Here is a 60,948-nt window from a genome sequence, read left to right as displayed (position 1 = left end):
TGCATTTTCGTTTCCTTCTTCCTAGAGCCACAACAAAGGCTTTCGCCTTACACCCTTGTCGCTAACGGGAATCACACGGGAATCTAACCTCCATCCCTTGGATCCCCAGCCGAGCGCTTTACCACTGCGCCACGCCCCGGATCGTGAAACGCTGTTCATAATTCCCCTTGTCTACCATGAGGATGATAGCGGAATTCCGCGAGTAACAGACACTGCGCCTTTCCTTTCCTGGTAACGAATTATAGGACACCGGTGAAATTTGATGCGTTTAATGGAACGCTGGTTGTGTTCGACAAGGGGCGCGCGATGTACCGTCACGACTGGTCATGACGTCACTGGGCGATTTATGCAAAATTCATAATTAGTGACAACCAAACAGCCATCTACAATTACGCAAAAAGAAGGATCGCACCAAAATCAGTGAGAATCCTAACCGGAAAACAGCTGAATAGAAAATCAGCTTAATATATATGGACTCCAGCGCTCTGTTCCTAGTAACGAGGCGGCACACGACTTAGCCCGAGCTCTCTACCTCCGGGTAACCGTGGAGTCACCTGATTGCAAGAACATGGACGAACTTTTATTAAATTACACAGAAATAGTCGAAAATTATTGGTGCCACCACCGGGTAAGCGCCTGAGCAACAAAGAGGCGACCGCATGGCGGCGTACTACAGGCAGGAAATTACATCCACCCGTTCTGGGCCTATCACGTCCAGGAAGGTGAGAGACAGGACGATAAATGTATGTAATGTGGGGAGAGAGGGACCCTCAACCACGTAATTTGGGAATGCGCTAGCCTCCCAGGGGCTAAGACAAAAATGATTAGTGGAGAAGCCTGGGGAACCCTTCTGCGGAGCGAGGGCTCAACTCTTCAGAATTAAGCTATCCGCCTGGTGGAAGAGGCCGCAAGGAACCAAGACCTATTTGCCTGCCTCTAATCGCGGAGGTCCCGGCCCCCGTCCCCTAGGCTTGCGCGCCGGGGGCGGAATAAAAGTTGTTCACACACACACACACATGCATATACGAAGCTGACCCCGGCGGACGTCCGATCCAGGCGTCCGTGCGACGCCTTTCATTTGCCGCTTCCTCAAACGCTGCACCACACAGCAAACAGAAGCAGACCCAGATGTCTAGGAGGCGTTAGTACAGCAGGCATCGGCGGCGTTTGAAATTGAGTTGCAGGATAGAAAAGGCGCAGTATCTGACACAATTCTTCGCGGACATAATAATTAATAATAATTATTAATTATTAAGTAACTCAATTTCAAACGCCGCCGATGCAACTCGCGAGGCAATGGGCCTCGCGAGTTGCTGAAACGCAGGGCTGTCAATGCGCTGACGTGTTTTAATCCTCACCCCTCGGGCCGTTTTGCCAGGAAGAAGCAAGATCAGGTGGCATTCCGAAGGTTGCACCATGCTTCGCAGCCGTGACAAACAAACAAGCAAACAAACAAACAAAACCATTGCTATTGGAATGCGGCATAAACAGGTAAAGTACAGGAGTGCAAAGGCATGAAAGCAGGAAATTCAAAACAACATATCTGGCCCTTCCGCCCTCAGAGCAGCGCAGTGCGCAAACCAAATGCGCCGACTCAAAGGAGTACGTGTTCCTCAGTTCCTCCGTGGTGTCCTCTCAAATTTGAGTCGAAGCGATGTAAATAAGTTCCCCTGATACTGTTTGAAAATGGAGACGGTATACAAGAAAATGTTGGTCGGCGGTGTTCAGCGGAAGTAAAAGAGGACATTGAGCTGCTGTAGCGCTCAATGTCTGTTGAGCTTCTGTAGCGCTCGAAGGCGGCGAGGCGAGCAGTAGGGCGGAGATCCACGACCACGTTATTCGATGTGGAACACTTCACGGAAGTCGAGCTCCTCACCGTCTTCGCAGACCATGCCGTTCAATGGCCTGACTGGTATGCCCCGCCTGCAATAATGCAAGTAACGGAAAAGAACAACTTAGCACTGTGAGGTATATTATAGCGATCGTAAACTCATTTTGAAGCGAAAGCTTCACTACTGCAGGTAGTTCGAGCCATCGGGTATGCACGGTTTTCACCTTGAGAGAGATTTAGAGGTCAAACTTCTGTGTTAAACCTGATGGTCGCCATGTAATTTTGAGGCATAGCCACATAGCCCACCAAGTGGCCCGTGACCACTGTCCACACCAAGGTCACGTGATCTGGTGGTTGCCATCCCTAGTGAAAAAACCGTATGAGTCACAATAACCTCATACAGATTTGTCATACTAAACTCATACTAAACTCTTACAAATATATCATCTCATACAAATATCATTCAACTTATGAGAATTATATGAGATTGTATGAGGTTTATATGAGTTTATACGAGTTCAGTATGATAAATCTGTATGAGGTTATTGTGACTCAACGGTTTTTCCGCTAGGGATGTGACTGCGGCATAACCACGTAGGCTGCCAAGTGGCCCTGACCAAGGTAAAGGTCACGCGACCTGGTGGTAGCCATGTGACTGCGAAATAGCAATGAAGGCCACCAAGTGTCCTGTGACCACTATCAAGCTCACGTGACCTGGTGGTCGCCATGTAACTGGGGCATAGTCACGTAGACCACCAACTGGCCCGTGACCACCAATGACCACCAGGTCATTTGACCTGGTGGTCGCATATGACTGGAGCAGTCACGTAAGCCAAGTGGCCCATGGCAACTGTCAAGGTCAAAGTCACCTAAGGTGACGTCAACGTGACGCGGAAGTAGAGGGCGCTAGAGGGGCGGTACATAAGGGACTTTAGGTACATATATAAATAGGAGATCCCGGGCTCCTGCATAGGTATACAACACTGCGCGAGATGGAGGAGGGTGAACTGCCTGCTTACAGTAGCGCATCGGAACGCGAAGGCACGTCGGAATGAGACCCTGAAAAAGCGGCATGCCGAAGGGCGATGAAGAACGAGCTTTACGTTTAAGGAAACACACAATGTGTTTAATCCAAGCTTGGCAATGGGCACAGCCATGTACGTACATGAAGTTTTCGCTTCCCTCCAGGGTTAACCAAAGTTAATCCATCAGCTAATTTTTTACTTAATTCTTCGGGTTAAGCATACTCACGGTCAAGTGTTTGCTCGAGCGACATGATTGTGCGCTTCTTTTCACGGTAGAAAAAAGCTGTGTGATATGCAATAAACTAGTAATGGCTTTGTCATAGAAGTCGTTAAGTCGTTCTTAAAGACAGTTAGGCTCCACCTTTAAGGTTTAATGAATCCGTCTATGGCTTCTTGTGTATCTTCGTTCGCGTAAATACACTTTGCTACCCGTCCTTTAATTGACCTCTTATTTTTGCCTCAGTTACCTTAAACATGCTGATTATATAGCTTGAAGTAGTTAAGGGATCACATTGTGTGGTCCGTCACGCGACATAGATCTAAAGCCCCGCTTTAACCAAGCCGTGTGGGTGTGCCTGTGTGGCATATAGGACGAGTAGCATGTCTAAGTCGACATCCGAGTGTACCAGAGGGTTCTATTTTCTATGTCTCTCTCTCTCTCTCTCTCTCTTTCTCTCACACACACACACACAGAAGCTGCTCCAATTGGCAGCATCTGCCAACTCGACCATATCGCTTGGACTCGTGACCGAACAATCAGTGTCCGGCCATGTCACTTGTCGACTACCACTTAAAATATGCATGCTCGCAATTTTCGCTTACAGCACCGACACCTGTAATGCGAACAGTGCGGGATTTTCTTAAGAACTGGGCCTAACACTCTGTCGCGTTAAAATGGTACAAATGTCGTGTCATACAAGTATCATTTGAATGTGTGAGAAATGTTGGGCATTGTATAGCAATTGTATGATTTTTCTGTGACATAGGATTACGAGAATATCACATCGTACAGCTTTTTTATACAGTGTTTGTTGCCAGTTATGATGATAGGCTGGCGGGTGCTGGGGCGTACGTGGTATTGTGCCCGGAAGTAGCTGGCGCATTTAGATGGAGGCCAAATGTAAAGGCCATATCAGTTCAAGTTGATGACCTCTGGTAATGGAAATGTCTGCAGCTATCCACTGCTGTGCTTCTTCCTTTTTTCCTTCTTTCCAATCCTACACTCTTTCTCCCTCTCTGCAAGGTTAGACATCTACTGCTGCTTCTCAGTCCACATAGCTAATTACGCATATTGCAAGGGTTTGTTTACAGGGTTTGATGGTAGGGCGAAATCGGATCACATAGTGCTTTTGTCCAAACCACCACACGCACTCTCGGCCTCTTCCTCCTCGTTCACCCTTAGTGAAACAGAGCTGCGGTCGAGTCATTTTATTCACTACAACGTTATTATTATTATTATTATCATCATTATTATTATTAATGTCGCCAGCTGTAGCCTACCACGTGCGTTATATTTCACCTAGGAAAGACGAGCTTTAACATCTTGATTGCGATATGCTATGTTATCGTACTTTAGCTGCGCAGAGATTGACATTTCTAAGACCGCACATACATGGCCTGAAACGCCGTGTGGTGATGGCTCCGGATTAATTCGACCACATGGAGTTCTTTGCCGCGAATGACTTGCAAAAACGACCTCTACAGACGATGATTCTCTTGAGGTCATCACCATCATCATCAGCCTGACTATACCGACTGCAAGGCGAAGGCGCCTCTCCCATATTTTTCCATTTAACCCGGTTCTGTGCTAGCTGCATCCACTTGACCCCTGCGAACTTCTTAACCTCATCCGCCCACCTAACTTTCTGCCGCCCCCTGCTACGCTTTCCTTCCCTTCTCTTGAGGTAAAGCAAATCAAAATGATCTGAAAACCTCAACGAACCTCACAGCTATCTTATTCCAGGAAGTTATCATAAAAAAGGCTTTTAGAGCATATTTTTAATTGGCGGCATACGCATGCGCATCTGTAACGAAAGTTGACAGCAATGAATAGAAGATCAAGAGGCTAGAAGGAGAGCTCTCCTCCTCCGAGGAACATGAAGACGAACAATTACCACAGGCTGGAGCTGGAAAACTTTACAACCTCGGATAGTTAATCATTCGTACCACAAATGGACAGCATTGCGACGGCGCATCTGCCGAGGCTTAAATTTGGGCAGTGAAAGTACAGAAGCTACAGGAAGGAATATGACAAGGTCGAACAACTTGTTAACGGCACATTGGAACGGCTGGACGTGTTGTTCCTTACGGAGACCAATACAGAGGCAATATAACGGGGGTATAAAACCTGCGCCTATGACGGGGGAGAAGTAATCTGTACGTTGGCATGGAGAGTTTTTCAAGAAGTTTTACTTTCTCACGGGAAAAATATTCATATCTACAAAAGTGGACGGCGGTGGCACATTTGCGTTGAATGCGTACTGTGCTCGCACAATAAACGCGAGCTGAATAAATGTAATCTTTAAAAAGACGTCGTAAACAACAGTTAGCTTATCGAATTTGTGTATTTTAATGCGGACCATCCTGCCGAGGGTATCAGCAAGAGTGTGAAAAAGTCTCTAAACCGGCCTATCCCACTTGGAGAGGCAACATTGCGTAACGAAACACTATACCAGACCAATATACACCAGGACCGACACGCCGCACAGCCCCTTGCAATGCATGCGAGGAGAGTGCTAACCCGTACCGCATTATTCGTATTTGCCAAGAGTCTGGCTGTGGGAGGCTGTGCTGCTCAGTACTGACCCTAGCATCCAGACATGGATAGTGGACAACTCCTGGCCTGCAGCAAATGCCTGAAGCGAAGGCCTGCAGTGTTTCTATGACGAAACGACGACAAAGATATTCAAATATTTTGAGCAGGAAATTATTTATAGGGTGGTGACTAACCGTAGCATCCGGCAGCGGTGTGCATTGAGCCTTGGGGCCGCCTGTGCGTGGCTTCTCATCTGGCTGCTGCTCCACAAGCGCTCAGCCACGGCTGCAGCACTGGGCCTGCATCGTGATCGATCGATCGATCGGTCGATCGATCGATCAATCAATCAATCAATCAATCAATCAATCAATCAATCAATCAATCAATCAATCAATCAATCAATCAATCTGTATATTTAACAATTTTATCACACATATATGGCCAAATTCGAGAAAAGTGCTAGGTCATTTGTAGAAAATGACTTTTGAAGTGCTCGGATATGATACGTATTTCTGACCAAAGAGTAGTTAAAGTCAGTTACCTTATTAAGTCAGTCTCTAAAATCGCAGGGAATACAAGATGCTACAACTACACCGATGTTAAGAGCGAAAGAGAGAAGAAAAGAATAAATGACTAAGTTCTCTAAGCTTTTCTTGTTCCGAAGAAAAGCGCGAGAAATCTCAAATATTTGTGGGATTAAGCGCGCCGCTCAGTGCTCCAATTGTTGCTGTCGCAATGGAGCAGCCAAGTTGGAGGAGCTGCAGTCACTGTCAGTCACAGTTGCACGATGACGACGCGCTCACTCAATATTTTTCCAGTATTATATCATCAGCAAAGAAGCCGAAAACAAAAGCGACTTCATCGAAAAAGAAGCAGAGAAAGTAAAGTTCACAAGTCCTTTTCTCATTTTATGCTAAGATCCCGTCCCAGGCTTGCTCCCCGCTATTCTCAGAATACGTTCATATAATGAACACCAACCACCGAGAGCGGCGAGTTGGTAATACTATACGTAGACCACGAGAAAGCATTAGAATTTCCCGCGCAGCTTTTCTGACCAACCGGCAGTGTAGATGCCGTTCATTGCACATACAACTACGCAAAAATTTCCTTTCAAATCGGACAGCTAGAGCACAGATTGGAAATACCCGCTACAGAGAAATCATATCCGGTTATTTACGTGCGTCGCAAAGGCCAGTACTGTCCCGCATACCTTCCAAGGTCACCATGATACATTTATCAGAAAACATGGATAAAATCGCGTACTTGATACATGCTATAAGCTGACGATATTATGGTGTGCATGACAACATACCGTCGGACAAATGGAAGAAAGGCTTCAAGTAGTCCCCTGCATCATATATATAGTCCCCTGCATGCATATATATGGTTGGTTGGTTGGTTGGTTGGTTGGTTGGTTGGTTGGTTGGTTGGTTGGTTTGTGGGGTTTAACCGTTTAACGTCCCAAAGCAACTCAGGCTATGAGAGACGCCGTAGTGGAGGACTCCGGAAATTTCGACAACCTGGGGTTCTTTAACGTGCACTGACATCGCACAGCACACGGGCGCCTTGCTTTTCGCCTCCATCGAAAAGCGGCCGCCGAGGCCGGGATTCGATCCCGCGTCCTTGGGAACAGTAGTCGAGCGCCGTAACCACTGCGCCACCCCGGCGGGGATATATATATATATATATCAGCACGTGGAAGATTAAGGGCCTTGCTCCCCGCAAGAATCCTAGAATCCTAACTCTTGATTCTGTAGCGTGGCTTTTTGGGCTTGTTGGTACATAGTTCCAATAGCCTTGATTCTAGCAGGAAAAGAGAGACGAAAAATTCGGTTGGAGCAAGGATCACATTTTAAAGTTAACATATCCAGCAGGCCTGTGCCGGAGGTGCACACTCTCTGAATTGTGCGTTGTCAGAATCAACCCAGCGGAAGCAACATGCATTGAAATCACCAAGAAACCGACACCATGGATACACCAAACTTAAAGTCTAATCAAGGGGATCGCCATTGACCACCACGGTGTGAACAAAGACCCTCCCCTCGTTCAAGCCTGTGCAATCAGTAGAATCACTTACACTTTGCGTGTACAAGAATCCACTACGCGTATGGCAATCACCTTATAGATTAAGAAGCTCGTCATGGGAGTGGAGTAGACGAACACGGCAGACTAACTGATGGAGGCCTACCAATGCCAAAATTCGAATTACTAACATGACTCAATCGAACGGGCAAATATTAGAATTAAACGCGATGATCAAGGAGGTCGTACGAGGCGAGTACGAGGACAAAAGATGAATTTCAAGAACATTGGAGAGATAATGTGCACAAAACCTCTACACCAAAACATGCAGCCAACGTATCACAAGGAGCAGGAAAAGAGAAGAATAAAGCACGACAATACAGTCTACTGGCAGGGTACGCATCGCACACGTGGATTTCACCTGTAACAAGGGCTAGAAGTCATCGTCGATAATGGGTTATGCAGGGAACATATATTTAAACGTGCCTCCCCGAGAAGAGGATGTAATAGTTGTATAGCTCACTCTGACCAACACCAACTCTAGGATGATAATAATAAGCAATTCTAAATAAGCAATCGAAACTGTACCCGGGCCAGGTATCTCCATCGACTCAGAAAACGCTGTAGAGCAATCCAAATACAAACTCATGATTCCATGGAAGCACCCCTGCCCACACACATCTTTGAAATGAAGCTTCAACACCGTGCTCGAGGACTTGTCAACCGAACCGAGGGACCCATAAAGCAGTTTTATCAGTGGGAGGACATTGAGTATATCAGCACGTACTAGAAGATCCTAGGACAGAGACTAACATACCCGCCAGTGCACGCACTCACCTAAGTGACTGCATTCGCCCTCAGTAACAAATAGGACGTTATAAACACGGTCCACGCGCTACACTATATATTAACGTATACCAAGAAACATAACTGAAGCACTGTAAGAAGCATTATCAAAGAGCAAATCTTTTCCACGTGTTATGAACATGTCGCAAAGGAGAGTCAGAGTACAGCATGAGCAATACAAAAGAGCATCGGGATCGAGACCATGCTGTCTAGTTCCGAGGAGACAGCTGCAGTGGCCAAATTATTACAGGTTGGCTGAGAAAAGCATCGGTTTCATTTCATTACACAGCAAGATCTTTTTCCCAGCCCAATTCATATTTTATGCGCCAATAGTCTACACACGCACGCAGAAAAATGCTGTGGCGGACACGTAGCTCCGCCTTTAACGGTATAACGAGACTGGGTAAGCTTCTAGCCCGCATATAAAGACCTGCTTTAACTAAGTCGTATTAACGTGCCTGAGTGACCTAGGGGTAACGTGAATGCAAGGATCCTGGCGGCCTGATTCTGATGTCACCCTTTAATGTGAATCATGAGACCCGAGTTGGCAGCTCCTTCAAACGTAACGTCAGTCAACCCACGTCCAATCAGTGCGCGCCCATGTTAGCTGCCAGCTACCGCCTGTCAGCGCCATGCTTGCGATTTTTCGCTCACAACGCCGGCGCAGGCATCGACGTGGACTGTTCGTCCGGCGGTAAGTAACCTTGTCCTGCTATCCACTTGTAGAAGAGGGGGAAGAAAGGGAGAATGCGAATGGATGGATGGACGAATTATGATGATGATGTCATAATGCAAAATATTGCATGGAATGGCCCGGATTATATAGATGTGCATGCACGCACTGAATGACACTGGTCTCACGTCATTATCAGAGGCAGCCTGACGACGCCCAATGTCTGGGCAAACACTCTTCCCCTATCTCTCCTAATTAATCCAGTTCTGTGCAGCTGCGGTCACCTAATTCCTACAAACTTCCTGATCTCACCCTCCCACCAATATTCCTGCTATGCCCCTGTTGCTATGCTTGCTTTCTATGCGAGTCCAGTCCGTACCCCTTAACGACATTCGGTTATCATGCCTTCGTATTATATGTCCTGACCATACATAAACATTTCTACTTTATTTCAACTAAAATATGATTAACTCGAATTATTTCTCGGAGCTACTCTGCACGCTTAATATCTCGTGACGTTGCACCCATCTACCATTTTCCGTTCCATAGCTCCCTGCTTTGTCCTCAACTTAAGTAGAGCCCTTTTCGTTAGCCACCACGTTTCAGCCCCATAGGCGAATACCGGTAACACACAGACGCTAAATATTTTTAACCTGAGGCATAATGGTAAACTATATGCTAGTCACATTTCGCGGCTTTGTCTAGATGCTTCGCTGCTGTATCTAGATTGAGCGCAGACGAGTGCAATGGGTTTTCTTAGTTGGACGACCAACGAGCGCGTTTGTTGCTATCGCCGCTGATCAGTTGCTCACTTATTTTGCGGGCGTAAGTCAGCTCATTTAAGAGTTAATTTCAGTACGCTACTCTTGTCTGCTCATTTGTGCCCATAGCGCATTGTCACCAACACGAGGCAATATCTATGTCGTCTTTCATATAAGGTGATGGCTTAAGACTGTATGCCAGCGTGGATGTGTGAAGTACAGAGTTACAAATTAGGGATTAGTGATATACTAAATGAGTAGCAATGTGCACGTCTGCGTGTACAGAATCCGCAAGGGCAGCCAGAGATGAGAGCAATTACAGCCGTCACGTCCTACATCTAGAGGCGTATTTTGTGTCAATTATTTTTTTACGACATGGGAAGGCAGACCCTTACCATAGTTTGGCCATGAGGTTAGTGCGGTCCACGAATTCTCCCCACATGCAGGCTTCGCCGCCGACCACCAGGCGACGCCACCGCGAACTGCCTGCGCGAAAAGCGCCGAGAAATGTCTTGTGGGACAATGGATGGCTCAAGAAGTATGAAAAGATGGTTCGGTTGATAGGGTTTAGCATCCCCAAGCGACTCAGGATATGAGTGACGCCGTAGTGAAAGAAAAAGACAAGCCTGTTTTATAAGGAGGTCGCAATATCCACGGTATACATATTGTGAGCACTTATCGTGAACCTCATCCACATCTCATCATCATCATCATCACCAATATACTGGGTGATCGTTCTTCGACGCCATTGTTGGCAACGCTATAAAGCCCGGTCGCCAATTTACAAGTGGCGGAGCCTGCTGTCGATCCCAGTACCTCCCAACCGAAACCCTGCAGCTACGTTCCGGTCAAATCCTAGTCGGCCAGACTGCCAGGTTGGAACATCACGATCAACATCCCTATGTTCCGGCTGCCGTCCTCTCAACTGCTGCTGCTTCCCCAACTGGTGTGCTTCCCGGACCATAGGCTTCTACCAACACTGCTCATACTCATGCGTCCATGGCTACGCCGTCAGGTCTGTCAACCTGGATTATACCCACCCGACAGCGCGATCCTCCTGCTTTTCCTCCCCGACCACGGCGTTCAGAATTGGCTGGATCAGCACGAATATACAAGGCGTCTACAACCGCTGGGACGCTTCTACACAACTTTTGAATGTCGGCTGCTTGAGCCATGTAGCCAAGACTTGGTTTGTCAACCATCGGGCCGTCATTCCCGACTGGACTCAGTTTACAACACAGCTTCATCAGATCTTTGGAACGGTGGCCACCGGCTCCACTGCTCACCAACAGAAATTAGACTCCCGCGTGTAGCTTCCTGGGGAGAGTTACACGTCATATATTGAGGACGTACTCGCCCTCTGTCGGCATGTGAACATTACCATATCTGAAGATGTTCTGAAAGGAATAGACAGTTTCGCTTTTTCTACTCTCGCCGCTCAACACCCATCATCTGTTGTAGACATTCGTAATACCATGCCAGCGCTCAGATGCACTTCAGTCACGCCGTCTCCCGAACACCTGGGACAATCGTATTTCCTCAGACGCCGAACTCCACGCGATGATACGATCCAACATCCGCGAATAACTGCAGGGCTCTTCCCCAGGACCTGTCCCTCCCCTGCAAGTTATTGTAATTTGCGCGCAATGATCAGAGAGGAACTGGCTTCTGTAAACACGTCCATCTTTTCAATAGAAGCCAAGCACCACTGACAGGCCTACGTATGCTGAGATGAGTCGCTCTTCCACCCCTGAATCTTGCTCCCGCAATTACTTCTGCTACTTCTGGGGAGGAACTTTTAAATTCAATTAGCCATGACCTTTCGTCGAACCAGAAACAAGCATAGCTCTTTTAAAGAAGCGCAGAACCACTCCCCTATTCTGGGTCGCACGTGTGCTAGCTGCCACGCATCGCATTATACAACTAACGGTTCTGCCATAATTCGCCACCGACCCTACCGAGTGTCTTCTTCAGAACGTAATATAACACAGGATAACGTCATGGATATGCTGAATCACAACATCCTTCGCCCTTCCTCTAGTCTCTGGTAATCGCCTGTTTTGCTGGTGAAGAAAAAAGACAGCTCTGTAAGATTCTGCGTCGATTACCGTGCTTTGAGGAAGATAACGCGAAAGGATATATATTCCTTGCCACGCGTTTACGACGTCCTTGACTGTCTCCAAGGTGCTAAATTTTTCTCAGTTTTGGACCTCCGATTGGGTTACGGGCAAATGCCCATGCATGAGGAAGACAAAGAAAATACTTCTTTCGCTACTCCTGATGGACTCTACGAGTTTAATGTGATGCCCTTTGGCCTATGCAATGCTCCGGCAACATTCGCGCGTATGATCGACACCGTTTTGCAAGGCCTTAAATGGAATACATGCTATGCTACCTGAACGACATAGTGATCTTTCCTCGAACATTTTCAGAGCACCTAAAGCGCCTCGCAGAAGTTTTAATTGCGAAAAAATGTCGGTTTGCCTCACAATCCATCAAAGTTCTTCGGCATATCGTCAGCCGGAATGGCATTAGGCCTGATTCCGGCAACATTGCTGCGGTGGTGCATTTTCCACGAGCCTACTGCGTCAAAGATCTGAGTAGTTTCTTCGGACTATCATCTTATTTTCCCCGGTTCATCCGTAATTTCTCTTCAAATGCGTCCACACATCGGCTACTTCAAACTGGCGTACTCGATTGGACTACCGACTGCGAGATCTTTCAGTGCATTCCTTTCAGTATACATGGTGGACCTTGTCGGCTTCAGGCATATGATGGTGTTCGCAAGCCGAAAAAGGGAGATTACGTCCTCAATTATGACTTGTAACTCTCCCTGGAAACCTGCACGCGCGCGGGTGGCCAATTTCTGTTGGTAAGCTGCAGGGCCGGTGGCCACCGTTCCAAAGATCTGACGAAGCTGAATAGTAAATTAAGTCCAGTCAGGAATGGCGGCCCGATGGTTGACAAACCATGTTTCCGCTGCCTGGCTCAAGAAGAAGCCAACATTCAAAAGTTTGGTCGAAGCATCCCAGCGGTTGTAGGCACTGGCATCCTCGTACTGCTCAAGCAATTACCAACGTCGTGGCCGGGGAGGCCAGGAAAAACGAGAAGATCACGCTGCCGGGTGGTCGATCCAGGTTGACTGACCTGATTGCGTTGCGGTAGTGCGTTAGTGTTAGCAGGGCCGTGAGGTCTCGGATCCGGGAAGCAAGCCAGTTGGAGAAGCAGCAGCAGCTGGGGGGACGGCAGGCGGAACTTGGGTTATCGGTCGGGGTGATCCAAGACCAGGATTCGACCGGAGCGTAGCTGCAGAATTTCTATTGAGAGGTGAGGGAAGCAACAGCAGGCTCCACCACTTGTGAGCTTGGAGACCGAGCTTTAATGGCACAGCCAAAAATGGCGTTGAGGAATGAGCACACAGCAAGTTGATGATTATGATTCACAAATGAGAATGAAGTTCCATGAAACGAAATGTGTTGATGAATAAGGATTAAGTTCACAACAAGTGCTCACAATATATATATATATATATATATATATATATATATATATATATATATATATATATATATATATATATATATATATATATATATATATATATCGCAGTAGCATATAATGTTGAGTCAGTTAGAGCGCCCATTCAGGCGTAGACACAGGCATGTGGAGTACGACGTACGTGTGAAGTTGTGCGGATCGCAAGCGTAATATCTCTTCCATGAAGCGGAGTGTTCTGCATGGTCCAGCTGCCAGCAGCTCGTCAGAACCGCCTGGTATCCTCGGCTGGTGAGGTTGGCCACGTACTTTTGCCACGAGTTACTCGCCTTGGGGGAGCGTCCGCCTTTTTTTACCATCACGAGAGTGTCCAAGGTAGGAAGCTGCGTAGAAGGCATTCCGCAACGAGTGAAGATAGTGACATGCCAGTCACGTACAAGATGGCATAAAAAGCACCATTTACGTTTGCGTAAAACATCTTCCCAAAGAAAAAGAAATGTGCATGCATTAATCGTTGTCATCAACAGCCTACTTTCAGTTGAGGCAGCGCCTCCTTTATACTGTTGAGAATGTTTTTGCCATATACCCCCCCCCCCCCCTCCCCAACCTGTCCTGTGCAAGTTACTAATCAACATACTAATCTCATCCGCTTCCCTTGTCTTATGTTGCAGTCTCACTTTCCTGTGTGTTTACAATGTTCATTTAAGGTTTTAGTTTGCATAATGTAAACAGTTAAGTGTTTGGTGTTAGCGCATTTAAATGATTGCTAGTACATGACACCCTAAGCTATCGGAATCACTAACTGTGCTTATTCTTATTGAAATTCACGACACATCTTCACTCAGTTACTACAAGGCAGCGTAGCGAAACGGAGACTACGACATCTCCGGCAAAAATATTCAATATCGTACCCTTGTAATGCACTATCTACACTATCTAAGCGCTACCAGGAATCTTTGGTGCACTCTTGCGCTGGTGACGAAGATAAAACATAACCGTATCGGAAAACTTGGTGTGACTGCATCGCAGTGCGGCGTCGATCATAAGGCGCAGTATTCCTAGGGGGCAGAGACCGGCGCTATCGATTACACAGATAGGCTCAGAGATAAAAACGCGAGAGAGGACTTGTAAGGCTTGAACAAGCATGTTCTTAGATTTCGCCTTTCCTCTTTAAAAAAAAAAGAATAATAATAATGATGAACTACGTATTCGTAATCCACTATGGTTCGTATTCGAGATTGATCAGTGGGGATAACCACATATTAAGCGGGAGGAGGAAAGCTGAGAACTACTACATTAAATTTCTAACCTTAGGATCTACGGCCCTGTCTAGATATCTTGATAATTGTTAGTTAGCAAAAGGCACACATACTGAGTGCTGAGATAAGTAGACTTAAAACACTAGAGGTGGAAAACACCGTTTTTGCCATTTCAAAAGTTGCCAGTTTGGAGACTTGCTGCTTGCGTATTAAAATTTTGTCATTAATTCCTTTTTTCCTCACTAAATTTTGTGGGGCCCCGCTTCACTGGCAGCGGCGAGCCAGCCACATTCAAAGGCCGCGCCACATCCCAGCACTCCCTGCACGCTGCCCTTTTTCCTCTCCCCGCTCGTTCCCGGGATAACCGCTCCCTTGCAAGGGTTATAAAGGAAGGCGCACGCCGTTGCCTCTTCTCTTTGCTCCTGGATGACCGACCCCTGACCCCCCGCATCTTCATGGACACCCGACTGCGAGATAAAAGATGTTTCTTCCACGGCCCGCTGCGTGTTTGTCTTGCGTCTTCCTCGAGCAGAGAAATCGCCCACAATTTATGCAACTTATACTTTTATTAAAACCGTTAAAAACTTGTTTTGTTACTAAGCGGGTAATAAAGAAACAGTGGAAATGCGCATCGAGTCTAGTTCTTTTCGACGGCTGCACCGTCAGCAGCGATGGGCGGTGGCGTATTCTCCCCGCGCGATGCATCGCAAAGGAACACCTCCACACGCGGTTACTGTTTTAAACGATATCGTGACGCCAAGACCGAAATCGACTCCGATATCATTCTCTGGTGGCGATTGGAGCCTGGCCGGCGAACAGCAGCAGTCTCTCTCTGAACATGCAATGAACATTTACATGCGGAACGTATGAGACATTTCCAGGAAGCTCTGACAGAGGTAAACTTAATATAACGGCGTGCAATATGTAAAACTGTTCTCAAATCATTTCAGAATATGAAGGAAAACAAAAATAAGGGACTGAGGAAGGTCGAATGCAAATACTCATGTTCTACGCGTTGTATAGAGCAAAGGCTTTGTACCGGAAATAGCTGCTCTATTTGTCGCACTAGCTTCAAAGCTCGGACCTCGAATGACCTTTCATAACGTCTTTTTAGATCTATGACATCTCTGAGAAATGACAGCAGAATTCCTTCAGCGTCACCAACAGCAATGCTAAGAACAGACCGGCCGATAATTGCTTGAGGGGAAAGAGGGAGCATCGGGTACTCCTTCAGTGAAACGCTTTATTGAATGAATTTATATACCTCTAGTCCTCTGTCGATGGGATTCTGCCAGATGACTGGTTTCACACCAAGAGACCGCATGTTTCTGAAGATCTTCGTGATGTAGAACTGTGCCATTTTTTTCAGGTTGGGCATGCCATGTGATTCCATAACTATCCCTTCGCTGTTGTTCCTGTTCAGAAAAAAAGTAAACCATGAGCAATTTGATTGCTTACAAAAACAACACTTTGTTGCTCGTTAGCGACATATCATTTATTAACAAGGTAAGAAATATAGAAAAATGTGTTAACTGTAATAAAAATCTCAACATTAAATAGAAAGTGCATTCAAAAACTGCGTGGACATAAGTGCAAAAAATCTGGGGCTTAGCTTTAGTTAAGCCCGGTAGGTTGCGAAAGCAATAATAGCATGGCTACGCTATAGTTCAACTCATAGTGTAGCCAATTGTGGTGTACCATGCTGACCGTACGATTAACACAGGACATGTAATGTAATGACATTAATGTAATTAATGTATTGAATGTAATGGACAGCGTTCATTACATTCCATTCGGAGTCGTCACCGGTTGAGGATGATTCAAGATAAGCGCGACGCGCTCGTCTAGCTGCATCTTGAGCGCGCCGTCGAGCGAAACGCTGTTCCCGTTCATCTGTCTCTGTAGCCCGCTGTCGTTTTCTGGCTTCATCGAGACGACGCGACGTTTCTTTCTGTTTATCAGGATGCATAGCGAGTGCCTCAGCTGAGCAAGCACGAGCATTTATATACCCATCGTTTTCCTCCTCCTCCTCCTCTCAACTGCGAGAGAAGAGGTGACAGCAGCGCCTCCACTCGGTAGCAGCGCGACTCCAGCTGCAGCGCGCCGTGCCTACCGACCGCCGCCACCCGACGACTCGATTTGGTAGCCAATCTCTCGCAGCTGGTATGACGTCACAGCCATCTGGGGTCATTAATCTCTCGCAGCTGGTATGACGTCACAGCCATCTGAGGTCATTAAAGGTGAAACGTGCCTACCGACCATGGCTACGCAAAGGGCTGAAAATGGGAGTAGTGTAGCTTTCGCAATAAAAGGATGGCTTGCGCAGAAAAGTAAACCGAAGAATATTACTGGGCTGCAGTAGCTATTGGAGTTCAAAATAACAGCTTGAGGGGCTAGTTGGTGCTGCATAATACCCAGACATGTGGCGCAACAAACACAATCACATGCGAAGAGACACACCACACGCGCACACTACCAACTGTAATATAGATCTGAACACACACTTCCTCTTCACCACTCCTCTTCTTCTACACCCAAGTACATCTTCTCATCATCCTCTTCTTTGCCAAGGAGATAGTAGCACTTTCTTCCCCGCAGAACATAAACATCGTCCGAGCATGACAGTCCCCAATTCTACACTCACGTACATCTCCACACACCTCTTCTTTGCCCAGCAGCTAATACCACAATCGTCCCAGTGTACCACAACCATCTTCCAAGCTGGATAGTCACAAAGTCCACCACATAGTCACATAGTCACACACTAACAACCAACCACCACACATGTGCAGTAAGACATGTCCATCCAAAACACATCACTTGTGAAGTCCCTATGTAATGAGAAAACTGTAACCTGCTCAACATGTCTACGAAGCAACGAAGTACATGAGAATGAGAAGTACATGTACTTGAGGGAAAGAAGGATCAATAAACAAACATGGCTACAATACATGAGCGGTGGCTAAGAATAACAGCTTTAGGCCCGATAATAAACTAGATTCTTTAGGCCCGTGCATTTTCTTTTAATTCTTCCTACAGCCACAACAACAACAAATTATTTCTTTCTATCGTCGCTTCAGCTCTAATTATAGCAGGTCGGGACGGGCCGGGCTCAGGCCTGTAGCGTAGAGCTTGGGTCGGGTTCGTACTCAAAATTTCGGCCTGTGCACACCTCTGCTTTATATCTCGGGTAATCGCCTATGCTATGAAGTCGTACGTTTAAAGGCAGAGCTTAATTGTTCACAATTTTTAACAATTATAACTTTATAATTTTTATGTCTTGATCAAAGAGTAGAATATATAATTGCGTTATTGCTTTGATATAATTAAAGTCCTGCGCTTTATATTGGTTTAACTAGCTGTTTCATAAGCGTGTCTTAAAGACGCCCTCCTTTCCCGATTCTTGTCTGCTCAGTAGCTTAACAAGGATTTGATCCTGGCAGTCTTGATGCCAAATGTAGGACAAGGTCTGCCGCAAGCCTCCACGCAAATTTTTCAGCATGCTTCTAAATTCTTGCAATTAGCTTTAAAAAACGCATCCCATTTTGTTTCTATTGAACCGTGACATATTTTAATACAAGACAAACTTCAGAAGCGAGATTTTGGCTCGCATCGGTGGCATAAATAATTTATGTCAATGCTTATAAATGTATCTTACAATTTTTTATAGTTGCCTCACAATTATTTGAAATGCTAACCATTGTCTTTCTATAGAAAATCATATTTACTCGTGGTGATCATAGGAAAAACTTCGCCAAATTCTGCTACGTATAAGAATATTATCTCACTTATTTCAAAACGTGTATTAAAAATTATTCACAATTTTCCACAGCTGCCTCACAAATGTTTTAAATGGACATTTAAGTTCCACCTTTAAGGGTATGACGCGATTGTGCTAATGGCTCTCGACTGCCGGCTCCCTTTGCGGATACTCCTTTGCAGTCATTCAGTTTGCTCCTCATTCAATCAGTAGTCTCTGAATACGGTAATGCCGTCATCCCAACCTTCCCCTTCCACAATGTCAATCCTCTAAGCTCTTCCCGTGGTAGCCACTTTGTGGTTGCGTATTTCTCCGCTCTCTCTGCCCTCTCCACACTCCCTCTTTAATCTTGCCCTCCCCTCCCTTCCATCGCCCCTAAAATTAAAGAGGACATTACCCCCACTCCTCGTGACAGGTGGCAATCGAAATAATTCACTTAGTAATGAAGACTATAGCACCCGTCATCGCGACACAGCGCCTCTCGGGCTGGCAAGCGCGAGCATCAACCATTTTGCTCGATCTTACAACACAGAATTGTCAAGATCTGCAAAATGCTCGGAAGAAACATTCTCTAAAATGACAGCGCCCTTTGCGGCTTGGGTTTCCTAGAGTCGCATTATCTTCAAGCGACACGCGATAAGGTGCCCTTCGGCTTCGACATACTATACGGTGTACAGACGAGGTTTATTCCAGAGAATAAACCTCGCGGCTCTGTCCAGTACCTTCTTTCCTTCCCGCGCTTGTCTGTCTGCGCTATAACCCAGTTTCTATCTGGCGACTCATCACCATCATCAGCCGGACTATTCCCATTGCAGGGCGAAGGCCTCTTCTATACTCCTCCAATTAACCCGGTCATCTGCTTCAATTCTTAATCTCATCAGCCCATCTAACTCGCTGCTGCCATCTGCTGCGTTTTCCTTCTTCGCATTCAATTTGTTACCCTTAGCCACCATTCGTTATCCTCTCTTCGTATTACTTGCTTTCGGCTAAAATGTGATTAACTCGAGTTGTTTCCCTGACCTACTCTGCTAGCTTCCTATACCTCTTAACGTTGCACCTATCATTTCCAGTTATAATTCTCTGCGTTGTCTTCAACTGAAGTAGAACCGTTTTCTTTAGTCCCCACGTTTAACCAATATAGGTGACTACTGTTAAGATCCAACCGTTATATACATTCCCCTTGAGCGTACTGGTAAGCTGCTAGTCATAATCATAGTTATTACTTGCCAAACGTTCTCCATCCTAATCTTATTTCTCTTGGTTATTTCCCTTTAATGGTCCGGATTTGCAGTTTCTACCTGCCCTAAGTAGACATATTCGCCGACTACTTCCAGTGCTTCGCTAGATACATGGTAAACTGATGTCCCTTTCCAAGGCTGTTAAACATTACCTTAGTCTTCTGTATATTAATTTTAAGCCTACCTTTTTGACTTTCTTGTCTAAGTAACAATTCATTCTTTGCAACTCGCCCCCTAGTTACTAAGCAAAGGAAATGCCATCAGCGAATCGCAGATTACCTGGGTATTCTGCATCAACCCTTATCCCTAACTGCTCCCATTTTAAGTATCTGAATATTTCCTCTAAGCAAGCTGTGAATAGTATTGAGGAGATCGTGCCTCCTTGCGTAAAATCTTAATGTATGGAAATTTTATTTCTTTCTATGTGGAGAACTATGGTTGCTGTGGAACCATTATAGATAACTTCCAGTACTTCACCATGGCTCATCTGCACCCTGATATCGCAATATCTGCACGACTGCCGAGGTTTCGACTGAGTCAAGGGTTGTCTTGCAATCAATGAATGCTATGTATAGGGGCTGGTTATATTCGAGTATTTTTCTATCACCTGGTTGTTAGTGTCGATACGATCGATGATAGAATACCCTTTCTGAAAACTTGCTTGATGTTTTGGCTGATTGAAGTCTAAGGTTGATGTGGAGTTCGCTCAACTTTCCGGCGCTTCTTTCGGTCCCCTGCACAGAATGTATGACCCAAGATAGCTGCTTCGAGATGCCGGTGTGCACCTGTTTGCCGCTGTCGCAGATATTACCAAATTGGTGGAACCACTTAGCCCCAAAGGGATGCCCAACGAAGGATCGGCGGTGGCTGTATTGTTGTCAGTGGTGTTGCCGCCAAAGCACACAATCAGTCCCTTTCTCCCCTTCCTGCCGCGGATGTCTTTTCGGCGGGCAGCTCTGTACGGTTTGAAAGTGCATTTTTGTTGTCTATATGTGGTTTTTGTGCTCTCTCGTTTTCCTATGTGCGCATTCCCCGCGCCATTCGAGTGCATAGCTAATTTTGAAAAAGCGGGTGTAAGCGGGCTGACCTGCAGAAGGCGCGCAAAGGGTTGTCTGGCCTTCTGAAGAGGCATCAGGAAGAGGCGCCTGGGTAAGCCCGAATGGCCATTAAGCGCCTCAACCCTTAACGATAGTTTCTTTTCTTTTCTTTTTTTGAACACCTTAAGTGATCGTTCCCGCGCCATACATTTGCCTAGTATGCAAGTGTGCGGATGAGAAAACGGCGGTAAAGCCAGTTACGTTAGGTAAGCAGTGACTTCATTGCTGCCTTGTATGTTTCGTTAGAACCTGCCCTCTTCCAGGTATATGACTTGTAGAGGGAATGGCAGAATTGTTGCCTTTCATTTCACCGACAATTGATTAACTGATATCTTTTCTCCAATCTTTAATTAGTTGCCTGAAGCATTATTGTTCCTCTACCTAACCTGTGATTGGTGAGCAGTGCCGACTTTGATTTGGCATAAAAATAAGCGCTCTGGGTTGAATTCGTCCGTTCAACGGTTTAGTCATGTGTAGTTTTGTAAGCGCTTTTTCTTGTTTTTTAAGTCTTAAGCAGTTAACCTTGCCTGTACTTGAGTAATGTGAATGTTTGCAAATTAGAACCACCAACACATGAAGCAACCCATATTTCATGATCAACAAGAAATTTCCTCTCATCGCCACCTGAAGGAGAAACTCAACTGTTGCCCTGATTCTTTTAGCGATGACCTGGATGCAGATTTAAAGAGCTTGTCCTGAATGTTAAAAGTCAACGTTCACTCCATCCAACGTCCTGTTAAGTTCTGCCTGCGTTTTGTTAAGTTGGCTTATCTTGGTACTACGAAGACAAGTCATCTTGGCTAGTACACTGAGGCTTCTCTTCAATCCTCCTTTGTGGTGCTTTGTGTTCTTCGAGAACTACACCTTTTCACTAGAAAGACAGTTCATGCAGGCACGCGCAAGTGTCGCACGTACCAGCATCGCGTGTGAGCCCCGTCCATGCCGAGGTGCAAGTGCGTGTCCTTGAAGAGTCCAGTGACACCTTCCAGCACAGAACGAATGACAGCGAAGGAGTGCGCTAGGCTCAAATCCATCCCTCGGGACGGTGCCCGTAGCGTTTGGCTCCTCGTCTTGTTTCCGTAACACGGCTCCAGAAGACCTGTGGACAGCGTGCGGGGTCCGCACACGTAGGACGGTAAACAAGCGAAGCAAACTAATCTTTTATTTCTGCGAGAAAAAAGGGAGGATGCATAAGAAGCGGATGCAGGGGTAGGGAACTTCATATACATAGCAGGAAAGCTAATTGAGGTGCGGTATTGTCGGCATGGCAACGGTATACAGCGGAAATAGAATTCATCACGAAGCAGAATTCGATCCTCCACCGGCGCAAAACGCCGGAGTGCCTTTGTTTCCCTATACATCATGGCACATTCCAATCGGCGACCCCGGCAGCTGTTTGAAGGCGCATGGCATACATCGCGGTATGACCAGATTTTGTTACCTAAATTCAAATCTCCCATGGATCGCGGATTCGAATGCACCTGTTGTAGCTATCGCCGCAGCCTCTCTTGCTGCGTGAATGTGCAGAAGTAAGAATTTCGAATGATCTAGTGACAAGGCAAGGATTTTAATTGCGATATACTTGCGAAATAAGCCGTTGACTTCGTTAATCTGCATTTATTTCTAAAGCAATAACGTTTAAGACGCCATTCCGTAGAAAATTCTGCTTTGGGGACGTGATGTCGGCCTTGTGACATGATGTGTGGCCTTGTGCGGGCGACATGACTGGAAATCGATTGGTCGGCAGGTTATGTGATGTCATGACACCGTATGCTGGCTGATTTAGTTGCTCTTGCCAACTCGGGCAGCCGCTCTGAGATAGGAGGCGGCAACATTGGGAATCGAAGGCTTCTGTCACCCTTGAATAGAGTTAGACACGCAACTCCATCTACGCCGCGCGCGCCCGTTAGTACAGCATGGTTAAGCCGGGCTTTTTAGCTATATCGAGTGGCCTTTCACGTAATATGGTAGCTTATACGACGGTGTGTTAATGAACATATGAGAGATAACGGACGCACAAATTTATGCATTAGTAGTTGGGTGGGTATCGAAGTACATGTAATTGCACGAGGACAGCCAAGGGGAGACAGCAAATGGGAACCGCTTATATGTCCCCCTACTGACACAGTATTTTTTCCAGCCTATAAAAGCTCTTGTTTTGGTGAGCATGGTCCATTTGCATCTGCAATAGGGCACATTATCGACACTGGTTAGAAAAGCTTCTATCATTGTCCCTTTAGAGAAGCGCACGGGGTCCATTGCCGTTCTTGGTTTACGGTAATGAGATGTGCAGAAGCAGTGGGAAAACGCGCTAAAAAACGCAACACGAAATTGAGGGACACATAAACAGGCCGAGCGCTTGTCCTGCTGTGTTCGCCCTTCTTTCATATGTCGTGTTTTTTAGCGCATTCCCCCGTGGAATCCGCAGAGAATCATGAACTAGCCCGACAAAAACACTTGCTAAACTTAACGACGTGCTTTATTCTATTGATCAAAATGTTAACATTACCTCATTTGACGATGACTGCATACTCCCCACCTATACACAGTCTATTGATTATAGTGCGCTTGTTACTAAATAAATACTAAGAGATGCGAAACATGCTTAACGTATAAAGGTATTCGTGAGATATCAGGTTCGATCCTTGGTGCCGCCGGCTACCCACCGGGATAAATAGGCACAATGTTTTTCCCGGCCTGGTGCTTGGCTCTTTTGGGGTGAAATGCTTGGGAAAGGGGTCAGGAGCCAAAAAAGGGCCCCATATGGGCTTCTGCCCGCACGAGGTGGACTCATGGTTGTCCGCGGTGGCGGAACTAATCACTGACCCATCGGCACGTTTTAAAAAATGGCCACCCCTGAGAGGGTGCTTTTCTCATACTGGTTGGGTCATCTTTCGAAGCTTTCAGGCATCCATGATGGCCGATCACCTGGACTGGAGCGCGTTCTGTCCTATTTTACCGGTAGGTAACCGGCGACATTGAAGTGTCTCCCATGGCCGCAGCGGATGCGTGACCAGAGCCAGGTCTCCCCTGATGGGGCCGGGCAGGTAGGTCCCCACCGCTTGTGGCGGGGGCTAGCCTGCCACCGAATTTTTATCGGTTGTAGGCCGTCATTGCACCCGCCACTGCTTCGGTGGTGGACGACGGCTGCTGTTGCGGCGCGCGTCTTTCTCTCCGTCTTCATTTTCTTTCTTCTCTATTTTGTCTTCTGTCTGCACGAGGCAGCGGAGGTGGCTCAGCTACAGAGCCAGTAGCAGGCCCGTGCATTTTCTTTTCCTTCTTCCTACAGCCACAACAACAACAACGCAAGGCAGTGGTTGTACGAGGGTTCGGGTGACCTCGCAAGCAGGTAGCGGCAAAATGGCCCCTTTCAGATTAAGTCCTGAAGTTGGTGAGCACGAGTCCGGATGACATCTGTGCCCAGTTGAGCTGGGAGATGCCCGTCGGCGAGGCTTCCCTCCCTTCTCCAGACCCGACCGGATGCTCCGAGACTTGCGGGCCTCCTGCGGTATAGGCTTCACATCGTTCCTAGTGTTCGGTACACACAAGGGCCGTACACTAGGCCAAGGGATTCGCTCGTACCTATTATACCGGTAGATGCTGACGTGAACCCTTTTAATAATGTGAGGTCAACAAGAGAACGTCTCTATACTCCTTAAAAAAAGAACGGGGGGTTCCCGGCGGCACGCGGAATCGAACGTGGTACCTCTCGAATGCGAGGAAGATGCTCTGACCCTCTGACCACCGTGGTCAGAGGAGCTGCGATGACACACACACACACACACACACACACACACACACACACACACACACACACACACACACACACACACACACACACACACACACACACACACACACACACACACACACACACACACACACACACACACACACACACACACACACACACACACACACGCGCGCGCGCGCGGAGTTTCTGGTAGCATTTTATTTTGGAAGTTAGGAATGAAATACAAACATTTACGTGTTGAAATCAATTGATAGTTAAATTGGAGCAGCCGTATTGATCAGTCCTAAAATGCTACCCTACACATTCTATCATTAGACCCAAACATGAGTACGCGGATATTGTTTACGGCCCGGAAACAATTACAAAATATGACACAAAATTGAAGACGTAGAAAAACGGGATGTGGGATTCATTTAGTATATATTCACTGTGACTGATTTTTTCTGTGCTTGATATTACTGCCAATCAAGTAAAACCCCTTCATACATAAGTGGAAAATCTTTCGATCAGTTTTTGGCCACTCACCCCATCATAAGAAAGTCAATTTTTATTCATTTTCCGCATTTCTTTACGCGACACGAAAACCCTGTTATAAGTACATTTGCGCTCTAACGCCGTATTTCCAAAAATAAACTTGTGGAACTTATCACTTTCAGCCAATACTCCATGACATCTATAAACCATCTGCAAGCAGGGTTACATAACAAGATGAAAAGAATACTTCAATGTCTTTTCGACCGACATTTTGCTACGTTCTTTTGTAGTATGTTTTCTAATGCGTGAGATACATCTGCATTGATTCTACAAATTCAACAATTTCGGGTGAAAAAATATATATATACCACTCGACTTTCAGTTAAGGGTCTAGGGAGCACTGCACGTGCAGGTCTGTTGTCCATGAAGGCTGTTGGTGACTGACTCGAGAGCAGAGAGGCCGAAGTTAGGGGCGCGCGAGCGACAGGCGGCTGCTCAGCCCGGAGTGACACGCGCTTGTTGAACACTTCCTGATGGCGGTCGCGACGGCGGCAATTGTGATGCGCGCCACTCTCTCATTGGTTGCAGCTGCGAGGTCGCACCGCTTCCTCATTGGCTAAACCACGTGAAGCGAACGTCACCTTTTCCTTGCACTTCAAGTTCACGGAAAAAGAAGAAGAGTGAGTGAGTGATAGAGAGGGAGAGGGAGAGAGAGAAGGAGCGGCCTCGAAAAGACATCCAAGAAATCCATGACTGTGGATAGTAGTGCTATGCCGTAAAAAAGAAATTGTTTACCAGGGAACGCTCTGTCCAGTGCTCGTGTGTGGCCCAGGGAAGGGACCTCCGGGATAACGCGTATCCCGCGCAGCCGCGCGTACTCGACCACCTCCTCGACGTCTTCCACGTGATAGATGTGCCGAGGGGAGTATGCCGCCTGGGAGACATGAAGCGCGGCGAAATGGCTTAGTTGCATTCACAGGTGCCTCCATGCGAGGTGTATGAGCGTTTGTCCGCGCACTGACCATGTGGATTCCACCGATCTTCAAAAATATCTAAATTTATAGTATTTCCCATTATATCTCACATAAAGGAAAAGAAAGAAGAGGATAAAGATGGAAAGCAGATAATCGAAGAAGCAAGAAGAAAAGGGGGAAATGCAAAAATAAACTGAACGAGAAATGTCGAAAAGAATAAGAAATAAACAACAGAAGTTAAGAAAGTATATATGTATCTCGATATGTGGGGAAGCTGCACATATGAGCCATGAGCGAAGGTTATGAGAAGGGATTTGGAAAAATCAGGCCCCTCGGCGTACATTAACGAAAACAAATTCAGTGCAAACAGGAGAGAGAGTTAGTCACTCATATGACTGGATCGAGAAATGCAGCTTTCACACAAAACTTCGAAAAGGCGAGAAGATCAGGGTGGGCGCTATTCACCTGCAACTGAATGACATCAGAACACATCGATGAGCAAAACCTATGGATGCGCAAACGTCGAACAATTCCAAAGGTGAGCTTAAAGGAATGAATGCACTTCGTTCTTTATACAGCTCATGAACGGAAAACGCATGAAACACTAGTCACAACAACATTTCCGGGCCTCACAGGCTTTTAAATTGATTGTGGCCATGCGATCTTTCCAGTCTGTCACATTCTCCATAAAAGAGGTCATAACTGCGAACTCAACTCTAAATGATCAAGCAGCGTCAGTGTACTCGAAGAAGTGAGCATTAAAAATTGTAAATTAGTTTACACGGAAAGAAAGCTGCAGTATCTGTCACGCTTTTCGGAGGATACCTGACCGCGCCGTATGAGAAGATGGGTAAGGTGGAAGTGAAAGGAAGTGAAAGAAAAATGTTTCGTAGTGGAAAGCCCCGGAATAATTTTTACCATCCGAGGTTCTTTAACGTGCGCTGAGATCGGCGGGGAATGGGGTACTGTTCTCAGTCGGAGTAAGGATATACAGGGGAATGTAATGAAATTATTAGCTCATTATGAAGAAAAAAAAAATCACCGGAGCTGCCTCTTAAGCCATCGATACGGCACCGAATCATCGAAGTCGCAGTGGCATGTGGCGAGAGAAGCAGCGATTGTCGGCAACTGTTAAATGAACAGAGGTGTGCAACACAGTCCAACACTTCAGCCTCTTGTGTCGCTTACCATGGTCATGTTAGGAACAGAGATCATCTCAAGCGGCCACGAATGCTCGCCCACGATGTGCCAGTGGAATACATTCATCTTGTTATAAGCCATGGCGTCCTGCAGAGGTCGGAGAACGAGCATGAATGCACGATTTACATCGATACCAAGTCCAGGACCTGATTATCAAGGTTTCTAAAGGTTCAGATACTGGTCCCACTGTTCTCACGGGCCCCCTGAGAGCTAAAAAAAAGAATGGTGGATTTCGAGGTTTGGTTCACAAAACTGACAAATCATCATCCTCCTGATTTCCCATGATTAATACTGGAGCTTAAATATTGCAATGTCGAATGCTCCAAAAGCTGTCCGTCGGATTGTGCTCTTAATCGAAAAGCCAGCCTCATATTTCACTGGTGAAAGTACAAAACTTTGTACTCGTCCAATTGGATGGAAAAATACAAAATAGTCTTAGCTGGTTTTAATTAGTTTCAGTTCATTTCAGCTGGTCCCAGCTGATACTCAAATAGTATTACCTGGCTTCATATGCCTAGCAGCTGGAAGCAAGCTGGTCCCATTTGGTGGTCTAGTGGAATCAATGGGCGCAACTGGCTTTCAGCTTGGAGTCAGCTCATACTAGCTGGCAAACCAAACTACCTCTGCCATTACTACTGTTGAGGTAAGTTGTGAGTTTTATTAATTTTATAGTGAGCAGGGAAGGCTGTGACGAAAGCAATAAATTATTAGTCACAGATTATGACTGTCCATGGATGAGAACCGCCTCAGTAATTTGTAGCTCCTGTGAGTGAAGACGCGAGATTCTCAGCCAGAGTCAACGCTGAAGATCTCGTCAAGAACCTCCCCCAGCAAAAGGCTTGAAAACGCTTATAGAAATGTAAATACCTCTATTCACTTGCTTAAAAGTGCCCACAGCACAAGTCTTTATCCTATTTTAAAGGTAAGTGCATGTACCCGAATGGGAATCGGAATGGGGCTCTGAGGCGACAAAGAGGTACCATAAACGCTGTCCTAGAGTACACTTAAAGGTAGAGTTTAAGTGTCTACCCTATTTTCAGTGCTTACTCTATTTGTTTCGACCGCCGTCTACAAAGGCGGCAGCATCTCGGTGGAGTGAGTTGAATACGCTGTCTCCTAAAATGTAAATTTATTCTGTAAATTGAAATCAGAAAAGATGTGCGAGGCATGCAAAAGTGTTTCATTCTGTTTTAAACGCGGAAGTTATGTGCAAAATGTAAGTGTACTGGCTTTGTAAATGTGGATCTGTATAAATATAAATATATATTACTGATTATTAAAGTGGATTAAAACTTTAACTTTGTGCCAGTTGCAGCGACCTGAAAACGTTTAGCTCCCCGCATTACGATACCATTTGGAGTAATACACATATAATTTCTTGTAGTACTATACGTCACCATGGAGAACATAATATCGCAGTTTCTTTGGAGCACTGCCTAAAGCGAGCTTCAATTCGTCTTGCTGGATCAGTTCACAAAACTATTATATGATTAGCAGCGTACTTACGGTAATAATTTTCGAACAGCTTTTGAATAAGACCGATCTCTACTTTGTCTGTGCACACTCGCAGCCAATCGTTCTGTGCTATCGAGTCAGTCAAGAAAAAACCCATCGAGAAATTAATTTTCATGAGTGCGCCTTGTGATTTTTGAGGGAGTATGTTGTGTACCCTGGCATTTCCTAAAATAGCTGTCTACACGCTGGCCTGTCCTAGTGCTCTGCAGGAAAGTATATATGCTCAGGCGGTCTTTATAAACAGTCCGCAGATTTTTCGAGTAATGGATGTTTGTTCTGTGTGGGAAATTCTAAAGCACTTCAGGTCTGACACATGACAACAGGGCCAGCATGAAAAAAAAAAAAGGGGGGGGGGGTTAATAGGAGCTTTTGAATTGTTTTGGACCGGGCCCTCATAACTGTTGGTCGTCACTTCCCCAAGACATAGCTGTTGCCCTGATTCACCGTTATCTTCAGTCTCATTCGCTGGCTTTCACGCAACTCAGAAGCGTCCTGACATGAAACTTGAAGGAATGCTAGAGGAGCCTCCATGAGTGCCATCGACGATGAGTAAATAAAATTGAAACCTGACTGGTGCCCCTGGCTAACGCTCATCATCCGAGCTAGCACGTGTGCAATCATCTTTTTTATGTGTATGTGAACAGTGCCACAATTTTCTCTTCAAAAAAAAAAAAAAAAACGCCAAGTGTAGTACAGAGGTGATGCCTTCTTACGACTAGCGTTTGATATCAGGAAAGATGGCGCCCGGGTACATTTGCTTGGGTTTTCTATGGACGAAATTTTCTACGAGAGTCCCAAGAACGACTCTCGGGCATCTTCCGTATCACCCGTAGAACTGCCTTGTCAACTGCTGCGAAAGGCATGCGCGCCCCTTTTTCCTTTTGTTTTTTCATCGGCAGACTGCGTGGACAGAGCCTGCCATCACAGCGTGTCCGCATGAACAAAGAAGGTCGTGGGTTCGAACACCAAAAATGGTCGTGGGTCCGAGTCCCTCGCACGCTATCGTCGCTTTCCGGAACCCTGTAAGAGCCTCCGGAGAGCGGACGAAGGACTCCTTCTTAGCTCCTTCACGACTCCAGGAAAGGCTCCTTCCCAAAATTTATAATTCATGGATACGCTCGCCCCGCTCCACCACTGTGATACCTTGTGACTAGGAGAGGGTACAACAGTTGCTTTACTTCGTTTTCGTCGGCTCCGTCGATGTAATACGACGTGACTCAGTTCAGTTCAGTCGTTCAGTCGTATCCGACTCTTCGTGACCCTATGGACCATGTCACGCCACGCTTTCCGGTCTCTCACTATCTTCCTAACATCACATAACTTCATCTGCAGTGCCTCGAGGATGCCATCTAACCATCGCGTTCGCTGCCTACCCCTTCTCCGGCGACCCTCAACCTTTCTCAACATCAAATCTTTCTCCAAATCCGTGACTAGTAGAGGGCATAATAGTTGCTTCTTCGGTGGTTTCTCGTCCAGTTTCGCCTTGTATTAGGCACGCATCAAGCCAACTGCGCAAACTCTTCGGTGGCGTCGTCAGGCCAGGCCTATCATACAGCACAGCTTTGCGCTTTGTGTATCTAGACTTAGAATTGTTAGAACTCACAAAATTTTTTGCGTGCCCTTTCCCTTCTTCCTATCCACTTGAAAGTAACAGCTAGCGACCCTCCATTTTCTCTCTCTAGTTTTTCTATTCCATCTCTTATACCAGGAATTCGGTGAAAACGTCCCCAGAAAAAAAAAGTCCCCGGAGTAAAAATGTCGCCAGAAAAAATGTCCCCGAAAAAAAAAATGTCCCCGGAAGAAACGTTCCTGGAAAAAAAAAAAAATGTCCCTGTATGCAAAATAGGAAAAAATGTCCCCGAATGGGGACTGAAGTCTTGTTTTATAGGACTCAGACTGCGTTTCCCTGTGGCGAGCTGCAATGATGAATGGTGTATGTTAACTTCGTTACAACGGTTTCACTTGTCGGCTTGAAATTTACCGCGAACGTCGAACTGATGCGGGTATTCATAAAAAAAAAATGAGGGCAGCGGTAATACAGGGACAGCGCCTCGTCTTCGCTTTGCAAGGAAAAGGCGAGCTGACCACCTGCTTTATCGGACCAGAAGCTTAGAGCGATGGTTGTTGTGGTGCACGACCGGTTAAGCCTCATCCTGCTTACACCATCATCACTCTTATCACCATTCTACACCAAGAAGAACGATCGAACCTCGTCACTAGAAGGTCTGGGAGATAATTCTAGTGACGTCTTCTGTTTTGAGCGGTTCCCCGAGACTATCACACGCCGATCCGCTTGTATCTTTCTCAGTGGGCAGTATTACCAACTGAGTAGACATGTCTTAAGCTTACTTAACGAGCTGCGGAGCTCGGAACCACGCAATGTATAAAGAGTCAGATGGCTCTTTCAACATGCGCTTACGCATTTCTTGTAAACATCTCGGGCACCCAGAGAAAGTAGTTTCCAAATGATGATCACATTTAACTCAAAGCCAAGAACGAATGGCATAAAATGTGCATATACATTTTTTTTTTTCATGTTAGTTTCGGAAGAAATCATATTTAGGGCCAGTTTTTGCCTTAGGGACGTTTTTTCTTAGATGCCGCTTCTTCAGGGGCCGTTTCTTCCGGGGACGGTTTTTCCGGGGCCGTATTTTCCGGGACCTTTTTTTCCGGGGAAGTTTTACCTACGCCCCTTATACCACCCATCTCCCTTTCGTATCTTAGTTTCCTGGCGGCTTCGACCGCTGACCTTCGACGAACCTCTTCCACGCGGATGCTCAAGCTGTGTCCCGTATAACGGCGCCCGCCATAAAACGATTTTGGGCAAGGAAGAGGAAGTCTTTCAACAGTACATTTTAACAAAGGTGAACACAAAGAGCAATATATTGCGAAGCACAAGACCCACCAGGTTTTGTTTGATGACGCCCACGGGGAGGAAGTGCCTGGCAGTGTCCAGCAAGACTCCCCTGTGCGTGAACCTCGGGAAGTCCTTGATGACGGCGGCCGGCACAACGTGCTAAAAAAAGGAGCAAAGTGACTCATTCAAACCACCCTTCAAACATGGTCAAGAGATGTCCATGTGTTTATTTGACGTTAACCTGATGCGTAAAAGAGAGAGAAAGATTTTTTCTAAATCAGTAGAAGAAATAACTTAACCAGCATTTAAAAACACTTAATGAGAAAGTCAGAAGGACATTAGAAGAAGAGTGCCCAAAAGTGAAAACAAAAAAATGAAACGAGAAAAGTATTATTGCAGCATGTCATTTCAACACCTCTGTAGCCGGGATACAAAACGCTTCTCAGATAGAGTAGTTTGCCCAATAGTCCAATGCATTGCCGATAGGCAATCAAAAGGCAGGGCGAGGGAGCTAAACCACGTTTTGCAATCAGACGGGAATAGGTTGAGACAGGTTGGGTATTGTCTCGTCCTCGTCCTCCGTTCTTCCCGCGTTATGCTTCCCGAGTTACATTTTATAGTGAATTGCATTTTTGTCCAGCTAATAACATATGTGTTCGCTCTTGTAAGCTGCACGTTCCCGCAACACGCGCTGATTAGGTTCAACTGAGCAATGATTTTAACAGTGCAATTCAATGACCTACTCGAAGCAGCAACCATAGCTGTCCAAGAATAATGTCATGAGACGTAGTCGATGACAAAGCGAGGCTATAAACAGCTAAGGAAAGTTTTGCATTAGGTGCTTGTATTGATACAGTCGTCACACGATAGTACTTAACTACAGTGCAGTCTGGTACTGACAGCCCTGATGCTTGCATTGCCGACTTTGTATTGTCTCTTCATGTATCACTTATTGCCAATAACAAGACTGACTTACATATTGCGTGATAGGGTCCAGATGAACCATTTGGCTGAAGGTTTCCAGTCCTGTTGAAAACGAAAGTTCTGATTGAGGACTTGCAAACTCGTAAACGCAGCTATTCAAGCCTAAAATGAGTGAAAGTCTTTACAAACAATACTTTCACTAATGCAGACGCGAGGTCGCAAAAGGCTTTCTGTGAAAAGAAAAGCTGCAACGTAAATCATTCACTGCTTCATTTGGACAATCTTCAACTGACTATAGGATTTGCAGTTTAGCTAGCAGAGGGCATTTAGGTGCTGTACATAATCATTAGGACCGGCCATGGCGACTAAGCGGCTTTGGAATTCAGCTTCTGATCTTAAGGTCGATCCCAGAGAGTAAACTTTAATTGGTTCATGTAATTGTGTAGGTGGTTTCCTTAGTCCAGGATCCCATTGGTTTGGGCTGCCTCCCGGCCCTTGTGAGCAGGCTGCGCTGCTGAGAGACCCGTGTGGACCAGCTCTGCCTTCCACTCCACTTGGAGGCGAAACGCAAAAGGCACCCACATGCTATCCGATATCAGCGCAAAACCCGAGGTGGACTGGGTTAATCCGAACCTCTCCGTTATAGCGTCCCTCATAGGTCAAGTATAGGCTTCTGGATTTTTTTCATGTCAATTCTCAGGGTTTGTAAACGATATTACAGAAACCTTACATGTCGATTTTGTCATTCGATTTTTGCTCAAGTTTGTGAATCTTACAAATCGGAAGAAATAACGACGTGACCACGGCACGCAAGAACCAGCCATTACCAATTCTTTGCCTGACAAAGGCACGCTTCAGCTTGTGAGTACATGCGCCATATAACCGCCAGTTGAATTATTTCATAAGCCATGTCCCATCGTTCTAATATGGAGGTTTTTACCGTCATCTAGAGGAAAAGCTTCATCATTGACCCCAAATATGACGTTCAACGCGGGGCCTCATTTCAAACGTAAAATTTATTGTAAATTGATTTATAGAAAAGAAAAAGCGCAGTATCTCTTGCACTTTATCCGCGGACACCTGGAGCCTGCCGTAAGGAAAGGGCGTTTGGTGATAGCTTGTTCGGTTTTTGAGTGCTCTTTTGTCCCAACTAGAGAGATGCATGGTGACTTATATAAACTCGGTTTTCTTGATGAACGAGCGCATTAGACGCATTTTTTAAATTTCTTTTCTTTCCTATTCACGAAAACAAAACTGGTTCCAATAAGCACTCCATCATCTAGGAAGCGATTGCAATTCATTGCTAACATCTTCAAAGTCACGGCGATTCGACAACTCGTATTTTGGTTCCTTTGTGTTACATGAAACAAGTTCCTGGGTACCAATTACCTGCCCGCAATACACCATTTGGGAAATGACAACACTGCTCATGGTTGACATGGTATATTCCTTGTTTTTATCAGACGCTTTCTTAAATCTACGCAATATTGATGCTAACAGGAAGAGATAACATATCATTTCTTCGCCTCTTCTCTTACCACGCAAGGCACCCCATACAGTTTTGGAAGCCAATACACCGTCCCCTTCGTTGGGTATTTTCAACGTATCTGTGAGAATAAAGAAAGGAAGCAGAATTGAAGCGCAGCCGTTTTTCTGGAATACATTCTGAATTAAAAGTTTAGCTATTTGTGCGACTCTTGGAGCATGCGGATAAGGCCCATGCTGCTATCTGTTTTCGCCAAAGAATTCGCATTCGTCGTGGCAGGCGAGAATGCTCTAAAAATTGTTCCTAAATTTTGAAAAAGAAAACACTTTCTCATCAAACTCCTGCCGTTTTTGTGCTTTCCCATTTTCGCTCCTAAAGTTGACAAAAGTTTAGAAAAGAAGCCCATCGTTAATAAGCACTGCAAGTGACTGTAAGGGCAATTTTTACTAAGTGATGCTCTACACTGTTGTTTTTCTTAATGAGGGTTTTAACAATATATCTAAATGTTTGGTCTCCTGGAAATATTACGGCAAATATATCAGTACGCGCTAGAAAAAATGAAACTATTTCACTTAAATGTGGCTGCGTTACGCAGCTACCCTTACTGCGGTGAAGCACGCTTTACAGAAAACTGTTTCCTTGCTCATAAATATCAAACGTTCAGTCCGTCAGTACTATACGTTCATTGCAGTTCGGCTATACTGCCTGCTGCGCGTCCTGATGTCGCATTACAGTGCCTCGCAGCCACCTTGCAACTTCTACGACCGATAGGAGGTGCGCGCTAACAGGTGCACGACGACTGACCACAACATCAAGAAAGCAGGTCGATGCCGTTAGAGAAATTCCGCTGAGGGGCATTTCCCCCTTTGATATCGAGATGCATCCTTCTATATCAATTTTCCCTAAATGATCTCTTTATGGTCCTGCGCACTTGGTGCAAACACTGTAGGAAAGGCTAACGCCGAGCTCCCTGCGCCTGCACTAAACAGTCTGAGCAGCAGGTGTTCAAACACCTGACTGTACCAAATGAGGTCTATAACGTTAGTATATGTACTCAACAGCTCTCGTCACTGTCGTATTTTGGGTACCGGCACTTCTCCCCATGAGTCTCTCTCACGCGCACGACGAGGCGTGGCAGTATGGTCAGCTCAGGCCCAGCAACTTCACCGACATCTTGCGGTGGCGAGCTGGCGAACAGGAGCCTTCGATAGCGCTGCAGTGCCTTGGGGAGCACGTCACACTCTTCGTCGGCGCTAACAGAGGCCAGCTCGAAGGACTTCCGGTTCAGCACCCGAAGTGCTGCGTCCGATATTTCCATAGATTGCGGCGCCGGCCAAAGCGAGGGTGACGGCGTGAGCTCTTCCTGCAATCCGAACAATGATGCAGATCAGTCGGCGACAATGAGACTCATTAGGCATTCAGCTGAGAAATGCCAACGGGCCGCGCATTGAAGAAGTTTGCAGTCTCTCTGTAATGTCAAGACAAGACGTAAGCATGAAATACAGAATGCCGGGCTAGCACTGTACAAGGGGGGGGGGGGGGGGGGGGGGGGGGGGCAGTAGATTTCGATCCGCGGCAGTCTGCAAATGTGTTTCTTCCAGGTCACGCCACACACACAACAAGCCTTCTGCCGCGCACATCATTGAAGCACGGAAAGAGACAGACACGCACTCTCCCAGGAGTCAGTGGCACAAGCCTGGAGCAAAACATAACTACAACATCCGCCGCTCCGTTCAGCCAAGAAAGAGTACGCCCCGGAATGTCCCCTTTTCGTCGCCCTGATTTCTTCTTTCTTTAATAGACGTCCTGTGTATCCTCCCTGTTGAGCCCTCCCCAACTGGTACGCATACGAATGCAACCTTAGCCTTGACATTTTATTCCCTGCTGACCAATGAGGACATAGAAACGCCGTAGCATACACGGTGTCCAAGCGCTGTCACCGGCAACACTCATGTTTCCCTTGATAGCAGGGCCTTCGAAAGCTCAAACCAGGTGCGTCTGCTCCCGGTGAGCCGATTTACAAAGCTGATGATTTGCCCGGCCGAATATTTTTGGAAAGTTTGCTTTGTGTTCTTCCCTTGGTTCGTCTCTGTTTTCACCGAAATTTGCCGAGAAATGCAGCTAAAATTATTTCACGCTTAAAAATATTTATATATACGCGCTATGTGCGCTGAATTTCTGCAAGTGATACCGAAGTGCATAACTCCTGATCGCACGTGTAGATTAATCACATAAATTATTTCGTAATAGAGCAGCAGCCGAGAAACTCATCCCACGCTCGCATCGCATTTCGTGTCATAGCCACCCGAACGCTACATACCCTGAATGTACTTGCCCGTAGCACAACATTCCAGCAATCGTTCATGTTATAGACTGCCTGCGACTGGAATGATCGCCGTCAGCAGCAACCATCGACTATTCAGGCCGCCATCGAGGAATTCCATTCATTAATGTAAGCCAGTGTTCATCATTTAAAAAAAATATATGTTATTTTTGCCGTGTTATCCCCGCTCCTCATGTAATGTTCCGAAAGAGACCTTCGAGAAATAATAAATACATAAACAAGTATAGTAAATTGCGCACAGAAGCAATTGCATATTAAAGAGATTGCTTTCAAATAATGAGCTTTTAATTATTCTAGGCTCACCAGGGTATCGTGTAGAGTCTATCCTTCTGCTTCCTGCCTGCTTTAAGTATCCTGCCTAGAATGTCATGTATGCATGCAGTCTACGATATGCGTATCTATGCACGAAACGCACTCTTTTAAACACATCGGTGGTCTTTTATTCATGTTTGGTTACGCCTGAATTCTAAAATATGGCCCGCAAGCACCAGATAGGTTTCCTGTATTAAAATGACAGTTTTCACTATTCTCTTGAGGTGAAGAATAAAGTGAAAGTAATAATGTACAGAAACCGGTTTTCATAAAACGCAATCCCGACGAGTTGACCAACTTAACAGCTTTCTCAGCTGCGAATCGTGTAATTTGCTGTCAAGACTGCTTCAGGCTTCACTAAATAAGGGCGCTTGCAGTGCGAATAACTAACGTGAGCGACAAATGGTCTCACTTCGCCGTGGTATCGAGAACGAGCTCTGCGGGTGAATTCCGACTCCGGGAAGTCCAATGTCTGAAAAAAAAAAGAAAAAAGAAGAAGAAGAAAATAAAGGAGTAAATAAAAAGTCCTACTAAGAAGTTCCCGACCTTACAAAAGAAAACAAATCACAGTGATCTTTCGGCTAATTTGCATATTCTATAGGCGATTATATCATCGAACAATTAACACAAAATATGAATTTCGGGAATCTAATTAGTACACCGACTAGTAAACTGCAACTCATTCAGTCGATGACGACAAAAAAGAAAAACAGAGAAGAAAACCCCGGCTACATCAAGTGAATAGAAAGAAAGAATGATTGTGAAGAAAATCATGGTATGAATCTTACTTTTAAAAAACCACACATATTTAATGTTAGACTAAAATGATGTTACAGACTGGTACATCAGGTCACCATTTTCTTTAGATATATTTGAATCCTCTACCTAATCTTATGTTACCTCTCTGAGTTTGAGACACCAATCTTTCAATTGCGATTTCCTAACTTCCACTAGAGATCAATTCCCATGACGATTGTTATCTCTAAACCATTATATTTTCGGGAGAGTGGCTGTGGCCGCTTCGGCACAAAGATGGGTACCCTCGCACTCGAGTAAAAAAAAATAATGAATTTTTTCAACAAATTTACCACACACTGCAAATGTGTCGTCTTGGTGAAATTTCTTTTTTTTTTTTGTAGCTGCGTGTTCAAAAACAGCCTGATGTAGCTTTATAGAGTAGGGCACCGCCTTTAGAGTTGTTGTAGGATGATTTCTTTCTGACCTAATTTTTTTATGTATATATTTTTGCACAGTGCTTTTTTTTTTTTCTTCATTGAAGTAATCATTTTTATCAGCTGCATTTTTTACATGTCGTCTAAACTGCTTTATTTCTATGTCCTTGTGTCTCGGATACTTACTGGATAGTTTTGTCATTCTTTTCTGTCATTGTGAGCCAACGCTCTTTTGTGTAAAAGCATTTAAACAGTCTAGCTGTCCGAATGATATCGTCTTATTTCCTCAGGTGTTCTTCGTATATTTTAATCTTAGCTTCCCGTGCTTCGAACGATGCCCAGCTAATATATTTTTGCTGTAAGAAAGGAAAGATATTACAAGTTACTATAGCCCCTATCACCCTGTGCTGCCAGGTTTGTAGTTTTGCCGTGAGCACCTAGTGCGATTTTTCCAACAGATCTATGAGTTCTATGAGATCTATGAGGTGCGGCGTGGCACTCCGCCTGCGCGAAAAAAAAAAGAGGAAAAAAAGAAAACGGGTGAGGGAGCGCGCGCCTCTGGATTCAGTCGGGCCGTGCCGAGGGAAAAGCGCGCAGCGAGCGGTAGACACCCATCCTTCACCCTGAGACAGCGAGACGGACCAATGGACGTCGTTCGCGGGAAGTACGTCATTACTGTGGCTCGACGGGCCAGCGCAGGAAACGGGGAAGCTGGCTTCCCGAAGGAGAGCATGAGAGAGCTTTGATTTGTATTTTCGTTGCTTTGCGGCGAGCGTGTCACTGTAGCATTTTGCACAGACTATCTTCGGTACCTGATTGAAACACTGGGCTCCTTCGTTTAAAAGGTCCTTCCCTGGACAGTGGCCCTTTAAACTTCTCGCCTAGTCTAGTTTTCCGACCGAAAGTGCTCTTTCCTATAGGACACTCCTGCCTTATTCGTGTAGAAGTAAAATACCAGCTAGGAGAGCTGCCGAATGAATTACGTCGACATGAACAGATCTACAGACTCGTAGTGCGGCACGATCGTGCCATATGAAGGAGCTCGAGTCATAGTTCCGCAGTCACCGCGAGTACGCGGTGAGCGCTGTTATCAGCCGCCTTTGTTTTGGAAACTCATGATTGGCCAGTATTAGCCCAAGCGTCTTTGGACACTTCAGGTTTTCTTTTTTCATGTGCTAACGGTAAGGGAGCATTCTAAAAATTGTGTGCTGGCACACTGTATTTTTGTGTATTTTACTTATTTTGCCTTTTCTGCTGCGGTTGTCACACGAGTCCGGTATAGTGGTGCAGTAGTTCTTTTTTTTTTTATGTATCTTCCTCCATCGTTTCTCTTACCCGTGCATTTTGCGGTTAATATAATCTGGTTTAGTGACGGACGTCTTTTCGCATCAGACTAGATTTAATAGTTTTTTTTTCTCTCTTAATGTTTTGTCTAGGTTTTACAATTATTTCTCATCCCCTACCTCTTGTCTGTGGTGTCGGCACTTATTTTTTTTCTTTTGCTTGATTATTCTGTTCCTAAAATCAGTATTTTCTCTCTTTAATTTGTGGACCAACGATTACAATGCCGTAGGAGACTGCAATTCTCTATTGTTCACCCAATTTTTATTTCTTTGTTGGGGACTGTCCTGTTTATTTTTCTGCCCCAGTCTCTCTCTTTTTTTTTATGCTTTGGGTTTCGTACGTCTGCCTCTCTCTCCGTATTGTTATTTGTCATTTTGTGTGACGGTGGTTTTGCTGCTGTTCTCTTCTTTTCTGGTTCTGGTTCCTGTTTTGTTTCATTTGCAGGTCTGGATGCTACCTTCTGGGTTTTTCCTTTTATTCTTCTTAAACCAGCGTGGACCACCTTTCAACATGGACCTCGTTTTTTTTTTTTTTTTTAATACCTTCTATCGCTTTTAAAAGTGTTTTTTTTTTATTTATTTTTTTTTTATCTCGAGCTTCTGCTCTTTTTTATTTATATTTAATTGGTCTTAAGCCTGGCAAAGCTTTTTCTGGTCCGGGCTCCCTCTCATTTTTTTTTTTTTTGCTCAGTTCGAGGGGACGAATAAAATGTTAAAAAAAAAATGTCACACTATGTTTTGACGATATTGGGTTGCCTCACCATACAATATGCCATCACGAAAGAGCACGCTGGCATGGCTGATGACAGTCTAAATATGCAGGGTGCGCGGCGCAGTTGAGTGTATCTCGTCCTTTTGTCCTTGTCTGCCAGCACTGCGATACCATAATAGTCTAAATATGCCTGTAAGTTGTATCTAATATAATCAACTCCTTATAGCGTTTGCTGCAATGTCAATAAAAGCGTTTGTCGTTTTGCTTTCATAATCTTGCGCAATTTGAGAAGATTTTAAATAATTAATCGCTGCGTTTTAAAGTTTTCACCATGCAATTAGTCGAAAAACACCGATTTCAAAAAAAGTATATAAACGCCGAAAAAGACTCGCTGAATTTTCGAAAAATAAACAACGGAAAGTACGCCGGCTAGTTATGGCATAGTTTTTAATTGCACCACTAGAACAAAAAATCAGACAGGGGAACCAGGTTCGAAACTGATGGTATCTTCGGCTGACGGCACTCGTGGAGTTTTCTGTTCACTCTTGCATAGCCTCCGAGACTTATCTGTCTCGGAGGCCATCCTACGTTCCTACAAATGGTGTGTAGAGCTAGCGCTAACTAGAGACGCCGGCGCATGGTGCGAAATGTTGCGATTTTGGCGGTGTTTGGTTTGTCAGGAACTACAACAGTGCTCCATGAGTGCCGTCAGCCGAAGACACCATGAGGCATCGAAGCAAAGAACAGAAGAAATATTGCTAGGATTTGAGCTAGTAGCTTTTCTTTCTTGAATAAATTAAGTGAAATGAAAGCAATGTTGAGGCCAGTCGGCTTCTTTTCGATTTACATTTCCCGAAATATTCCCCTGCTCGCTTTTCTGGACTAAGCTAAGGAGAGCTCGGGTGGCGTACCAGCACCCAGACGGAACAGACCGCGAGCAGCCCGAGCAGCGACAGCATCCTGAGCGGCCGGCAGGCGTCCGGGCGAAGCCAGAGCTGGGCCCAACGGCGCACCCGAAGCGGCACTGCAGCGACCGACGCGCAGCATCGCACGAAGTGGCAGCGCAAGAAAGATCCCACAAGGCCGCTGCTGCGCCCTCTGTAATGAAATGCGACGACATAACCAGCTCTGTAGTAGTCTAAGGGCGGAAGTAGGCGCTTCTTCTGAGAAATGCCAATTTAACGGGGCAATAATATCTCTTAGGCGACATGCCTCGTACGAGACAAACTTATACTGCTTTCCTTTATCGCGTCAATTATTTCAGCCATTCACACTAATTTTTGTTCAACATGAACTTTCTTCGGCGTGGGACGTGTTGATCCAAGTTGGCGATAAAGCGGTAAGGCACTGTAGCCGGAACACGCATGCTGTCTTAATTGCTCAATACTCAGTCGTGAAATCTTCAATAGCACTGCAGCTTCGAGCAAACAGCCACACAACTCTTTTACTTGCTGTATCCATTGGCCGTAAGGAGTTTGTGGACCCCATGATCGTAAAAGGATCTCAGAATTCTCGGAAAACTTTTGGGTCTAACTTAAGCGGTAGCCCTGCCGAACATTCACCTCCAACATTAAATGTACCCCATTTATAGTCTGTACAGCGTATTCAGCGCAACGTGGAATGATCACGAGTGCGTTTACGAAAAGGCAGAAATTATGTATACCAACTATTGGCCGGGTGTTTACAGTACACAAATTTTGCCGACATATGCGTTTGTATAAGAAAGGCCGCTGACAACTAATTTCAACTCAGCCCTGTGTTAATTTGAAGAGTAGCCTTGAAGGTTGTATTGGCGTTTGTGTAGAGATATATGCATTGCGAACACAAGGAATATAATTTGAACTTCTTGTGGCATCACTAGAGTCTTAGCCAATCAGCAGGGAGCACCACCATCACGTCATGCCCTATGTTGTGCCATTGGGAGGAATTCACCACGACGCGTAACCATTCTAACCTGATGGGGACGAGTTGTCATCGCCCTGGGCGACGCCAATTCATTCAGACAAGTCAGCAAAAGTGTCGCCCACTGCATGTTAACACGCCAGGTGCAACACTTACGTCGGAGGCACTGACGCCACATAAACGTGAAGACTGATCTCAACATCTTATAAAGTAGGATCCTCTTACGGGCTGAAGCCGAGACAACGGTAGCTGCACCGCATCGCATCACCGAGCTGATACACAACTGGACCTACAAGACGGCGCAATCTTGAGGGCATCAGCTTCCCTGCCCTGTCAGTTTATACAGATCAAATGCGCACCTTGGCAGCACTGTCTGATTAACGCTACAACTGCACATTGCTGCTTTCGGTAACATAATACTGTTGCGGGCGATGAAGAAGAAGCGGGCAGTGGCGTGGGTAGAAGCCCTCTCGCCCAGGCCCGCCGACACTCAATAAACACGTCTAGTCGTCATTGATCATGTTCTCTTTCCCTGTGTTGATGGCTTGCCGCCCCGTAACATTTTGGTGGAGGTGCGGGGAGAGGTGATCGCTCATCCCGATGGCGTTGAGCTTCGGCACCCTGCGTCTGCACCGATCGACAGCAGAGGGTTCCAGGTACATATCACAGGCAGTTTCTCAGCCTGCCAGAATCCACTCGACCTTTCCATTCCTCCGCACCGTCCCCCCCACAAACGAGAGACGCAACCAAAGGACTCCACTGACTCGAAAGGCCCACCCACACGACCATAAAACACTACGAAAGAGAGACCCGACTAGCTGACCCCGCCGACCAGAGACGCCGACATACATGAGGACATCGCCCCCGCATATGCTGTTCGGTGCGTACCTGGGACTCGACCGCCGGATCCGAATGACCTGTGGCCTAAAAGCTTCCTGTACAGGCTTCATCCTGTCCTCACCGTGGCGGCAAGCGGTCATCTTCTTTCTCTTCCGCCTGCGCTCATCCAGTCAAGTCCATCACCATGCCATGCATATCTTGCCCTCATAAAAAGGGCGTATATCCACAAGGGGTATTGGCCATGACCAGGCTGGGATTACAGATTCGTAGACTGTATACGGCAGAAATGAGATATCAGAAATTTGAGCAACTATAGCTGAGGATGTTACCAGGGCCCACTGAGCTTTAGTTTTGCGAGATAGTAAAGTGCCAAGGAATAGGGAAACATATATAGCAATAGCAAAAAGAGGACGTCAAAAGTAATGAAGGATTTGTAACAACAGATTATGATGCAAGTCGTTTCGATTTTGGAAGAAATTTTTTTTTTTTTATGGCAGAGCAAACATTCCTATTGGTACGTCCCAATATAGAAGCGTCTACGAACAGAAAAACCGCAGAAGACAGGCGAAAACTAAGCTTCTGCAATGGCACCTCTAACAGCCGACACCTGAACAAAGTGTGGTCGGCGACAAAAAAGGAAATGTTCTATTGTCTCTGGCCTAGCACAATCTGGATACAAAGAGAAGGTTGCTAGACCAAGCCAGTAGAGGTAACGTTTTGGGTGCGGAACACGACAACGAAGTCGAGTGTAGGAAACATCAAGTCTTGCGAGGCCGCCAGGCTTTACTCATTCAAGGGAACGAAAGGTGTTATAAAATGATCCAAGGTAGTATGCACCGAGGTGCAAGCCCTCGTATTAAAGTATAAGAAAAACGGGCGGCCGTTATGAACCCACAGGTTGGAAGGAGGTGAACTCAGGTCCGTTGTCCACTAAATCGTCAGCTAATTCATTGAAATGAAGGCCCTTGTGTCCAGACATCCAAACAGTCCGAATCGATTGAGCATGAGGAGGGATCAGGAGCCTAAATAGGCGGAATGACTGAATAAACGCAGATAGGGAAGTGCATAAAGATAATGAGTCCTCAATTATTAAAACAACTGAAAACAATTTGGGGAACTTGTGCAGAGCAAAAACCACCGCCATAGGAACTCAGCCAAATAAATAGAGACGAAATCTGGAAAACGAAGAGAAAAAGACAAGTCAAGAGAAAAAAAGAAAATGCCCACACCTGCTTTTTTGTCACACTGCTTCCATTTAGGGCTCCCTGGACGCTGCTTAATTGTTCCGTGCGCACCCCGCGCAAGCACTGTAGAAGATACAGCGAAACCGGTTTCTGACTGTCCAGAGAGGGGGAATTTCGACAACTCCCTCAAAGCATCAGACGCAATTGTAACGTTATGCTGCTTAATAAAGGGAAATATATTAGCTTGAAACTGCGTGGATAAACATAACCTAAGATGATATCCACAAATGATGCGATGGACCGCATCGGAACAATTTCAAGCATTCGCGCATTTAGTGGCCCCAGCAAGAATTCAACCAGGTTTGAGGAGCCTGAAGACAAGACCATGTGGCACGAAAAAAAAGTCCTTTAAAGGACTAAGGAAGATTAAATAGGACACATGCCGCTCCGAATCGCATAACCTTAAGACTGGCTCGTCAGAAGGTGAAACCTCGCGGTAAGAGGTGGCAACCGCGCTTCAAGATATAAAAAAAGTGCTGGAGTCCCAAAGAAAGACGCAAAGCTTCTGACTCTGAGAGTAGAAGAGGGCATAGCTTATATGCTGCCGCCCCAGAGAATAGGACAGAACCAGATTCTAAGATGAGTCCTGTATGCATCGTATAAATAAGCAGAAGAGTACGCCTTCGCGTACTGCAGCGGGGGCTGTTACGCCTACGCAGCAGTCCAATCATCTGGACTCCTTTCGTCGCAACTTGACCTACTATGAGTTTGCGAAATGAGAGAGCACTCATATGTAACCCCCAGATACTTTGTAGACCGCTCTTGTGGTATCACCTTATGACGGTAAGAAAGTTAGGTGTTAACTTGCTGTTTCTGATAAGAAATGGGGGAAACTAAATATGCACACTTTTGTAAATTAAAGGTCCACTGAAAGGGGTCACAAAGAAGGGTAAACAACACCATAGCACTGATAGTTATTGAACCACCCATCATTCTCCCGCAAAAATTTTCGATCTAGCTTCTGCAACACCAGAGATATCGGCGATTAAAAATGACCCTTCCAATTTTCCCTCTCAACTCGTACGCCGAAGGGAGCCATAAAAAAAAGCAAAGAATACAAGCAAGTTCAAAGCTCCGCCCAGACATACGTCACTTCGACGAACTTCCGGTTGCCGCGCGCTCGCTGGCGTACTCGCGCCAACCCGTCCTCGCTTGCACGCGCCTGAGGAGTCCGCCAGTTCGCGCAGCGACGGTTAGTGTAACCGCGAACCCGTGGTTATCCTATGTTACACGGCGGACCAAACCATGGTTGCACCACTAACCGCGGTTACCGCAAACCGAGCTTGACGACCTCGGTTTGAGTCGTTAACCGAGGTTATGACGGCGTCTGTTGACGGAAGCTACTCGTCGGCGCCCGAGTGCGCGAAACGTACGAGCGGATCGGCTTCACAAAGTTATTCATTTGCCCACTGTATCACGTTTAAAGATCGATGTATAGATTATGGTGCCGCCCGACGTCTTCGATTACGGCCGACAGCGCAGCGACTGCATACTGAAGCCTTGTCGTGCCTACAGTATCGTTTGAACGGCTTGTTGCTGAGCAGAACGCCAAAAAATACGCGGCCTTAGCTATGAAAGTACACGAGTTTGCAACGCTTGCAGCACGGGATGCCGCGAGCAGGCTGAGGTACGTTACACAATTACCGCGGGGTGGAACGTGCGAGCGCGGCGAACGCCGGCGCCGTGCGTGACCGTCCCTAGTCGTCGCTAGGCCTATTGTTTCGCTTCGAAGCCGCGGCGGTCGACGCTTTGGAACATGATCAACGCTGTCGTAAATCGTCTACTTATGAAAGTGCCTTATAGTGATTCCTATCCTGCCATAGTAAAATAATTATAGGATTAACTCTGCCGACGCATTAATCGCAGAGCTAGTACGAGCAGATCGGATCAGCCGAAATGCACCAGCGGCAGCTGGCTTGAGCAGAAACTAGCTTGTATCACGGCTATCGCTCTTACCAGCAATTTGCTGCTGGTCAGCGATCCTCACGAGGGCTTCATACTTGATATTCGGCTCAGTATTCCAGACGCCAACAAATTTTAGCACGCTTTAGTTCGGACATCGGTGCTAACGACCCGCCGTGTCGTTCGCGAACGGTATGCGGGAGGAGGGGCCACAGCGGCGGTGTTTACGGCGGTCGAGGAGGTGCTGCCATCGTGCGGTGCTTGACCGTGCTGTTGACGCCTCGTCGGACGACACTCCGATACTCCTGAAACCACGCTATATAAATAAGATATTTGTAAATGCAGCTTCGTTCTGCCGATCCCTGCGTCGCTTCGGTTGTTGCACTTAATGGGCAATGGCCACCTAACCGATAAGGGCGGCGAGCTGTGTAACAGCCCGCACAGAGTTCGAGCAGCGCACGAGCAGACGACTTTCGCAGCTACCGGAAGTGTGTCCGTGACGTCATGGTTGCAGTGACCGCAGCGAATGGCAGCTTCTAGCAAGCCTTGCCAGTCAACCGACCCGTGACGTCACGGGATTAGGAAATAGTTCCATGCGACACCGCCAAGCGACATTTCCTCTGCCCGCGAATTTCAAAAAACGCTATTTTTAAAAATTCATAATAAATTGCTGGCTTTGTTCCAAGGAGTTATACTTTGCTTTAATGCTCAAAAGGATGTGTTCTACACACTGAACACGTTTATCAGTGGTTTCTTGGGGGCCGTTTCCGTGGACCTTTAAGGCATAAGTATAGATAACCAGTAACCATAGGTCAAGGGCATCTAAGCAGAGGTGGGCAACCTCATGAGGTCGACCTCAACCTCAAAGTTACCTCAACCTCACGGAGTGAGGTGAGGCTGTGGTGAGGTCGCCGACAGCTCGATATTTTTTGAGTGACGTCACCAATGGTCACCTGAAAAGTAAGGGGAGGTCGCCTGGGGGACCTCAACCTCAATTTGTGAGGTTGAGGTCTAGTGAGGTCGCCAAATATGTTTTGAGTTTGAGGTGAGGTCGAGGTTTTTGAGGTCAAATGCCCACCTCTGAATCTAAGTATTTCTGTAATACCATGTAAAGAGAATGTAAGTCGCTGCAGCTCTAAGAAAGATATAACATCCACATGCAGGCTCAGGAGACTCGCAGGAGAGGTCTCAATCGAGCTAAGTAAGATTGAAAAGCTCAGGGGAGAGAACCGCACCCTGGAATGTCAGGGTTGGGGTGAAGATACCATTGTTGGCAGCAATAAAATTTTCTTTCGGCAAGGAATGCTAACACCCATGCCACAATGTAACTTGGCAAGCCCAGGACCTGCAGTCTGCGCAGCAGGGACCTATAATATACACTGTCGAATGCTTTATGTTTGTCAAAAGTAACAAATGCAGCATACTGATGATTGCGGCGGGATAATCGGACGCAGTTCTCCAGGTCGGTATGCGCACACTATATTGAATGTCCAGGCCTCAAATTAATCTGACAGAAGTTCAACAGTCTCGGTGATAAGCTGCATGACCCGGCCATACAGCACGTGCCTACCAATTCCACCATAATCGAGATCAATGAAATTGGTATATACATCTGTTCAACTTCGTCGTTCTTCATCTGCGATCGAGATGATCGCTCGGTAGCCCCGGATATAGTCCCCGAGTAGTCGGGCCCACGGTAGTCGTCCGTCCCGGGGACCTGCGGGGATCTGCGGGGACCTGGGACGGACGAGGAAGAAGCGGGCAGTGGCGCGGCCAGGAGCGACCGCGTTTCAAGAGGCCAAGTAGAGAAGGGAGAAGAAGCGCTCGTGCTATGCCCGCGCAGACATTCATTAAACTATTTCTTCGTCATAGGTCATATTTTCTTTTCCTTTGTTTACTGGCTTACTCTGTAACAATACGGTCAACTTCCATGCCATAAACCATAATTATGAAATAATCAAATACTCTTCGTTTTCGTCCTACCAAATAACTGCTAACTTGAGAAGGAGGCGCCAAGACAACATTATAGGCGGATGAGCACAGGCGAATAATCGCGATAACTGAGGATGGGCACCAAAGAAGCCGCGACAGAATAGAGGACACAAGAATGTAGGGAGAAACTGCACATATACCGAGTGTTGATCAGCGGTTGAGGCCACAGGGACGACCTGGAGCTCATCTTCTTTCTTCTCCTCTTCTGGCTGTGCGCGAGCATGACCGCTGAAAGTGTTACGTCACGAGACGGCGCTTGCCAACTTATCATTATCATCAAGTAGTGTGCATCGAAACCAACGCGCTGTTTGGGACTGCATAAAACCCTGTCCTGTCCCTGTTATAGCACGTGTATTTTTTTCTAGAAGCGAACATCAGCAGCAACAACAAAACAACCAGCCCATTTCTATATCCCATGGATTCACTGCTGTCGCTCCTGTGTTGTTTAAAGGAGCGGTGAGAGACCGGATAATACATGGGCCGTGTTCCCACAACCAACCTGCACATCCTTACTCACTGAATTAACAGACGTCGAGGGCTATCTCAAGTTGGCCGGGTATCTCCAACCGGCCCATGTATTATCCGGTCTAGACGTCGAGGGCTATCTTAAGTTGGCAAGGGGTGAAGGGTGGCAGTTCCTGGCCCTACGGGGCTGGGATGGTAGGTCAACGCCGCTTGCTGCGGGGGCTAGCCAGCCACCGAATTTTATCTGTTGTAGGCCGTCATTGCGCCCTCCACTGCTTCTGTGGTGGACGACGGCTGTTTTTGCGGCGCGCGTCTTTCTCTCCCTCTTCTTTTTCCTTTCTTCTCTATTTTCTCTTCTGTCCGCTCCGCCGGGGTAGTGCAGTGGTAAGACGCCCGACTACTGTCCGGAGTTCCCGGGTTCGAACCCGACCACGGCGGTTGCGTTTCGATGGAGGCGAAACGAAATGGCGTCCGTGTGCTGTGCGATGTCAGAGCACGTTAAAGATCCCCAGGTGGTCGAAATTCCTCCGTAGCCCTCCACTACGGTTCGCCTTTCTCTCATTCCACTTTCACTCCCACCTTCCTCCCTTCCCTTATGGCGCGGTTGCGGTGTCCACAGAAGACAAGTGAGACAGTTACCACGCCTTTCCTTTCCTATAAATAAATCAGTTTAAACCAGGAAGCGGAGGTGGCTCAGCTACAGAGCCAGTAGCAGGCCCGTGCATTTTGTTTTCCTTCTTCCTACAGCCACAACAACAACAGCAAGTTGTTGTTGTTGTTGTTGTGGCTGTAGGAAGAATGAAAAGAAAATGCACGGGCCCGCTACTGGCTCTGTAGCTGAGCCACCTCCGCTGCGTCGTGCAGATAGAAGAGAATATAGAGAAGAAAGAAAAGCAAGAGGGAAAGAAAGGCGCGCGCCGCAACAACGGCCGTCGTCCACCACCAGCGGTGGCGTGTGCAATGATGGCCTACAACAGATAAACATTCGGTGCCAGGCCAGCCCCCGCCGCAAGCAGCGGTGACCCACCTGCACCAGCCCCATCAGGGCAGAGCCCTGACCTCTCCAGCAAGTTGGCCAGTGTCAGTGGGTTCATAGTGCCAGCGGCGGCACCCGGCAACGGCTGCAGGAGCTCGGCGGCGGCGGCGGAAAAGCAGCAGTGAAGATGGCAATCTTGCTTTGCATTGCAGTAGAAGTTCCAGCAAATGTTCCCCACGTTTCACAGATGTTACCATTCTGGGCTACGGATAGACACGGAAGGCTCGTAAAATCTTTGAGGCCTTTCAAACAGCTAAACATGGCAATGTTTGCGTTAGTTGGCCTTCGATAACGATGAAAAAAAAAAAAACACTGATGATCTGAATCACCATGTTTGAATTTCTGTTTTGCCTTGGCGCATGCGTAATTTACTCGGCGGTCTGTACACAATAAAGAGATCAATTGTTAGTCCAGCCGTTGTCCTGTGTTGTTCGCCCTTGTGTGTTCTTTTAGTGCGTAGCACTACTAGCCGCGAATCATGGCGATTGCAACGCTCTCTGTGGTGTGACCCGAACCATCAATATCGACCTCTACACCGAATAGATCCCACTTGCGTCTTTCGAATTCCTCACAATTTGAACAGGTGGCATCGAAACTGTCTACACCGAATCCGCTTGAATGTGTCATACACAAACTGCTTCCTACATAAAATAGGCATAGCGAGCAGGCCTCTGTGCTCTGCATGTGATGTGTGTGAAATTTTGAACATTTGGTAACCTCCTGTCAACGGTTTACTGCACATCGCAGGACACTGCGCAATAATTTAAGCTTACCTAAAGACACAACCTTGCGCCTTGAACATGTCCTGGGTCCTTGGTGCGACGGATCGCCTGCTGCATGAGCTACCAAGGCCTTACTAACTTTTCTGAAGGACACAGGGTTGATTAATACCCTTTAAAACTCATCTGTGTGTGATTATGTGCGTGTGAAAGTTAACTTTTTATAAGGACACAGGGTTGATCAATACCCTTTAAAACTCATCTGTGTGTGATTATGTGCGTGTGAAAGTGTGCGACACCGATTCTCTTTTTTTCTCATTTATTTCCCCTTCCCCTCCCACACTCTATCACCCTCAACCCTCATCAGCAGTAGCATGCTAGGCTTACTACCAGGCAGACATCTCGTGTTGCCATTAAAATATCTATCTCTCTCTCTCTACTAGCCGCAATCATAGATTTCGCCGATGTCTGTCCGAAGCCGCCCACTCTCTCTCTCTCTTTGTGAACCTGAAGTGGAGAAAGAGAAGGGGGTGCAAGTGTGACAGATACTGCGCCTTTCCCTTCCTATGAACCAACCAAGAGAAGGGGGTGACGCATGCGCGTCGCATGGCTCAGCATTGAGGAGGTGGAGCGGCGGTACAGCTGCAGCAGAAGCCTCTCTCCCTGTCCTTCTGTCTCTCCGTGAACTTGAAGAGGAGGAAGGGAAAGTGGCGACACCCGCATCACGCGACTTAACACTGAAGGAAGATGCACCTAGTAAGAGGGGCGTGTCAGTAGCGGACGTGGCGGCCGTCACTGGGCAACGTTGCACAAGCGTGTGTTATTCCAGAGTTAGCAGTCGTGTGTCGCTCGCGCGTCCTTAACAATTCGGCATCTCTCCCCTTGCATCAGTCACTCTTCAGCCTTCACGGACACCAAACGTGCACGCGCGGTGCTCCCTGGATCTCAGCTCCGAGCCGCTGTCCGCGTCGTGACGAGCAGCTTGTGCTCACCTTCGCGCCTTAACTGGCGCTCGCTTTCAAGCTCGTTTCACTCCCTCTTTCTCTCCCCCTATGATCCCACCCCAGACCATTCGGCCGCAAAGCAGTGCATTATGTAAAGGAGCATATTGTGCTTGTTTTCGTTCATTTCTGAAAACGGTGTGAGGAAAGCTGAGGATGCGGCTGCGCCGCGCATTTGCTTCGCATCGCAATGAATAAAGCCGGGACGTCTGGCACTGAGGCGCAGGCTCGCCGTGCTGAAGTACAATGGTTACGAAGGCAGCGGGATCGTGAGTCTACTGATTCCAACATTGCAGCTACACGGTGCAAGAATTTAGAAGCACGAAGAATGAGGAAACGTGCCGGGCGTGCTCAGGAAACGGCTCAAGGTACTGAGCGTCGTGGTGAAACGAGTGCCGAAGCGAAGAAAACAAATGTACAGTAGAAACTCCAGGACAACGGGCTGCGCGACTGCAAGCGATGCAAATGTATAAGCAAGAACGAGGAGTGCTACGCACCTACTTCGCATTTGGTTAACTATGCAAATCAGCTGTAATGTCGTTTTTTTTTGCTCGTATATTTCTTCTTTAACAACAGTGACAGCAGCAGTAGGACCAGCAGCAGGAGCAACGGCAACAGTAGCAGCTGCGACGGTGACGGCGGTGGCAGCAGCTTAAGGTTAGGTTACGTTAGGTTAGGTTAGGTTATCGGCATCAGCAAAGCAACACTGGCAAGCGGCGGCAGGCAGCGCGGCGCTCCCACTACCACTTTAGTGGCGGACGTTGTTGTTGTGGCTGTAGGAAGAAGGAAAAGAAAATGCACGGGCCTGCTGCTGGCTCTGTAGCTGAGCCACCTCCGCTTATTGAGGGGCTTTACCTCCGCTGGCTGATTGATTGATTTATAGGAAGGAAAATGCGCAGTAACTGTCTCACTTGTTTTCTGTGGACACCACAACCGCGCAGTAAGGGAAGGGAGGAAGGTGGGAGTGAAAGTGGAAAGAGAGAAAGAGGAGCCGTAGCGGAGGGCTACGGAGTAATTTCGACCACCTGGGGATCATTAACGTGCGCTGACATCCCACAGCGCACGGACGCCTCTTCGTTTCGCCTCCATCGAAACGAAGCCGCCGAGGTCGGGTTCAAGCCCGGGTACTCCGGCACAGTAGTCGGGCGTCTTACCACTGCACCACCCCGGCGGGGCTACCTCCGCTGCATCGTGCGGACAGAAGAGAAAAGAGAGAAGATAAAAAGAAGAGGGAGAGAAAGACGCGTGCTGCAACAACGGCCGTCGTCCACCACTGCAGTGGCGGGTGCAATGACGGCTTACAAGAGAACATTCGGTGGCTGGCTAGCCCCCGCCGCAAGCGGCGTTGACCTACCGTCCCAGCCCCGTAGGGCCAAGAACTGCCATCCTTCACCCTGGCGGACGACTGTTGCGACGCTATATAAATTAATAAATTGGTCCACATGAAAGGAAAGGCGCAGTATCTGTCAGACTTGTTCTGTGGATGCCTGAACCACGCAGGAAGGTGGGATTGAAAGTGGAACGAGAAAGGGGAGCCGTAATGGAAGGCTACGGAGTAATTTCGACCACCTGAGGATCTAACTTGCACAGACATCGCACAGCACACAGACGCCTCTCCGTTTTGTCTCCATCGAAACGCAGCCGTCGGCGGTCGGGATCGAACCCGGTTATTACGTATCAATAGCCGAGCGTCTCAACCAAAGAACCGCGGCGGCGGGGCATCCTGTTGAGACGCTCGCCCTTCTCTGTCGTTCTTTCTTTCTTAACAGGCCGCAGTGGTACAGTGGTTAAAGTGCTGGAGCCCTGGGTCCAAGTATGCAGGATTGAAACCCCAGCCGCAGTGGACCCCTTTCAATGGAGATGAAAAGCAATGCGTCTGTGCACGCTCGCGATGTCAGTGCATGTTAAAAAGTTACCGACGATTACGTTACTTCCTAATGCGAAATTTGAGCGCAGCAAATAAGCTGTTTCACCTTTTCGATAGATTGAGGCAAAGAAATCGAGCAACACATGTATGCGCTATCACATAATTTTTTTATTATTTTTCACACGTATTCCTTCTCGGCGGCGGCGATGAGCTTCTGCTTCAGCCTCGCTTACACCTGGTTGCTCTCGACGGTGGCGATGAGCCTCCGCTTCGGCGGTGCGAACGGCAGGGTCTTCTCGACGGCGGCGATGAGCTTCTGCTTCAGCCTCGCTTACTGCTCTGGATTATTCTGGCGGCGACGGCGCTGGACCTCTGCTCTGGCAGCTCGTTCAGCAGCAGCAGCAGCAGCAGCAGCAGCAGCAGCAGCAGCAGCAGCAGCAGCAGCAGCAGCAGCAGCAGCAGCAGCAGCAGCAGCAGCAGCAGCAGCAGCAGCAGCAGCAGCAGCAGCAGCAGCAGCAGCAGCAGCAGCAGCAGCAGCAGCAGCAGCAGCAGCAGCAGCAGCAGCAGCAGCAGCAGCAGCAAGCAGCAGCAAGCAGCAGCAGCAAGCAGCAGCAGCAAGCAGCAGCAGCAGCAGCAGCAGCAGCAGCAGCAGCAGCAAGCAGCAGCAAGCAGCAGCAGCAGCAAGCAGCAGCAGCAAGCAGCAGCAGCAAGCAGCAGCAGCAAGCAGCAGCAGCAAGCAGCAGCAGCAGCAGCAGCAGCAGCAGCAGCAGCAGCAGCAGCAGCAGCAGCAGCAGCAGCAGCAGCAGCAGCAGCAGCAGCAAGCAGCAGCAAGCAGCAGCAGCAGCAAGCAGCAGCAGCAGCAGCAGCAGCAGCAGCAGCAGCAGCAGCAGCAGCAGCAGCAGCAGCAGCAGCAGCAGCAGCAGCAGCAGCAGCAGCAGCAGCAGCAGCAGCAGCAGCAGCAGCAGCAGCAGCAGCAGCAGCAGCAGCAGCAGCAGCAGCAGCAGCAGCAGCAGCAGCAGCAGCAGCAGCAGCAGCAGCAGCAGCAGCAGCAGCAGCAGCAGCAGCAGCAGCAGCAGCAGCAGCAGCAGCAGCAGCAGCAGCAGCAGCAGCAGCAGCAGCAGCAGCAGCAGCAGCAGCAGCAGCAGCAGCAGCAGCAGCAGCAGCAGCAGCAGCAGCAGCAGCAGCAGCAGCAGCAGCAGCAGCAGCAGCAGCAGCAGCAGCAGCAGCAGCAGCAGCAGCAGCAGCAGCAGCAGCAGCAGCAGCAGCAGCAGCAGCAGCAGCAGCAGCAGCAGCAGCAGCAGCAGCAGCAGCAGCAGCAGCAGCAGCAGCAGCAGCAGCAGCAGCAGCAGCAGCAGCAGCAGCAGCAGCAGCAGCAGCAGCAGCAGCAGCAGCAGCAGCAGCAGCAGCAGCAGCAGCAGCAGCAGCAGCAGCAGCAGCAGCAGCAGCAGCAGCAGCAGCAGCAGCAGCAGCAGCAGCAGCAGCAGCAGCAGCAGCAGCAGCAGCAGCAGCAGCAGCAGCAGCAGCAGCAGCAGCAGCAGCAGCAGCAGCAGCAGCAGCAGCAGCAGCAGCAGCAGCAGCAGCAGCAGCAGCAGCAGCAGCAGCAGCAGCAGCAGCAGCAGCAGCAGCAGCAGCAGCAGCAGCAGCAGCAGCAGCAGCAGCAGCAGCAGCAGCAGCAGCAGCAGCAGCAGCAGCAGCAGCAGCAGCAGCAGCAGCAGCAGCAGCAGCAGCAGCAGCAGCAGCAGCAGCAGCAGCAGCAGCAGCAGCAGCAGCAGCAGCAGCAGCAGCAGCAGCAGCAGCAGCAGCAGCAGCAGCAGCAGCAGCAGCAGCAGCAGCAGCAGCAGCAGCAGCAGACGGAGGACTTCCACCGGTCGTCTCGCTCATGGCTCAGAAAGAACTGGCAGATAATTTCGCAGTGGCGAACGGCAGCGGCAATTTCGGCTCGGGCGGTGCACATATACAGATCCGCCGCCACCGATCTGGCTCTCTGATTGCCACCGCACAGGGGTTGCATTGGAGGAGGAGCGAGGAAAGGAATTAAGTTCGAGCCGGCGCTTTGACAACCGGAGACTCGCAGAAAGAGGGGGGAGGGGGGCGGCGTGTACACCCAGCGGCAAACGATGAGAGCAGAAGCGCGCGCAGCAAGCGGACAACGCGATAAAGGGAGGAGGGAAGAGATAGCAGCGACTGACTGATGCTGCTGACGCCGATAGTGAGTCAACCCCAGCTGCGGAGTTGGTTTCAGGGACAACGCCGCCGATGCCGACGCAAACAATATGATACCCTCGCTTCCGCAGCGCCAAGAACCAGGTCTAGCCGTGGGAAGGTGGTCACGTATTCGTCGACGTGCCGGGGCCTACGTGAAATAACCGGCGCGTCGGCAACTGAAGAGCACCCTATCCGCCACATAGGAACAGCGGGGGGGGGGGGGGGGGACCCTCCCCTCCTCTTTCTGCATGGCGGCGACGGTGTTGTGCTGAGCGATGTCAGCGCACGTTAAAGATCCCCAGGTGGTCGAAATTACTCCGTAGCCCTCCCCTACGGCTCCTCTTTCTCTCTTTCCACTTTCACTCCCACCTTCCTCCCTTCCCTTACGGCGCGGTTGCGGTGTCCACAGAAAACAAGTGAGACAGTTACCACGTCTTTCCCTTCCTATAAATAAATCAGTTCTATGCAGTCACGTTATCTTGACTCTCTAGCGGCGTCAGCGGCATCCAGCGGTATCAGTCGGTCGCTGCTAGCGCTGGGGGCATGGAAGGGGGGCGGAGCTGGTTACGAGGCCGACGACGACGCCGACGCCGACGCGAAACCCAGGAACGGACGCCAAAGAGTTGCGCTCTAAAAAATGAGGGTAACACGAGCTCCGCCGTTAACGGTATGAAACCTGGCCTGGCGATGTCATCACTGGTAAGCTCAGACACCGCTTCTTAAATCTCGACGCGTTGCAGTGTTGTTGTGGCTGTAGGAAGAAGGAAAAGAAAATGCACGGGCCTGCTACTGGCTGTAGCTGAGCCACCTCCGCTGCCTGTTGTGGCTGTAGGAAGGACAAGATACTGACTCTGTAGCTGAGCCATCTCCGCTTCCTCGTGCGGACAGAAGAAAGTAGAGAAATAAGAAAACGATGAGGTAAAGAAAGACGCGCGCCGCAACGGCCGTCGTCCACCACCTAAGTGGTGGCGGGTGCAATGACGGCCTACAACAGACAAAAATCCCCCGCCGCAAGCGGCGTTGACCTACCGTCCCAGCCCCGTAGGTTGTTGTTGTGGCTGTAGGAAGAAGGAAAAGAAAATGCACGGGCCTGCTACTGGCTCTGTAGCTGAGCCACCTCCGCTGCCTCGTGCAGATAGAAGAGAATATAGAGAAGAAAGAAAAGGAAGAGGGAAAGAAAGACGCGCGCCGCAACAACAGCCGTCGTCCACCACCAGCGGTGGCGTGTGACGGCCCAGAACAGATAAAAATTCGGTGCCAGGCTAGCCACCGCCGCAAGCGGCGGTGACCCACCAGTACCAGCCCCATCAGTGGGAGACCTCCGTAGGGCCAGGAACAGCCACCCCCTTCCGACCACCCACCTTCGCTGCCTGATTGATTGATTTATAGCAAGGGAAAGGCGCGGTAACTGTCTCACTTGTTTTCTGCGGACACCTCAACCGCGCCGTAAGGGAAGAGAGGAAGGTGGGAGTGAAAGTGGAAAGAGGGAAAGAGGAGCCGTAGTGGAGGGCTCCAGAGTAATTTCGACCACCTGGGGATCTTTAACGTGCGCTACGGACGCCTCTTCGTTTCGCCTCCATCGAAACGCAGCCGCCGTGGATCGAGTTCGAACCCGGGTACTCCGGCCGGCACAGTGGTCGGGCGTCTTACCACTGCACCACCCCAGCGGGGCACCTCCGCTGCTTCATGCGGACAGAACAGAAAATGGAGAAGAAAGGCATTGGGAGAGAAAGACGCGCGCAGCAACAACAGCCGTTGTCCACCACCTAAGCAGTGGCGGGTACAATGACGGCCTACAGATACAAATTCGGTGGCAGGCTAGCCCCCGCCGCAAGCGGCGTTGACCTACCAGTCCCAGCCCCTTAGGGGGTAGAGCGAGAGTAAGCGCAGAACTACGATTCAAGCTAGGGGGCCTACATGTCCGTCTTTTGAAAGACGGACATTATAGGTTCTCTAATTCAAGCGCGCACATAGCGCCACGAATTGCAACACGTGAAATCACACAACGCATAACAGAAACTGTACCGCATGACTATAGCATGACGTTCAATTTTTATCTGTTGTAGTCTGTGATTGCACCCACCCCCGCTGTGAAGGTTTGAAGCGACGCCATATATCATCGCGAAGTTTGGTCGGTGTCCGATTGTCACGACTGTCGCCAGTGTGGATGTGCCTGAAGCGACAAGCATGGATTCGATTCATAGCAAGCATACGACCATCCTATGAAGCATTAGAACTTTCTTTCTAGACAGACGGCGATCTTGCAAAGCCGGTACTTGCGCTCACTGCAAAACGAAGTTGAGGTGGCCTTCATGAAGTAGGCTCATGCACCAGTGGGGCAACAGCCGATGTTACGATAATGCAGTGCTTCGGTAAATATCAATGGGTCTATTCTGAACCCACGAGAAATAACTTTTCCCCGAGAAACAGTTCATTTTTAATTTAATGGGCAGCTTCCACTTGAATGAACCCTTACTCTGTTCACTTATCTCTTCCTTCATAACAAGCAAGGAGACCAGCATTACTCAACAAAAATCTACTGAATCAGGCCTTTTTTAGCGCTCTTTAGGCATCCACTGAGAGAGCTTGCGCGTCCTCCCACGGCCGCCTCGTTCGGCGCGCGCGCGGCGGGGCCCCTATGATCTCCTCCCCAGTATATCCCCAGTAGCCTCGGCGGCCCGCCGCCAGGGGAGGCGCGGTGCTGGCGTCATGCACCGAAACTTAAGTTAGTGTTCCCTATGAAAGGCGACCATGAAATAAATTCGTAAAATTGTATTCAATAAAAAAGTGTTATTCGACTAGCTGCGAAAACGATTTAATATTTACACATCGCGAGCCGTAAAATACGATAGACAAAATCTTGATCGAATGCGTGAAGTATAGTTATAACCAGTTATAACGCACGTGAACATGCAAGCGATCCTTTTCATTTGCATCTTGTAACTTACGTGCCCCTTATTACCTCTGTGAATCTAAGAGATCGCTGTTGAAAAAGGCGACCGACCAAACGCACCGCATCACTTTTTTGTTAAAAAAACACGCGGGACACTTTTTATAATTTAAGTTTATGACGCGATAGCACAGATTACTACCCGACGTACAGAGCTGTATGAACGTGCCTGAGTGGCCTAACACTAACACATCTCACTCAAAATGCAAGGGTTCCAATTGAAATTGGTCACCGTCGGTACACGACTGGGCAGAGCTTGGCAGCCGGTATTCTCGGCCAGCCAATGCAGGCTCAAAGATGATCCCTGGTTGGCTGCAAAATACGCTGGTTAATTGTTTGCCAAACACTTCCAGTCGCATATCGGCTAACGGTAGGGAATTGGTCGGTACCCAATGATCGGCAGCCAAACACGACCCAAAATAGGGCCGTGGTTGGCCAAGTGGCAACCGTGAGTTGACGTCAACGTCCTGGCACTGAATTAAATTTAACTAGATGAGTTCCGCTCTCTAAGCCCTCATACAGAACTGGCAGGGTGTCCCAGAGTTGAACAGGATAGTTAAGCGGGCGAGTTAGTGATACATCATCCAAAAAAACAGCGCAAACAAACGGGGACGACAGGAAGAAACAACAGGAACAGGCGCTGTTTCGGGCCCATCCGGAGAAGGTCTTCATGCGATTTTGGTAGTGGCGTGTCACCAAGTACAATCACTTTTCCTGGTTGCGGCGAGGTCGTCTTCCTTGACGGGAGTTCTTGTGCTCAACTTAATTCGAGTATGGCCAATTCAGAGTACGGTTACCTTGAAATTTAGGTTGGACACACCCAAAATTTAGACATCTGTACCCCAAAATCTGACTTCATCCAAATTTCACCAAAAGTGGTGTCCAACCTAATTCGACTATGGCTGGACTTTAGCATACATCTCAGCACACCCTTCAGATTGCGCATTATTTGCCCCTCGTGACGACTTTTAGTCGTACGTTCCTCCACTCCCCCTGTACTGTACAAGCCAACTGCTGCCTGTCACATTCTTTCATTTCCAAAAGGGATGTCTTCACTGTCCCCTGCTAGATGCAGCACGTGGCGCTTCCCTCTGTTGCTGCATCATATGGCAGGTTGCACCAACAACGCACAGTCCAGGAATGAGCATCATGTAGAGGGATTTCACTAGTCCTATAGGAGCAACTCATTTTACAGGTCAGCCCAGGCTGTGTGCTCTAGATATCACTGAAGGTGCTCAACTTTTCAATAATTTGAAGAATCGAGGTTTCTCCTGCATCATTAAATTCTCATTTCCAAGTACTTCTTTTCCATGTGAAAAGCCTGCAGCAATCAGATACATACTCTGGAACCATTTCTTGAACACAAGGGAACAGAGTTCAAACTGCACAAATAATAAATGGCAGCCATCAGTCTGACTGCCAACTCATTTCATTTGCCGAATATCGCCACTACTATTTTGACACCAGCCACCTGAAACGAGAATTTCCAAAAAAACAAAACATTAAACATTACGAGCTCGGAAACCTCCTTCCACATTCCAATCCTATGCAGGAGACGAAAAGCCACAGGAGTGATTTGCTTCGAACCGTTAAGAACACGTACGAGTCGCGAATGCCAATCTGTTGCCGACAAATGTATTGCCTGTTGGCTAAACAGCTGTTTACTTCAAATATTTTGTATAATTCGTACCAGTACTGCACATGCACAGATTGCCCTGTGGAACGGTTAGCTGCGTGATCATCAGCGATGTCGGAGCCAACAGCTGCTCACGCGTACTGCATGGCGGCATGCAGTACGTGGTAGTTGTGACGGCTCGTGTGCGTGCACGAAGCTGCGGACTCCAGTCAGTGACTCATGGACACTGCTGACCGTGCCATGCCAGTGTCGAGTGGCCAAATTCTAGGCATGCCTTGGGATGGGACCTGTGAAAGGGCGAAAGTGGCGGGGAAGCTAACAAAGGCAGCTGGCGGCCACGGAAACTGGTCGATTCGTGAAAAAAAAGGCACGACAATGGAGCAAAAGGGCTTAAAAGAGGAGGCGAACGGGAGAGCAGGGGAGAAAGATCGCAGGCAGTGGGCGAGACGGTCAAACAGAAGACGAGCAGGGCAGAAGACTGGAGCTGCACCATGACCTGCGAGCCCAGGGTCTAGCCGCCGTCAAGTTCGGCCCCTGTCATCCTGCCTCCATGCCCGGCAGTTCGTACCACTGCCAGCCGGAAACAAAAGAAACAGCAGCAGCCCTCGGCTTTCTACCACCTGGCCGTGTTGAACACCCAGCCCTTCTTCGAGGCCCATGCCGCACCACGCCAACGCAGCCCAGTGACGGCGAGCCGTAAGCAAAACTGAGCCAGTTGTCTTAATTAAATATGTTAAAAACTATATCCCGAGCCTGTGCCTCCATCTTCTCATGCCTTGCACCCAGGACCACTCGAGTCATCACATAGTGTCACGCGCTATGCTAAAATTGTTCAATAGAGATTTGCTTCTCTTACAGACAGAAGAGCAACACAACTCTGATTTCACAGCATTTTATTTCTCAGCATACAAGCAACTCAAGCCAAAAAGTTGAGTGATGCCACATACAATGCATCTTATCTTCCATGAAAAGAGCCGTTCCTGCTAAATGCAGTACATTCAGTCTCTGTGGTGTGATCCAATATTCTCTCCTACTACCGGGGATGACAAAACATTGGTCTGCAACAGGCACGAAACTTCAGAGCTTCCTAGTACAGACCAACTAATGGCAATGCAGTTTATGAGATCTGAAAAGCACGGGGAGCACCTAAAATGTCTTCAATAACCCTCTCCTCTTTGAAACGCCTAAAAAGAACACACCAGCAACAATGAAGTTTTTAATCATATTAACAAAAGTTTCCTATTGGCAGTATTGGAAGTCCTAAGCACTTTCTGTTCCAAACTAGTCAAGACATGTCCATAAAGCAACCAAAGCTGCATGAAACAAACCATTTTTCATGAAAACTTGCTCACACGAGGTA

General features: G+C 47.7%; 2 protein-coding genes across 3 annotated transcripts in view; both read right to left on the bottom strand.

The window, feature by feature from the left end:
* Positions 1-1,835: 1,835 nt before the first annotated feature.
* Positions 1,836-38,825, bottom strand: LOC146197422 (beta-hexosaminidase subunit alpha-like). The gene is made up of 14 exons (XM_084597183.1): positions 38,778-38,825; positions 37,015-37,074; positions 35,006-35,309; positions 33,999-34,067; positions 32,513-32,562; positions 31,585-31,695; positions 27,153-27,251; positions 25,786-25,924; positions 21,678-21,861; positions 15,932-16,082; positions 13,593-13,791; positions 10,309-10,399; positions 5,806-5,910; positions 1,836-1,923 (listed from the first exon to the last, which is right to left on the bottom strand). The coding sequence occupies exons 1-14, from the start codon at positions 38,823-38,825 to the stop codon at positions 1,836-1,838; spliced, it is 1,698 nt and encodes a 565-aa protein (XP_084453309.1).
* Positions 38,826-60,470: 21,645 nt separating this feature from the next.
* Cap-D2 (CAP-D2 condensin subunit) overlaps positions 60,471-60,948 on the bottom strand; it is a 61,225-nt gene continuing 60,747 nt past the window's right edge. For both annotated transcript variants that reach the window (XM_084599225.1, XM_084599226.1), the window contains exon 33: positions 60,471-60,948. This exon is cut by the window's right edge and continues 2,986 nt beyond it. The gene's annotated coding sequence lies outside the window, so the exon portion shown is untranslated.

Source organism: Amblyomma maculatum, chromosome 3 (genome assembly GCF_055883805.1).
Source record: "Amblyomma maculatum isolate TAMU_Amacu chromosome 3, ASM5588380v1, whole genome shotgun sequence".
Classification (NCBI taxonomy): Eukaryota; Metazoa; Arthropoda; class Arachnida; order Ixodida; family Ixodidae; genus Amblyomma; species Amblyomma maculatum.
Note: the sequence above shows the minus strand (reverse complement) of the source record. Positions and strands in the feature narration are given on the sequence as shown.

What these genes read in the sequence shown, in the direction of transcription:
- LOC146197422 (XM_084597183.1), bottom strand. Translation starts at nt 38,825, where the DNA reads ATGACTCGAGCTCCTTCATATGGCACGATCGTGCCGCACTACGAGTCT. An exon ending in GTTCTCGATACCACGGCGAA is followed by an intron (nt 35,310 to 37,014) that starts GTGAGACCATTT and finishes TTCGGATTGCAG; the next exon opens with GAAGAGCTCACGCCGTCACC. An exon ending in CGATCCGCACAACTTCACAC is followed by an intron (nt 10,400 to 13,592) that starts GTACGTCGTACT and finishes CTTTTCGCGCAG; the next exon opens with GCAGTTCGCGGTGGCGTCGC.